At 43.6% G+C, this 72,089-nt stretch overlaps 1 long non-coding RNA gene across 2 annotated transcripts; it reads right to left on the bottom strand.

Moving 5' to 3' along the window:
* Positions 1-20,346: 20,346 nt before the first annotated feature.
* On the bottom strand, positions 20,347-58,482 carry LOC132209296 (uncharacterized). 2 transcript variants are annotated; one of them, XR_009445397.1, is made up of 5 exons: positions 58,397-58,482; positions 34,681-34,787; positions 34,089-34,258; positions 23,275-23,543; positions 20,347-21,456 (listed from the first exon to the last, which is right to left on the bottom strand). It is a non-coding gene; the product is annotated as an uncharacterized LOC132209296 (long non-coding RNA). The 2 variants fall into 2 exon arrangements; XR_009445396.1 differs by lacking the exons at positions 20,347-21,456; positions 23,275-23,543 and having other exon boundaries at positions 33,874-34,258.
* Between the last annotated feature and the right edge of the window lie 13,607 nt (positions 58,483-72,089).

Raw genomic sequence — 72,089 nt, 5'->3', positions numbered from 1 at the left:
GGTCCAACTCATCTACGTGAACAGAATATCCTTATTTTTCTAATCCCATTTACCAGTATTTGGCCCATATCCTCTAAACCCTTCCTATTCATGTACCCATCCAAGTGCTTTTTAAATATTCTCATTGTACCTGCTTCCGCCAGTTCCTCCGGCAGCTCATTCCTTACACACACCATCCTCGGCTTGGAAAACGTTGACCCTTACGTTCATTTTAAATCTTTCCCCCTCACCTTAAAGCTATGCCCTCTAGTTTTTGACTCCCCTACTCGAAGGAAAAGACCTTGGCTATTCATCCTATCCATGCCCCTCATGATTTCATAAACCTCCAAGTTCACCCCTCAGCCTCCAAAACTGCAGGGAAAGTAGTCTATTCAGCCTCCCCATAGCTCAAATCCTCCACCCTGGCAACATCATTGGAAATCCTTTCTGAGCCCTGTCAAGTAGCTTTAATTCTGCCTCAAGCTTTAGTCTGATTGCACGAGGCACTGATCCTGCCTTGCAACATTTTGCTGGACTCTCACACTTGATTTTCAATTCGACAGATGTCTTCTCCATGTCTCCCAGATCCCAATGAAAATAATTGCACGCTTCTTTAGAATTTTCCAATGAATCAGTTTCAGAATCTGACAAGCAACTTAGTTCAACCCAAATGAGTTTGATTTTTTTTCCAGCCATGGTCCTCCCAGTGAAACTAGCAGATTATCCATGCTGTCATTGTTACATGTAGATTTTTTTCCTACTCTTCACTTTCAGTACTTTTGCTGTACACTGTTCATATTTCTTTCTCAAACACACCCATTCAATGGGCCCTTTATTGCCGCAGTTTCTGCATACGACTAATTTATACCAGCAATTTGCTGTTGAGTGAAGTGCTCTTTCACACCAATGGCAGTTGTGAGTCTGTGTTGGTGCTCATCTCTCAGCTGCCACTATTCCTACTATTTCTTCATAAGTTTTGAAACCCGGTTTCTCTAGCGGTACCAGGCTCCTCAGGCGACGAAGGACATTCCCACACCCTGCCATAATACCAGGAACAATGGATTCTCTGGGTGGAAGAATTTCAGGTCTCTTTACTATAAAGTATTTAACAGCTGAACTGTGGCAAGATCAAACAGGGACAGCATGGATTTATGAAAGGGATAGAGGGAAATCATACTTGACAATCTTTTGGGATTCTTTGTGGATGTAACTCATTCAGTTGATGAGGGGGGAACCACTAGATGTGGCTTCTTTGGGCTTTCAGAAGGCTTTTAACAAAATCCCACATAAGAGATTAGTGCTTTAAATTAAAGCCCGTGGGATTGTCGTAATATACTGAGATGGAAATAAAACTGGTCAGCAAGTATCAAAGGATAGGAATAAATGGTATTTTTCCAAAGGCAGAGACAGGTGGTGTGTCGCAAGGATCTGTGCTCAGACTCCGGCTACCCACCTATTCAAACGAAGGAATCAAATGCACTATCTCCACATCTGCAGATGACACAAAGCTGGATGAGAGGGTGAGCTGCAAGGAGGATGCAGAGATGCTTCAGTGTCATTGGGACAAGCTGAATGACTGGGCAAATGTGAGACAGATACAGTATTACACGGATATATGTGAGATTATTCACTTTGGGAGCAAAAACGGAAAGGCAGATCATTACCTGAATGGATATAAATTAAGACATGGGAATGTAGAATAAGATCTGGGCAAACCTGTACTTCAGTCATTGAAGGTAAGCATGCAGGTGCAGCAAGCAGTAAAGATGGCAAATAGCAGAAGGGCCTTCATAGTGAGAGAATTTTCATTCAGGAGTGGGGATGTCTCGCTACCATTACATACCAAGAATATTACGTGCAGTTTCGGCCTCTTTATCTGAGGAAGCACACTCTTGTTCTAGGGACAGTGCAGCAAAGGTTTAGCAGACTGATTCCTGGAAGGCAGACTGGCATATTAGGAGAGGTTGCGTCAGATAAGATTATACCACTGGCATTCAGAAGAATGAAGGGGCTTCTCATCGAAGCTTAAAATTCTTACAGGACTAGACAAGTCAAATGGAGGGCAGATGTTCTTGATGGCAGGGATGTACAGAACAAAGGAGTCACAGTCATTCTTCATACCCTTAAACTAAGACGAGGAGATATTTCTTCACCCAGAGACTGATGAGCCCACAGAATTCACTACCACAGAAATCAATCAATGCTAAAACATTGCACAGTTTCAAAAAGGAGTTTGGGTTTAGCACTTGGAACTAAGTGGATCACAGGATATAAGGTTAAAGGAGGAACAGGCTACTGTGTTGGATGATTGGATATATTCATAATGAATGATAAAGCAAGCCTGAAGGGCCAAATGGCCCATTTCTCATTCTACTTCTTATGTTTCCGTGGAAAGTGAATGGCCACAAACTTGGCAGATAGAATATAATGTGGAAAATGTCAGGTTGTGCACTTTGGCAAGAAGAATAAAAGAGCTATATGTTATTAAAATGGAAAAAAGATTGCAGAAAGCTGGAGTGCAGGAGGAATTTGAAGCTCCTCGTGCATGAATCATAAGAAGTTAGCAACCATGCTCAGCAACTAAGAAGGAGGTGTCCTGTTGGCCTTTAAAAGGAATGGAATAAAAGAAGAGGGAAGTATTGCTAAAACAATACAAAGTACGAGACAGACCACATCTCAAACACAGCAAATAGTTTTGGCCCTTCATCAAAGGAAAGAAATCTCAACATTGGAGGCAGTCCAGAGAAGGTTAACTAAGTTGATTCTAGGTACAGAAGGATCTTCTTTCTAAGGAGGTCAAATAGGTTGGACTTGTACTCTTTAGAATTTAGAAGAGTAAAAGGTTACCTTATTAAAACATACAGGATTCTTAGGGGACCTGTTAGTGTCGATGCAGAAAGTTTGGTTCCTCTTGGAGGAGAATCTACGACCAAAGGGCATCATCTCAGAATAAGGTGTGACATATTTAAGACAGGGATGAAGATGAATTTATTTCCTCTGAGGGCTTGATTTTGTGGAATTGTCTACTCCAGAGGCCTGTTGAAGCTGGGTTACTAAGAATATTCAAAACAGAGATAGCCATGATCTGATCGAATGGTGAAGCAAATTCAATGGGCTAAAAAGCCTACTTCCATTCCTTCATTTTATGGCTTTATGACCCCTACATTCCTGGGTTTTTCAGTCCTCACACACTCTTTGGAACAATATCTTTCGAGTATTTATTGTTTGCCACTATCCCTTTAGTTAAACTGCTTCACCTCATGCATCGTTTTGTTTTGCTTTTGACATTTCACATTTTATATGGGGTAACACAATGCAAGTTGATCAACAACAACAAGAACAAGAGCAAAGTTGCTGGAAAAATCCCAGTAGGTCTGGCAGCATCCGTGAAGGGAAAAATAGAGTTAACGTTTCGGGTCTAGTGACACGAACTCAGAACAGTGAGCAAAGATCACCACTCTTTGCAATTATCATCTTTTGATTTCGTAGATATATCTGCCACTAACCTAACCCGTCGATCCAGGCTGAGGATTCATTACCACACAAGTTTGCTTTCCTGCACTGAATACTGGGTCCTTCTGTCTTGGAGTGAGAATCACACCAACATTTCTGACTCAGGAGGAGGGCCACTGCTGACTAAACCACACTGTATCCCAGATCCCCTCACGTTTTGCTGTATTGAACTCTATCTGCCATGTCATTTCCCATTCTGTTGGCCTATTGCAGCTGATCAGAATCATCCTCATTGTTTGAGCTCCTGCAAGCTTGGCAATCGTGGTAAATTTTGGAACTTCACGCTCTATTACTCATGTTGAGGTGTGCAATAATAAGATGGTAACTATACCAGGGGATTTCAACTTCCTCAACATTGCTTGAGATAGTCATAATCAGTGAATCATACAATATATGAGGCCCTTCAACCCACTGAGTCTGCACTATCAAGGACATACTACTATATACACTAGACCCACTGTCAACACACTAGGTCATAGCCTTGAACGTAATGACACGTCAAGTGCTTTTTAAAGATTCTGAGATTTCCCGTCTCAACTATAATCCCAGAGAGTGCATTTTAGACCCCTCTGGGTGAAAAAGGTTTTCCCCTAATCCCCTTTAAACCTACTGCCTTTCATTTTAAAATAATGTCCACCTTGTTATCGAGTGTAAAGTGCACAGTGTAAAGAGGAGTTGGATTTCTAAATACGCGTTCAGCAGAGTTTATTGTGTCAACATATAGAAGGTCCATCAAGGGACAGTCCAGTCCCAGATCTAATTCTTGGGAACAAAGTTGCCAAGTTGTTTAAGGTGGTAGTGGGCAGAATTTATTGATAACAACCACTGTTATGAAAAAGAAAATGGTAGTTTGCAAAAAAAATAATTTTGGATTGGAGGAAGGCAGATGCTATTAAAATAAAGCAGGATCTGACCAAAGTAGAACAGGTTCAGCTACGTCTGGCAAATTCTACAGTAGAAAGTGAAGGTGTGATTGAGAAGAAAATGGGGAAAGCACAGGCCCAACATGTTTTCTTTGGGATGAAATTTGGACATAACAAGACAAAGAACCCTGGATGTGTAGGAATATTCAGAATTGGTTAAGAACAAAAAAAAGGCTTTCAGTAGGTGCAAAGGGAGCAAATGATGGAGGCCCCAGTGGAGTATAGAAAGCTCAGAGGGAACTTAAAGCAGTTAGGAGGAAACAGGCGCATGAAAAAACATGAAGATAAAATTTGACAGATCCCAAGATATTTCACAAGTACATTTAGGGGAAGAAGATAACCAGAGAAAGAATGGGGCCCATTAGGGTCCAGGGGCAAACTTTATACCGTACAGAAGGACACTGGTAGAGTGTTTCACTTTAGTCTACATTCAAGAGGAGGAAGATGGACGTAGAGAACTCGGGGACAGGGACTGAGGTACTTGAGCAGACTGACGTAGGGAGTGAGGCTTTGCCAGGCCTAAAAGTAAATAATTCTCTAGGTCTGAAGGGGTTGTATCGTATGCTGCAATGAGAGATGAGAGGAAATTACAGGGGCTCTGACCCAAACTTTCAATTCTTCTCTGGCTACAGGGGAATTGGTAGAGAACAACTAATGTGGTACCATTTTTCAAGGAGCGAGAGAGAGATATATCAGGAATTACAGACCAATGAATCTCACATCAGTGGGAGGGAAACAACTGGGGAAATTCTGGAGGAGAGAATTCATCTCCACTTGGAAATGCAAGGTCTGATCAGCATGGCTTCATCAAAGTGAGGTCACACTTCACAATTTTGATACAATTTTGCAAGGTATGTAGGTGCCCAGATTTTCACAAGGGTTTTGATAAGCTATAACACATTAGGCTACTTAATAAGATAATAGTCCATGATGTTGCTGTCGTATATTATCATGAACAGAGGACTGGCTCACTCATAGAAGACAGAATTGGGACAGGGAGGCATTTGCAGACTGGCAACCTGCAGCTAGCGGAGCGCCGCACAGATTAGTGCTGGGGACACAATTATTTATGAAATACATTAATGCCTTGAATGAGGAAAGAGAATATACTGTAGCTGATGACACAAAACCATGTGGGAAGGCAATTAGTAAGGAATAATCAAAAAGTCTGCAGAGAGATATTGACAGGCTAAGCAAATGGGCAAAAACTTAGCAGATGGAATATAATGTAGGGAAATCTGAGCGAATGTATTTTGGCAGGAAGAATAGAAAAGCTGGCTATTATTTAATGGAGAATGACTGCAGAAAGCTACAGAACAGAGGGATTTAAATATTCTCGTCTACAAATCACAAAAAGCAAGTATCCAAGTTCATTGGGTAATGAGGAAGGCAAATGGAATGGAATATAAAAGTATAGCGGTTTTGTTAAAATTGTGCGAGGCAATTGTCAGATCTCAGCTGTAACACCGAGAACAGTTTTGGGACACATATCTAAGGATGTGGAGGAAGTTCAAATAAGTTCCAGGAGGTTAAGAAGATTGAGTCTGTTCTCGTTGTAATACAGAAGAATGAGATGCCACCTTGTTGAAACTTAGAAGATTCTTGACAAGTTAGATGCGGAGAGTTTGTTTTCCCTTGTGGGAGAATCTAGGACCAGACGGAATAAGGAGTCACACATTTAAGACAGAGATTGGGAGGAATTTCTTCCCTCTGAGGGTTGAAAATCTGTGGAATTCTTTGCCACAAAAGACTATTGAGGCTGGTCATTAAGTAAATTTAAGGTTGAGATAGACAGCGGATATTGGGAAAAGGCAGGAAAGTAGACTTGAGAATTAACTGTTCTGCCATGGTCTCTTTGAATTGCAGGGCAGATTCAAAGGGCTGAATGGCCTATTTCTGCTTCTGTGCTCTATGCTTATATTGCAGCTGATGTCGTTTGTATGGATTTCAAAAACGCCTTTGACAAGGTCCCATATGTGAGACTGATAATAAGGGTAAACACATCTGGCACCACTGGCTGTTGCGACAAGGTAGTTCTAAAATGGCACAGTGGTAAGAGACAGAGCACAGAGGTAGAAGGCTGTTTGTGCGACTGGAAGCTTGTGTCAAATGGCGTACTGCAATGTTCCATATTGGGTCCCTCACTGTTCGTGATATATATAGCATAATGAGATATAGATGGGTTGGTCAGATGAGCAGATCAGTGGCAGACAGAATTTAATCCTGAAACATATCAGGTGATGCACATCGGAAGAAGTCACAAGACAAGGAGGTACTCAATGAATGGCAAGACACTAGGATGCTTAGGGGACACAGACGGATCATGGGGTGCTTGTCCACAGAACCTTGAAGGTGGCAGGACACGTTAACACGATGATTAAGAATGCAGACTCAGAACTTGCCTTTATCAGTCATGGCACAGATGGTTTCAGCTGGAAGGTTACGTTGGAATTGTATAGAACTTTGGTTTCGCCAAAGTTGGAATACTGTATGCAGTTCTCATCACCATGCTGTTGGAAGGATGTGATTGAATTGGAGGGGGTGCAGAGATTATTCACTAGGATATTGCCTGGGGCGGAGCACTTCAGCTATGAAGACTGGCTGGATAAGCTCCGGTTGTCGTCTTTAGAGCAGAGAAGGCTGAGGAGGGACGTGACTGAGGTGCAGAAGATTAGGAGGGGCAAGGTTAGCAAGCAGCTGTATCCTTAGTTGAAGGGTCAATAACAAGGAGACACAATTATGAGGTGAAGGGCAGGAGATGTAGAGGGGATTTGAGGAAAATATTTTTACCCAGAGGGTGGTGGTAATCTGGAATGCACTACCCAGAAGGGTCATTGAGACAAGAGAGCTCACAACTTTTAACAAAGTGCTGGGATGAGCACATGAAATTAAAGGTTATTCTCCAAGTGCTGCAAAGTGGGATTAGTGCAGTTAGGTTTGCATAGACTTGATTGGCTGAAGGGCCTTTTGTATGCCATATTCCCAAATTCAAATCATGTATCTATCTCCAAAAATCAGTGTCCTAATACTTGGGAAACTGCTAATAGCGATCTTCTAATCTATTTATCATAACTTGCTGCTTCTGTCCTTCAGCCATCTTTTTTAACCAAATTTGATAGTGACCTATATATTCCATGAATCTCAATTTTATAAATCAGTCTTTTATGTGCACCTTCCCCTCATCCTTATCTAGGAAAGATTGCACTGCTTCATGAAGGCAGGCTAAAGTAATTCAGCATTACAGCCATACTCTGGTAGTACAATGACAGCATCAGTGACAGTACAATAAGTGCCTTATATCAATTGTTTCCAAACTGGGTTCTACAGTAGAGAGGTAATTGGAGAGCTACAAACCAAATCATCTGTCATAACTTGAGATTAAATATATTGGAAAAAAGCATACTAACTGACGCGAGCTTCAATGGTGATAAATTAAATGTAACTAATTGGAACAGTAATATTCCTCTTCCAACCTTGCTAAGCAATGCCTCTCTGCACTGATAGGCGGGAAAGCTGCAGTCAAGAACAGATATTCACTATTTATCATCAAGTCGAAACAATTCTGGAATGCTTTTATTTGTCATGAATTTTTACTGATTGCAATTTGAAACTCGCAACTATATAATGATGTGAAAAATATACAAAAGGATCCAGACCTTTTCTTGATTTATCAGGCTAACAATAGAAGAGCAATTGGATCAAGTGGATATACATTATGAGTGCCCATATCAAACACCAGTCCAGGGACTGACAGATATCACAGTTAGAAGCAAATACACACATCGGGGCAGCACAGTGGCTCAGCGGGTTAGCACTGCAGCCTCACAGCACCAAGTACCCGGGTTCGATTCCAGCCTCAGGTAACTGTCTGTGTGGAGTTTGCACATTCTCCCCGTGTCTGCGTGGGTTTCCTCCGGGTGCTCCGGTTTCCTCCCACAGTCCAAAGATGTGCTGACTCAGTGGATTGGCCATGCTAAATTGCCCATAGTGTTCAGGGGTGTGTGTCGGTGATAGGGGGATGGGCTGAAGTGCCTGTTTCCACACTGTAGGGAATCTAATCTAATCTCCATGATAACCGTCAGGAAGTAGCTTTTTAAAAAGATGATTAGAACACTTCTTTACATGTAGCCCTTTGTATTATGAATATGCAATTAATAATAGATAGGTTAGTGATTGCTATTAATATGTAGGCATTCAATCAAAAAGGTTCGAGAACGATTGCCGACCTTAAAGGTTAAACACTGGAAGGAGCTCACATTTAGAAGGTAGAAGGAACTATGCAAAATCCATCAGATACTTGGAGAATCACCAAGCGATACAAAATATACACTGCTCCTCAAATGGATTCAAAGAGGAAATTGGTTAATATGTTAGAGCATATAGGGTCATAGCAACAAGGAGCAGGAATAGCAAGGACAGTATTTGCTGCCCATCCATAGTTCCTCCAAATTGTTTGATATTTCAGAGTGCAGTTAAGTGTCAACCACATTATTGTGGATCTGGAGTCATATGGAGGTGAGATCAAATAAGAATGGCAGAGCTCCTTTCTTAAAGAACATCAGTGAATGAGTCAAGTTTTTATAACGGTGAATAGTGTAACCATCTGGAAGAGCATGGCTTGATCAAATACAGTCAACACGGCTTTGTGAGGGGTAGGTCATGCCTTACAAACCTTATCGAGTTTTTTGAGGATGTGACTAGTAAGGTTGATGAGGGTCAAGCTGTGGATGTGGTGTATATGGACTTCAGTAAGGCATTTGATAAGGTTCCCCATGGAAGGCTCATTCAGAAGGTCAGGAGGAATGGGATACAGGGGAACTTAGCTGCTTGGATACAGAATTGGCTGGCCAACAGAAGACAGCGAGTGGTAGTAGAAGGAAAATATTCTGCCTGGAAGTCAGTGGTGAGTGGGGTTCCACAGGGCTCTGTCCTTGGGCCTCTACTGTTTGTAATTTTTATTAATGACTTGGATGAGGGAATTGAAGGATGGGTCAGCAAGTTTGCAGACGACACAAAGGTCGGAGGTGTCGTTGACAGTGTAGAGGGCTGTTGTAGGCTGCAGCGGGACATTGACAGGATGCAGAGATGGGCTGAGAGGTGGCAGATGGAGTTCAACCTGGATAAATGCGAGGTGATGCATTTTGGAAGGTCGAATTTGAAAGCTGAGTACAGGATTAAGGATAGGATTCTTGGCAGCGTGGAGGAACAGAGGGATCTTGGTGTGCAGATACATAGATCCCTTAAAATGGCCACCCAAGTGGACAGGGTTGTTAAGAAAGCATATGGTGTTTTGGCTTTCATTAACAGGGGGATTGAGTTTAAGAGTCGTGACATCTTGTTGCAGCTCTATAAAACTTTGGTTAGACCGCACTTGGAATACTGCGTCCAGTTCTGGGCGCCCTATTATAGGAAAGATGTGGATGCTTTGGAGAGGGTTCAGAGGAGGTTTACCAGGATGCTGCCTGGACTGGAGGGCTTATCTTATGAAGAGAGGTTGACTGAGCTCGGTCTCTTTTCATTGGAGAAAAGGAGGAGGAGAGGGGACCTAATTGAGGTATACAAGATAATGAGAGGCATAGATAGAGTCGATAGCCAGAGACTATTTCCCAGGGCAGAAATGGCTAGCACGAGGGGTCATAGTTTTAAGCTGGTTGGTGGAAAGTATAGAGGGGATGTCAGAGGCAGGTTCTTTACGCAGAGAGTTGTGAGAGCATGGAATGCGTTGCCAGCAGCAGTTGTGGAAGCAAGGTCATTGGGGTCATTTAAGAGACTGCTGGACATGCATATGGTCACAGAAATTTGAGGGTGCATCCATGAGGATCAATGGTCGGCACAACATTGTGGGCTGAAGGGCCTGTTCTGTGCTGTACTGTTCTATGTTCTATGTTCTATGTTAACAGTGACGGTGTAACCATCACTGAGACCAGCTTTGTTTATGATTATATCAATTTGAGCATGTGTTGGATAACTGGCCCCCTCAAGCCTGCTTCACCATTCAATAAGGTCGTGGCTGACTTGACTGCAATGTCGGCTCCACATTCCTACCTACCCCCAAAATTATATTGAACTGAATTCAAATTCCATCAGCTGTTACAGTGGAATTTACGCCTATACTCTACAGCATTGTCCCAGGCCTCCAGATTACTAATCCTGTTACATTAATAGTGCTTCACTGACTACCCCAGCATGTCAATCCCTGTTCTGAGCATACTTCTTGGCTGAGGCGCCACATTTTCTGGAGTACAGAATTACAAAGTTCACCTCTCTGTGAGTGAAGAGGTTCCTCATCTATCGCTGTTGTTACATTTTATTCTGAGATTGATCTCAGGTTCTACAGCCTGATCTCTTAATTCAAATTACAATAACTTGGATTTTCAAATGCCCTGTCACATTCTCCTTGCCAAGAGATTCAATGTTCATGGTTTATGTACAGCAGAAGAAATGTCCATGTTGATTTTTCTTCATTTAAGTGCCGTCACCAATCTTATAGACACTACAAGTGCATTTTGTCATTGAATGAGCAAAATCGGACCTCCATTTCTTCCCCACCCCAGCCTCAAAAAGTTTTGTCTTCATTTCAAATTTTTCACATCGAATGGATAATTCTGTACCTTTCTGGTCCCTTCAAGAAGTGCATCCTATCCAAATTATCCCGCGTGTCTCATCTTAAAAATGAGAATATCTTCTGATATCCTCACTGTCGAACAAATCCATTATGTACTTAACATAGGATTCAGGTCAAGTTTGTTTTTTTCCCCCACTGTTTGTTTAACTTCCTGGCCAATGCCCCGCGATTTCTCAGGAAACTATTAGTCTCTCTCTGTATCAGAACATTCTTCAAAAAACTAATACTTTCTCCAAATCTTGATATAACAACTGGCCAGTTTTGGTGCGAGATGAGTTCCACAGCGCAAACTCATACTTGAACCTTTTAGCCATATAAATCATTTGACAAGCAGATTCTAGGGAGTCAATCTGCAGGATCAAGTGACATCTGAAATGCTGTACATTTACTGCAAACAGTCAAGTTCAGTTTTTCTGGCTTCCACAAATCTTTGACAGCATGGCCGTGGGTGTGAATCACCGAGGTCTGGCCAAAATCAGTAAAATCCCTCTCCTTTTCTCATCTGAACACTGCCCCAGAGCAATATCATGTGAATGCACTGCACTTTCCACAGACATGGTGGCAATGCCCAGGTCTATCTCACCACCCCCTCATTCATTTCTTCCACTGTCTCTACAGAACCGGACAGTTTCCATCTATTAAATCTGGTACAGAACAAAGCCATTATCTTTGGTCCTTGAAAGGACGTCTGCTTGCTAGCTACTGGTTTTCGTTGTACCCTTTGTTATTTTGACCCAGAGTTTAAATTCCGACCACATAGGCCTGATGTCACAAAGTCTACTTATTTTCACATCCACAACATTTGGCCCCAGGTAAGTCCGTTAGTTTTGAAACCCGACCGCATTGATTAACTCTGAACATGACCATTCTGATGAATATCAAGTTGGCCTCCCAAGTTCTCCTTTTCTTTAACATGGCATCATTTAAAAGTCCATTGACTCTGTCTTAACACGCACCAAGTTCCATTCACCCATCTTTCTCTGCGCACTCTGATCTACAATGGCTCACAGTTAAGCAGTGCCTTGGTTTTCACATTGCTGTCCTGGCTTTCAAATCCCTCCCTGACCTGGCAACACCCATGCACATCCCCTGACAATGTCCAACTCATAGCCCCTCTAGGAACATGAGCTCCTTTAATTCCAGCCTTTCAACACAATTTGTGCTGTTCCATCATCGACAGCCTGACATTCAACTTCCTCGGGCCTAAACTTTAGAATTACCTTGCTGAACTTCTGTATCATTGTTTCCTCCTTCAAAACAGTCCTTAAAATCTACCTCTTTGGTGAGGTTTCAATCATCTACCTTCGGATCTCTTTCAGTACTCAGTGTCAATTTTTACTCCATAAAGCTCCTATGACATGCTTTGGGATGTTTTATAAAGTCATGTCATAGAAGCTGTTGTGGCAATTGCTCAGAATATGGTTATATTCTGGGCTGAAATTCTCCATGACACTCATCATTAAAGTATTTTTCTGTTATAAAATGGGTAAATAGTACAGTGACTTCAGGCCAAGGGATGATGTGGTTAAACGCCAAAGTTGCACTCCGTGCTATTGGCATCATGAAGACAGTGTCTCCCTTTCATTTGAAGAAATCTTCTGTATTTTCTCAAATACTTTCTTCATTGTACTTTTGTTGTTGATGGTTTCCAATGAACATAAACCATTACTTGCCTTTTCAATTTCAACCTTCCTTACGTTCTCTTAATTTCTTTTGCTGTACCTGATTTGAAACAAACCATTCCTCTTTTAATTCACTGTCCTCCTCAGTCCTTCATGTAGTTATTTCCCAATCATTAAGAAGACATCCTGTTGCTTTCCTCACTCACTCTAGTCTAAGATGCCTGTCTGCCCTTATCAGATTGCATTTTCAGCAACTTTATAGACAAACGTCCTTTGAGTGGAAGGTTGTAAGGTCATGCCGAACTGATGTCTCAACAACTGCAAAACCAAGCTAATTGTAATCAATGACATCTGACAACAGACAAGCAAGGAAGCTCACAACAAAACACAGCACGAGATTACAAATTCTGGAATGTGTGGATGTACTTACAACAGAGCGCTTTCTGGAGTCGGCGGATCTTCATTGCTGGCCGATATGCAGAAAAACGCACGGTGTTTAAATCACCTGCATTCAAAAAAATCTTTAGATACATTTTTCCTAACTGTTAGTACAAACCATTTCAATTGGAACACGTGCTCAACTACTCTGCAATGAATACAGGGGGATAAATATCTGCCAAAGAATACAAGGCGCAGTAAAAGGAAATGATAACTACTAGGTTCAATTTATTTCCACATATTTTCAGGGATGGGAACATCACTGACAGGACCAGCATTTGTTACCCATTCCTCATGTAGGTGGTCAAAAGCTACATGAAATTCTTGTCATAACTGGCAAACAGCATCTGGTGGAACTCACGGAAGTCTCACTGTCAGCTTTATAGTAGGAGGGAAACGATTCAGATAATCACGCTTGGTGTAAAGCCTGCATTCTTGCCGCCTGGTTTTTCAGGGCCACAAAGGGTTTTGAGATCTGAAATTGTATATTTGACTCATGAGCACACATCAAATGCAAGTTGCCATGGATGCTATTCTGACAATTCTACGTTGCATGCAGCAAATACCTGATGAAATGATGTAGAGGAGGCCAGATATTGCCAATACTGGGATATCAGAGCTCAACGCTTAAAGTCCTTCAATGACACATTGCTGAAAGTATGATCACCAGGAACATGAATAACCCCTCTGCCAGAGTTATTTAAAGACACTGTCAGCTACTTGCAGATTAATTACTTACGGATTCATAGAGCATACAAACATACAACAGTACAGCACAGGACAGGCCCTTCAGCACACAGTGTTGTGCTGAGCTTTTACCCTCAACCTAACGTCGAGCTAACCTCCACCCTTACCTTATACTATCATCCATATGCCTGTCTAATAGCTGCTTAAATGCTCCTAATGAAGCTGACTCCACTCCCCTCCTTGGCAATGCATTCCACGCTCCTGCCACTCTCTGAGTAAAGAACTTACTTCTCACATCTTCCCTATATCTACCTCCACTTACTTTTAAACTCTGCCTCCTCATAAGAGCTACCTTCACCCTCGGAAAAAGTCTCTGGCTATCCACTCTCTATCAATATTCATACCAGTCATTGCCAAAATGTATGTGTGTTGATATTTTTTAGACTTCTTTAAAGTTGCCAAGGTCCACATCTAAGTTCTGAAGGACTCTGTGAAAACTTCAAGGCTGCTACACAAATCATTCACAGACATGGATGCAGTAATAGACATCTGCAAAAAACCATGTAGGTCAATGCTTCATATCCTGGCAAATGTCATCATGCTTTCAAGTTGCAAGTCTGCTTTGCCAGCCACTTTTGGCCATCAAAAAATTAAGGGGTAGCTACTGAGCTAAAGAGCCAAGCAACTAACAACTGGGCTTCTGACTCTTACACACAACATAGAACATAGAAAAGTATAGCACAGTGCAGGCCCTTCGGCCTACGATGTTGTGCCGTGGAATAATCCCAATCCAAAAATAACCGAACCTAACTTACATTCCCCTCAATTCACTGCTGTCCATGTGCATGTCCAGCAGTTGCTTAAATGTCACTAATGGCTCTGCTTCCACCACTACCACTGGCAAAGTATTCCATGCACTCACAACTCTCTGGGTGAAGAACCTCCCTCTGACATCTCCTCTATACCTTCCTCCTAACACCTTAAAACTATGCCTCGTGGCAGTCAATCCTGCCCTGGGGAAAGGTCTCTGCCTATCGACTCTATCCATTCCTCTCATTACCTTGTACACCTCGATCAGGTCACCTCTCTTCCTCCTTCTCTCCAGAGAGAAAAGTCCGAGCTCAGTCAACCTCCTCAACCTGGTAAACCTCCTTTGCACCCTCTCCAAAGCCTCCACATCTTTCCTATAATAGGGCAACCGGAACTGGAGACAATATTCCAGTGTGGTCTCACCAGGGTTTTGTAGAGCTGCAGCATAACCTCGCGGCTCTTAAACTCGATCCCCCTGTTAATGAAAGCCAAAACACCATCTGATTTCTTAACACCCTTATCCACTTGTGTGGCCACTTTGAGGGAGCTTTGCACTTGAACACCAAGATCCTGCTATTCCTATACACTGCAAAGAATCTGCCTTTAATCTTATATTCAGCATTTAAGTTCGACCTTCCAAAATGCATCACCTCGCATTTATCCAGGTTGAACTCCATCTGCCATTTCTCAGCCCACCTCTGCATACTGTCAATGTCTCGCTGAAGCCTGCAATAACCCGATACTATCAATGGCACCTCCAACCTTTGTGTCAGCAGCAAACATACTAACCCACCCCTCAACCTCCACATCCAAGTCATTTCTAAAAACTACAAACAGCAGAGGCCCAAGAACAGAGCCCTGCGGGTCACCACTCAGCACTGACCTCCAGGCAGAATATTTACCATCTACAACCACTCTCTACATCCTGTCAGCCAACCAATTCTGAATCCACACAGCCAAGTCACCCTGATTTCCATACCTCCTGACTTTATGAAAGTGCCTGCCGTGGGGAACCTTATCAAATGCTTTGCTGATGTCCATGTACACCAAATCCACTGATATAGATCTCGAGTTAAAAGTAACAGTGATGATGAAACTATCATAAATTGTTGTAACAGAAAACTGAATTCACTAAACTATTCTTCAGGGAAGGGAATCTGCTTTCCTAAGCAATTCTGGTATATGGCTTCAAATTCACTGGAATATGGCTGACTCTCTACTGACTTCCAAAATGGCCCACCAAGCCATTCCTGGATGGGAAATGAATGTTAGCCTTGCCAGCAGTGCTCTCATCCTGTGAAAGAATGCTTTAAAAAAAAGTGGATTTAATAAATGTAGAAGTAAGTAACAAAACAGGACAAAACAACTCAAAAAGGCTTTGAAGGATAACACTACTAAGTCCTGTTCTTCTTCCTTACTTTATGCTATCTGTACGCAGAACTGTATTTGAAATTACAATTTGACACCTGCCTGATGCACATCACACATAAAGACATCCTGAGGCATCCCAAAACTCAATCTGTTAACCAGTTCCAATTCAAGCCATTAGGAAATCAACCTCTGGATGTCGGGTATGGGTTGCCTGAACAAGCATAAACTCTTCCCTTTTTATATATACCACCAAGCAAATAGCAGACAATTAGGTTTAATGCAGAAACGGTTTTAGGTTTTGGTTGGCAAAATCAGGGCAGAACTTATACACTTAATGGTGAGGTCCTCAGCAGTGTCGCCAAACAAACTTGGGGAGCAGGTTCAGAGTTCCTTCAAAGTGGAGTTGCAGGTAGAGAATAAGGCGTTTAATATGCTTGCTTTTGTTGGTCACAGCACTAAATATAGAAGTTGGGAAGTCATGTTGCAGCTACAAAGGACATTGGTTCGGCCATTTTTGGAATACTGCATTCAATTCAGGTTTCCTTGCTATAGGAAAGTTGTCGTGAAATTTGAAAGGGTTCAGAAAAGATTTACAAGAACATTGCCAGGGTTGAAGGGTTCGACTGTAGGGAGAGGCTGCTTTCTCTCAAGTACCTGCTTCAAAATCTTCCCACCCCCCAGCCTCATCTCATATCCAGCCCGACTGATCCAGACTGATCACAAGGTAACAATGTGACCACCTCTGAATGGCACTTCTCACAAGACATTCGAAAAAAGTCGCTCAGCCACATCATTTCTTTTTCTGGCAACAGAAGTTTTAATTGCAATAAATTACAAAGAATTAACGAAAAGAAAAGCATGCTGCTGTTCGACTCTTCAGAAATATGACAAATCCCAAATTTCCAGTTAAATCTTGGTAAAAATGGAGTGACGAAAATCATCTGCACACAACGGGGTGGCCTGTTCTTGAATCCATAGTATTTATGTAGCCGATCTTGTTCAGTTTCTGGTTAATAGTAACACCTCTGATGTTGACAGTGGGGGATGCAGCGATGGTAACAGCAATAAATATCAAGAGATGATGGCTGAATTCTCCCTTGTTGGAGATGGCCATTGCTTGGCACTTGTGTGGTGCAAATATTACCGAGCACTTATCAGCCTAAGCCTGGATAATATACTGGTCTTGCTGCATTTAAACATGGACTGCTTTATTATCTAAGGAGTTGGAAATGGTACTGAACATTGTGGAGTCATCAGTGAACATCCCCACTTCTGACTTTATAGAGAGAAGCCGAAGCAGCACAGATGTTTGGGCCTTGGATGCTGCCCTGACGAACGCTGAAAGAGATGTTCTGGAGGTGAAATGACTATGTCTAACAATCACAAACGTTTTCCTTTGTGCTTGGTATGACTCCAATTAACAAAGACCTTTTCCCTGCCTTACAAGAATCTAAGTCCACCTTAAAATATTCAATGACCCCAACTCTGTCATCTTATGAGGCAGCTAGTTCCAGTGTCATACAACTATCAGAGAAAAAATGCTGTGCTCATCTGTCCTGAAGTGGCAAGTCCAAATTTTGCATAAGTGTCCCGAGTTCAGCGCTCGCCAAAGGAGAGGAAAAATCTTTCTACATATTCCTCATGAAGACCATTCGGAATCATATATACTTCAAGGAAATCACCTCCTTACTCTTCTCAACCTCAGCAAAAACAAGCCCAGTCCTTCTAAGACAACAAAGTGTGGAGCTGGATGAACACAGCAGTCCAAGCAGCATCCCTGGAGCACAAAAGCTGATGTTTCGGGTCTAGACCCTTCAGCCTCTCTGATGAAGGGTCGAGGCCCGAAACGTCAGATTTTGTGCTCCTAAGATGCTGCTTGGCCTGCTGTGTTCATCCAGCTCGACATATTGTTATCTCGCATTCTCCAGCATCTGCAGTTACCATTATCTCTCCAAAATAAAGGCTGATGTCTTTCAAAACCCAATGTCAGATTTTGCAGACAGTCCTTACCATGGAAAAATACTAAATATGTATAAAGAAGAAAACTGGAGGTGAAACCATTCAAACAATTTTCATTGGCACAACAAATGTTCAAACTGTAAAAGCAGGTTAAGCACCTGTATATGAGGAAACTGTACTCAAACTTTGACCAGACACTTAGAGCTAACAAATGCGAGAAATATCCATTTCTTTCTGGATTACCAATTTTGCTGTTGGGAAAATAGGCCTAGACTTAGCAATGTAAATTCAAACAAGATAGCAACCTCTCAGATCTCAACACTCACAGTCGTAGAGTTCTGTTTTCACAGGTTGGAGTATAATCACATCAAGTACAATAAACTAAATCTTCTTTGGTACCTTTTCCTTCCATAAAACTGTTTTTAGTAGATGCGCACAGAATTCATTTTATACACGTTGAAAAGTTCAAGAGGCCAGTTCCAGCACTTTGACTTGCATCTTCTTCATCATCACAACAGAACAAAATAAAGACTCACTCTTTGTAAGTCACGTGTTCAATTTTTAGTGACAAGGTGAAGTGCGAGAACTGCTCACTTGATGTTAAAATCTCTTAACTATGTACCTATATATTTCAATTCTGTGAAATAGGTGGAATGAGTTCGAGAAAAGGATTAATTTTGTTGCTCTGGGAGAGAGCTGGTACAGATAAAATAGGTTGAATGGCCTCCTCCCATGCTAAAAATATCCGTAACTATTCTTGGCGCTGCTAAAGTAAAGTGGGCATCCTTTCATTATGACTGTGAGGCGCAGCATGTTACGATAGATGGCATAATGGAGAAATCCTTTGTTATTAATGAATTTGTCGGCACGAGGCATCCTTCCGAAGTCAAATGTTTGACATGTACCTGTTGCACTGACTTGGTTCCAAACACTTATAATGTGGAGGTGCTGGTGTTGGACTAGGATGGACAAAGTCAGAAGCCACATGGCATCAGGTTATAATCTGACAGGCTTATTTGCAATCACACAAGATTTGAAGTGCAGTCCCTTCATCACGTGCGGGATATATTGACAAGCTAACTTCTGCGTTCTTGTCAGTAATGCCCTTTGAACAGAACATGAAGTTGCGGAACTATGTGGAGACAACAATTTAAAACTGGGAAGACCACTGTTTGTGGTCCGACCACACATTCATGCAATCCCTAAAGCTGTCTCTTTACATCTTTTTAATACTGCCTACCTGTCTCTTGTCTTGGCTCATTAGCAGTGAAACCTTCATCTGGAACTACTTCACTTCTGGACCTGACAATTCCAATGCATTCCCTGCTGGAGTCCCACATTTGCCCATGGCATCTAAAACACTCTAAGGCTCAGGGTTAGACATACTTCTCATTTTATAAATTTTAGGAAGATGTCTTATTATCAAGTCAAGGTAGGATTGAAAACATATTCTATAACTGTTTGAAGTCAGAAGTCACATGACACCAGCTTGTAGTCCAACTGGTTCATTTGAAATCACACAAGCTTTTGGAGTGCAGCCACCTTCACCAGGTGCAGTTAGTGAGGTGACCACACAGACACACAATTTATAAGCAGAAAGATCAAAAGATCATAGAATTGGCCTGAGTGGAGTGTCAGATAATAACTCTCTACAGGTGACCAAGAGTGTTATGAGGCCATCTAAAACTCCACTGCCTGAGTCTCATCTTGAAACAAATCCTATTCTCTGTACTTTCTAACTCACTGATACTATTAACAGTAATTTTATTAAATTCTCATTTTTGTTTACACATCGTTCCTTGGCTACGCCTATCGCTATTTTGGTAATCTCCACCAGTCCAACCATACTTCAGGATATCTGCACTCGTCTAATTATGTCCTCTTGCCCACTCTTGATTTTAAATGGCCCACGACTGGTTGTCAAACATTTAATTGTGTAGGCGTCAAACCCAACAAGAGACTTCCTCCACCTCTTAGCCGCTGTACCTTTCCTCTTTTAAGGCACTTTTTAAAACAATCCTCTTTGATCAAGCTCTTGATCATCAGAACTAAGAACTTAATAAGGCTCAGTTGTATTCTGGGATCGTTAATACTCCTTTCAGATGCCTTCAAAACTTTGCCTCCATTAAAGAGATATAAAGTGGTTGAAGACATTGCACAGCAGACGGGGATGAATTGGGGAGTTATTTCAAAGAGCTGTGATATGCCAGAAGACCTCCTTCCACACGCCAACTCTGATTCTACGTAACAAAAATGATTTTCAGACTTGGGAAGAGCCTTCAAAAATGTCACTGGTAACCAGCTTTTGGGCAGAGTAGAGCTGCTGAGATGATAGACCAGGAAAGAGGGGTACCAGTACTGATAATATGCTGAACACAATCAAATTTTGAGGTTGTAGAATGATGTGGTCTTAAGCATTTTTGAAACTTTGACCCTTTTCCTTCCTCTTCACGGAGCAAGTCAAATAGCGGCAGCACAATGTTGCATGGCTGCTCAAGCCTGCTCCACCGTTGATGATGATTGTGGCTGGTCTTCTCCATCAATTAAACTTTTGCTCGTATCTCATCCTCTTTTCAAAACATCGGTCTATTCACGTGTAGTATCCCTCTCGCTAATTTAATGAGAATTCATTCCAATCACTGAACTCCTAACGCTGACCCACCCCAGATCAAAAAATTCAGCTGAGATCAGGAACTTATCTAACCTGTATGGCTGAGCTGGCTTTTAAAAAGTTTGCCAGTGAGAGAGTCCCAGTTAGAAACATTCATTCAAAAAAATACAATTGCATGGATTACTCTACAATCCTAAACTCCATTCAAATTCAGTTGGCTGAACGGTTGGTTTGTGATGCAAAGTGATGCCCTGCAGAGAGGGCTCAATTGCCACACCAGTGAGCTTACCACAAAGGATCTTTGCCTCAACCCCTCTACTTGCCCGAGGCATGGTGATCTTCAGGTTAAATCATAACCAGTTGTCTCTCTCTAAGGAGTGGCCAAATGGCGTGCTAAGACTTTACCTTTAATCCTGATAACATAGCAACAAGCAGATAACTCAGCTGATGTCACTGACTAATAGAATCCTCAATTATACTAATATTACCGATGTGATATCATCAGAAGGCATGCTCAACTAAGTTTTAATTTTCAAATTAAGTTAACAACCATTCAATCAATATTACTAAAGTACTCATATTACTGATCGTCTCGATACAACATTGCGGTTACATCTGTTCATAAGTGAAGTGTAATGTAATTGCACTTAGTCTGGTTTTATCAATGTGATCCTGCAATGAGTCAATAAGCAGGTCATCCACAGGTTGCCAATCAGTGTGGACCCCCTCAGCTGTTATCACGAGCCTCAAGATCATCCAGAGCTTTCTGCAGTTCTTGAAGTTTCTCCAATGCCTTTTCCACCTGTTTCTGCCAGTTGCTTGCATGGGTTTTCAATTGCTCCCAATTTTCCTTCACTTCTATTGACTGTTTGAGGACAGCTTTGGCAATTCTCTGGGCTCTCTCTTCCGGGTTAGGTTCTGGAAATATGAAATGCAAATAATTTATCAACTATTCATGACTTTGATCGATGGAACTGAAGTTTTCTTTCGAAACCCCTTTCCTTTGAAAGGTCTCTCTGGACTTTATCCTGAAATTGGGAATATATAGTACAAGACTAAAGATTTTGTTACAGGCACATCAATGATAAATTCTGTAATGAGCTAGCAGGTCACGGAGCCATTAACAGAGAATCTCAGAGAACCAATACAAAGCCAAATAAAATTGTGCAGATATTTGAAATTTATGACTACCAAGGAAACTTTAAAAAAGGAAAAAGATTAGAGTGACTAAATGGGTAAAATTCTCAACAAAAGATTTGACATATCCTTTCAGGATATCTTTCATAGCTATTAAAACAAACATCCAACACAAACCAAGTTTCATCTTTCAGGACTGGCAAGTTAGAATGATAAACCCGAAGTCTACCCTGCACAATTCGCTCTAGAACTCACTCAATGAGGTTGTTACGTGATATAGAGATAACAAAGTGTGCAACTGGATGAACGCAGCAGGCCAAGCAGCATCTTAGGAGCACAAAAGCTTACATGTTGGGCCGAGACCCCTCATCAGAAAAGGGGGAGGGGGAGAGGATTCTGAAATAAATAGGGAGAGTGGGGGAGGTGGATCGAAGATGGATAGAGGGGAAGATAGTTGGAGAGGAGACAGACAAGTTGAAGAGGTGGAGCTAGTAGAGGTGAGTGTGGGTGGGGTGGTAGGGAGGGGATAGGACAGTTCAGGGAGGACGGACAGGTCAAGGGGCGAGGTTAGTAGGAAGGAAATGGGGGTGTGGTTTGAGGTGGGAGGAGGGGATAGGTGAGAGAAAGAACAGGTGAGGGAGGCGGGGACGAGCTGGGCTTGTTTTGGGATGCAGTAGGGGGAGGGGAGATTTTGAAGCTTGTGAAATCCACATTGATATTATTGGGCTGCAGGGTTCCCAAGCAGAATATGAGTTGCTGTTGCTGCAACCTTCGGGTGGCATTGTTGTGGCACTGCAGGAGGCCCAGGATGGACATGTCGTCGAAGGAATAGGAGGGGAAGTTGAAATTGTTCGCGACTGGGAGGTGCAGTTGTTTGTTGTGAACCGAGCATAGGGACTGCTTTGCAGAACACTTAAGTCTCTCCTTGGTTTCCCCGATGTTGAGGAGTCCACAACGGGTACAGCGGATGCAGTATACCACATTGGTAGATGTGCAGTTGAACATCTGCTTGATGTGGAAAGTCTTCTTGGGGCCTGGGATGGGGGTGAGGGAGGAGGTATGGGGGCACGTGTAGCACTTCCTGCAGTTGCAGGGAAAATGTCGGGTGTGGTGGGGTTGGAGGGAAGCGTGGAGCCGACAAGGGAGTCATGGAGAGAGTGGTCTCTCCAGAAAGTAGACAAGGGTGGGGATGGAAAAATGTCTTTGGTGGTGAGGTCAGATTGCAGATGGTGGAAGTGTTGGAGGATGATGCGTTGTATCCAGGGGTTGGTAGGGTGGTATGAGAGGATGAGGGGGTTCTCTTTTGGTGCTTATTGCGGGGATGGGGTGTGAGGGATGAGTTGCAGGAAATGTGGGAGACATGGTTCTTGACCACTGTGTGTGGTTGGGTGGGGGGTGGGGGGTTGCGGTCGTTGAAAAACGAGGACATCTGACGTGTACGGGAATGGAATGCCTCATCCTGGGAGCAGATGAGGTGGAGGTGAAGGAATTGGGAATAGGGGATGGAATTTTTGCAGGAAGGTGGGTGGGAGGTGGTGTATTCTAGGTAGCTGTGGGAGTCGGTGGGCTTGAAATGGATATCGGTTTCTGGGTGGTTACCTGAGATGGAGACAGAGAGGTCCAGGAAGGTGACAGAGGTGTTGTAGATAGTCCAGGTGAACTTGAGGTGGGTGCCTGAGATGGGGACATATATAGCTCCATTCATATTCACAAATCTCTGTTTCAAATCTAATCTTCTTAAGCACGTACGTAATTTTTCATTGTCAATGAATGTTGTTATGTTGATTGCATAGAGAAAGTGTTTCAAGAGACTGATTGGCCTCATACTTTTCATTCAATTGTATTTGGCAAGTTGACGTTCAGCACTTCTGTAACAAGTCCAATTCCAGTAAGTGGAGCAAATGGCATGGTCAACATTTCAATATAAATACAAGAGAGAAAAATTAAGACAATGGCCTGAGTGTTTCGCCCAATTACAGCAGAGGCATTAACACATACTAGTTTACATTAATTTATCTCTGAATCTACCAAGAAATGAATTCTTTGACAATGTCACGACAACATTGAGACATTTGGCAAGCTCAGGGGCAAGGGGACTGGTTCAGAACTGTACACAGAAACGTAATGAACAGAAACACTGTATGGTGAGAATGGTACTAAAAAGGAAATGGTACAATTTCATCTGTATCAATCTGTAGTTGGAATACACATGGTTTGAACCGGCACCAATGCAAAAGTGAATTGCCATTGCGTGACATACCATGTGTTCAGAATGAGGAAGAGATGAAGCTTAGTTATGATTCATTTCATTAACATGAATCTTAACTAACTAATCTAATTAAACGAAGCAGTTTTACATACAGAACGCTGGTTTACAAACAAAATCTGCACTGATTGACTTCCAGATAGTAAAATGAAAGCTGTTGATCTCAGACTTTGATTATACACAGAATTGAAAGATGAAGTGACAATCTTGGATTCAGGATTGCAATCTGACATCGGGGATTAAGCAACTGATAGAGACCATCCATGTAGTTAATCTTGAATTGGCAGCATTACAAGTGACCAGGACAATACCTGCTCTATAAAAATAAGAAAAAGTAGAAACAGAAGACAACAAAGATACAAAAATGCGACATTCAATTTGAATTACAAAATACTTGAAGCAAACAATTTTATTTAATTCACATATATTATCTGCAATAATATCCATTTAATATTGGTTCTTCCAAACTGTTGCAGCATTTTGACATTAAAAGAATATTCCATCACAAGTATTGCTTGCTATAAAAATCCCAGCATGTTCTGAAATTCTTAGAATAAAAGTATTTCAATCCGATGGTGCTCCTGCATTATTCATCAGTTCCCCACTCAATGGGTATGTTCTGATATGCAGGAAACTTCTATTGTTCGATATGGGGACGGGTATTTACTTGGCATTGTTCTAATGGAGGCAGCACTGACAGATTATAATTTTCTTCCTGTGGGCTCTGTAGTCCAGATTTTTCTCTCCTCCATTATATTGCATTAAAGATCAACAACATTCACCATTTCCTCAGTCTGAGAACCTACCATGTTAAAAAGTGACCAATTAAAGTGTTGCATTGCCTTCAATTTCACAAGGACTGAACTAATCTGCTGCTTACGACACTGATTGCAAAATTAAAAACCATGAATTGATAACAAAAACAGCGGGATTTTGTACTTTCCCTTGTGGCAAGTTTGAAAATAGAGGACATTTAATCAGGTGGAAGGATGGCACCACCTACAATTCTGCTTAGAGCCAGATTAAATCCATGGTGAGAAGACTTGTGCATAACTTCCCAACTTCATTGCGAGTTAAAGTCCCCAATTGAGCAACTGACGTACACATACATCATCCCACAACAACTGGTATTGACTCAACAGTGGGCAGGGGTGTCACCATTAAGAAATGTAACAGGCTTTCAAAGGCATTCAATGTGCAACATCAAGAAGGGGAAGTGGCGTGCTAATGGTGTTTCACTCAATCCTGGCCTGAGATCGAGCAATAATCGTAGGTTGGTTGCCAATGGTAACAGAGATCATCACCTCCCAAGTGACACTGCTGCTGACTACACCTGCTGGGTTCTGGTTAGCCAACTGCTCATGGAAAGTGGCATCCCACCAGGTTTGCCGCCGGTCTATTATGTGCCAGAGGGGAGAAAGATGTAGCTGCCTACGCATGAGAGGAGCAAGGTCAGGATGACGTACCCCTTGAGGGGAGCGACCTGAGGCTGGCGCTCCCCTGAAGGGAAGTTGGTTGGGGCAAGCCGTTCCCTCATCAGTTCTCGAGTCAATGACCTAGACCCTCGTCGCTTCCACAGGATTCCATCCAGAGGCTAAATAGCTGCCTATTCATCAGTGCTTGCAACTACTTCAACTCCGATTCACAGCTGGACCTGCAGGTAAATCTGCAAAACCACTGTCCCAGAGTACAGTTTCTTTGCATAAAAGGCACATTTTCAAGCTAGGAAGTCAAGGTAAACCAATCTCTTCCAACCTTTAGAACTTTTGATGTTGGAAATCAGTCAAGTACAAAGTCGCAGCTCATCAGGAACGAAAACAAAGTTGCTGGAATAGCTCACCGGGTCTGGCAACATCTGTGACGGAAAACAAAAACAGCGTTAACGTTTCGGGTGCGGTGACCGTTCCGCAGATCATCAGGGATGTTTATTACTGGAATATTAATTAAGTAGAAACTAAACAAAATTGGATAAAAGGCAGGAGATGGAGAGTGGTGATGCAAGGAAGTTTTCCATACTGGAGGCCTGTTGCCAGCGGTGTTCCACAGGGATCATTGCTGGGTCTGCTTTTGGTTGTCGTTTATACAAATGATTTAGATGAGAATATAGAAGGCCTGGTTATTAAGTTTGCAGATGATACCAAAATCGGTGGTACAGTGCACAGCAAAGAGGGGAAATGCCAGTTTTGAGGAAAGGTCACCGGACCTGAAACGTTAACTTTGTTTTTTCCTTCAAAGAAGCTGCCAGACTTCCTGAGATTTGACAGCAACTTTGTTTTTGTTCGTGATTTACAGCATCTGTAGTTCTTTCGGTAGTTAAGAAGGTGTTTCATGACTCAGACCTTTGAGGAGAAGAGTTGGAATGCCATGTTGAAGTTGTACAGGATATTGGTGAGGCCTCTTCTACACTGTTGTGTCCAATTCTGGTCGGTGTTCAAGGAAGGATATTATTAAGCTGGAGAGGGTTCAGAAAAGAATTACCAGGATGTTGCCAGAAATGGAGGTTTTGAGATTTAAGGTGAGAATAGACTGGGGCTTTTTTCACTGGATCTTAGGAGGTTTCGGGGTCACCCGATGAATGTTTATAAAATAATGAGGGATCTAGATAAGGTGAACGCCAAATGTCTTTTCCCTACTGTGGAGGATTTCAAAATTATGGGGCATTGTTTTAAGATGAGAGGAAAAAGATTTAAAAAGGAAATGAGGGGCAATATTTTTATACAGAGGATTGTTCATATGTGGAATGAGCTTCCAGTAGAATTGGTGGATGCGGGTACAGTTTCACTTTTTAAAAGACATCCAGGTAAGTACATGAATGGAGGGATATGGCTGAGTGCAGGAGGCAGGCAGGACTACTTTAGTTTGGGATTATGGTCAGCATGGACTAATTGGACTGAAAGGTCTGTTTCGTGTTGTATCACTCTATGACTCTATAAATACAATTTTATTTAAATGCTAGTCTATCTTCTTTAGCATTGATCAAGGGTAGGTTATGGACAAAATAGAGCTTTGTAATTAGTCTGATCTCAGTTGTTTAAGGAGACTGGTGAAGTCTTTGTTGTCAGAAAAGTGGCCTAAAAAGGAAACAAATACAAGATTGGGTTGCCTCTTGAGGTTAACCACAGATCTATGTAAATGTCTGGCTCACATTCAGGAGGACTTTGCAATGTGTGACTTACTAGTGTTTTATACCACTACAACAATCGAATATGATGGATTTGCTTTACAAGAAAAATGGTGAAGGGCTATTTTGTTTCACTTTATAATTTACAACACTCTATCAAGGTCATTCATGTATGACAATTGAATGAATCAAATTCCATTTTAGTTGAGGAATCGAGTGGTAATATCAGGTTTGGCCTTTGAAATGACAAGTGTTATGATCCCAGTTGATGGTGATACTGGACAATTCAGATTCCAGGGTGAGATAAATTTTCATTCTCTTTACTGTGGTATTCAATTACTGAAAATGCTCACAAGCGGATGCCTATGTATATTTATAACAGAAGAACACAGAAAATTATTAGATTAAAACCCACGTCTTGTCCTTCTCACTACACACGGTATAGGTGTACAATTCAAACTTAAAACTTGCGCAGCATTCCTCCAGTATAGAATCCAAGCTCACAAATAACATTGTTATGGGAAGCCTGTTCAATATTGCTCTCCAGAGAGAGAAAAATGTTTTCATTTTCTATTAATGTCCTCTTATCATTATTTTAATTTTACTTGGATGGATTTCATTTTAACAGCATTGAAACCTTCATTTTTTTTAGTTTTATGAATCACAGAAACTCAGTAAGCGGGTACAGCAGGTATTAAGGCAGGGAAATGGAATTTTGGCATTTATTGCTCAAGAAAGAGAGTATACAAATACAAAAGAAGATTGCTGCAACTATGCAAGGCATTAGTGAGTCCACACCTGGAGCCCTGTGTACAGTTCTGGTCTCCTTACTTAAGGAGAGGTGTCATTGTATTGGAGGCAGTCCAGTGGAGGTTCACCAGGATGATTCCAGAGACGAGAATGCGTCTTAAGACAGACAGAGTAGTTTCGGCCTACATTCTCAGGTGTTCAGAACAATGAGAAGGGATCTAATTGAGGGATATAATATGTTCAAGCAGATTGATAAAGTTGACGTGGAAAGGATGGTTCCTCATGTGGGCAATAGAGCAAGAGGTCATAGATTTAGCATAGGGAGAGAAGGTTTAAAGGGATGATGAAAAATTTCTACACCGGAAGGGTCATGAATCTCTGGAATTCACTCCCTAAGAAGGCATTGGAGGGCTGTGACATTGAGCAAATTTGAAGAGGAGATAGAACGATTTTTGAGTTCATAATGGGTTCAAGAATTATGGAGAGCAGGTAGGAAACTAAAGTTGCAGCAGAGATAAGATCAACCACAATCATATCAAACAGCGGGGCTCGAGGAGCTGAATTGTCTTACTCCTCCTAGTACTTAAGTTCATTATCATTTTTGGTTTGGAGCTGTGAACTGTGAGCTGAGAGTGACCTTTGGACTGTGAGCAGCAGCTTATGTGAAAAAAGAAGAAACAATTTGATATTTGTTTATGAGGCTAGGTCTGGAGGTTAATTGCAGGTCAATTCTTCTTCCAAGAAAACTCTGTTGATGAGTCACTAGCAAAGAGAAACCAATATTGAACTGTCTTTAAATCAGAAGGATTGTCCCTGCAAAAGCTACAGGACAGACGTTTGATTGCCAACTGGTTGTCCTCCCATTATCAACTTATTCTAAGTTAAGAGGTCCTCTGTTACAAGTAATAATTAAATATCCCCCAAAGCCTACTGAAAGGTATTTGCACAGCTCAATGTTTTCAGAAACCAAGACAGAAGCTCAGAAATTACTGGAAATGCTCAGCGAGTCTGGCAGCATCTATGGACAGAAGTTAGAATTAACATTTCAGATCCTGTGACACTTAGAAATAAGGAATTCTGAGGAAGGGTAATACGACCCAAAATGTTAACTCTGTTTTCTCTCCATAGATGCTGCCAGATCTGCTGGTTTTTTACAGCAACTTCTGTTTTTGTTTCTGATTTACAGCATCTGTAGATTGTTCAGATTTTAACTTAACATACAATCTCATCTGACTGTGAGATTTTAGATGATGGACAAAAACAAAATTTCTGGAAAAGCTCAGCAGGTCTGAAAACATCTGTGAAGGCCAAAAAGAGGTACGATGTCAGATCTGGTGGCCCTTCCTCAGAGCTGATCAGAAGAAGGGTTGACAGATCTGAAATCTTACTTCTTTTTTTCCTTCACAGATGCTGCTGGACCTGCTGAGCTTTTCCAGCAGCTTTGTTTTTGTTCCTGATTTACAGCATCCACAGTTCTTTCCATTTTAAAGATCATGCAGTCTGGTTAAGTAAACTGGCCAGTTACACTTGATTTAGTTTTTTCCCTTTGATACATTCCTTAATTATATCTGTTTGTGTGTCTTTCTGTCTTTGCTAGAATTGGGGCTAGAATCAAAGAAGATGATGTTTAAGTCATAGGCGTTCGTCAGAATACCTTTTTGCTTAACTTTTTTAAAAAAAGATACTATATTGTTCATAAACTGTAAAATCTTTTGTTTTAGCTATAAACCTGGTGTCAGGTATTGTTATTCACAAAGTCTGGCACTGGCTTTTCAAAAAATCTGATTAGGAAACATTGGGATCAATTTTGAACGTCACTAAATACTTTATATCAATGAGTTGCAAATATAGACAGGGAAGCTGATTGAATACGGCTGTGACTTCAGGTCATAAAATCAGTCATAACATACTTATATTAAATAAATAGACATTCCATCACATTCTCTTACTAATCAAGTTCACTTTGATTGTGACATTAATTTCTCTCCGTATTTGTTCTTGATAAAGCAACCACATTGATATTGTCTCTAATTCAGATAAGTGGGCAAGGTAAGGGCACTGTGACAGTCAGCCAGTGTCACTCAGAACAGCGGATGAGGGCTCTGTGACAGGCAGTGTTACTGAGAGGAGGCAGTGAGAGGCCTGTGACAGTCAGTCAGTGATTCTGAGAGGAGGGGTTTAGGGCCGGGAGATAGTCAGAGTTACCAAGAGGAGCAGTTGAGGGCCCTGTGACGGGCCGTGTTACTGAGAGGAGTGGGTGAGGGCCCTGCGACAGGCAGTCTTACTCAGAGGAACGGCTAAGGTCCCTGTGACGGGCAGTGTTACTGAGAGGAGCGGGTGACGGCCCTGTGATGGGCAGTGTTACTGAGAGGAGCGGCTGAGGGCCCTGTGACAGTCTGTCAGTGTTACTGAGGGCAACGGGTGAGCACCCTGTGACAGGCAGTCAGTGTTACTGAGAGGAGGGGGTGAGGGCCCTGTGCAGTCAGTCAATGTTACTGAGAGGAGCGGGTGAGGATCCTGTGACTGGCAGTGTTACTGAAAGGAGGGGGTGAGGGCACGGTGGCGGACTGTGTTAAAGAGAGGAGGGGGTGAGGGCCCTGTGACAGTCAGTCAGTGTAACGGAGAGGAGCAGGTGAGGGCCCTGTGGCAGACAGTATTACTGAGAGGAGTGGGTGAGGGCCCTGTGACGGACAGTGTTACTGAGGAAGGGGGTGAGCGCCCTGTGACAGTCAGTCAGTGTTACTGCGAGCAGCGGGTGAGGGGTCTGTGACAGGTAGTGTTAATGAGAGGAGGGGGGGGTGAGGGCCCTGTACTGTCAGTCAATGTTACTGAGAGGAGAGGGTGAGGGCCCTGTGACAGGCAGTCAATGTTACGGAGAGGAGTGGGTGAGGGCCCTGTGACAGGCAGTGTTACTGAGAGGAGTGGGTGAGGGCTCTGTGACAGTTGTGTTACTTAGAGGAGTGGGTGAGGGCGCTGTGACGGGCAGTGTTACTGAGAGGAGCGGGTGAGGGCCCAGTGACAGTCAGGGGATGTTACTGAGAGGAGTGGGTGAGCGCCCTTTCCAATCAGTCAGTGTTACTGAGACGAGCGGGTGAGGGCCCTGTGACAGTCAGTCAGTGTAACAGAGGAGCGGGTGAGGGTCCTGTGACAGTCAGTGTTACTGAGAGGAGCGGGTAGGGGCATTGTAACAGGTAGTGCGACTGAGTGGAGCGGGTGAGAGCCCTGTGACAGTCAGTGTTACTGAGAGGAGCAGGTAAGGTCCCTGTGACGGGCAGTGTTACTGAGAGGAGCAGGTAAGGTCCCTGTGACGGGCAGTGTTACTGAAAGGAGCGGGTGAGGGCCCTGTGACAGGCAGTGTTACTGAGAGGAGCGGTAAGGTCCCTGTGATGGGCAGTGTTACTGAGAGGAGCAGGTAAGGTCTCTGTGACGGGCAGTGTTATTGAAAGGAGCGGGTGAGGGCCCTGTGACAGGCAGTGTTACTGAGAGGAGTGGGTGAGGGCCCTGTGACAGGCAGTGTTACTGAGAGGAGCGGGTAAGGTCCCTGTGACGGGCAGTGTTACTGAAAGGAGCGGGTGAGGGCCCTGTGACAGGCAGTGTTACTGAGAGGAGCGGGTAAGGTCCCTGTGACGGGCAGTGTTACTGAGAGGAGCGGGTAAGGTCCCTGTCACGGGCAGTGTTACTGAGAGGAGAGGTAAGGTCCCTGTGATGGGCAGTGTTACTGAGAGGAGCAGGTAAGGTCCCTGTGACGGGCAGTGTTATTGAAAGGAGCGGGTGAGGGCCCTGTGACAGGCAGTGTTACTGAGAGGAGCGGGTAAGGTCCCTGTGACGGGCAGTGTTACTGAAAGGAGCGGGTGAGGGCCCTGTGACAGGCAGTGTTACTGAGAGGAGCGGGTAAGGTCCCTGTGACGGGCAGTGTTACTGAGAGGAGCGGGTAAGGTCCCTGTGACGGGCAGTGTTACTGAGAGGATCGCGTGAGGGTTCTGTGACAGGCAGTGTTACTGAGAGGAGCGCGTGAGGGCCCTGTAACTGGCAGTGTGACTGAGCGGAGCGGTGAGCGCTCTGTGACAGTCTGAGGGCACTGTGACGGAGTGTGTTACTGAGGGGAGGGGGTGAGGGCCCTGTGACAGTCAGTCAGTGCATAACTGAGAGGAGCAGGTGAGGGCCCTGTGGCAAGCAGTATTACTGAGAGGAGTGGGTGATGTCCCTGTGACGGGCAGTGTTACTGAGAGGAGGGGGGCGAGGGCCCTGTGACGGGCAGTATTACTGAGAGGAGGGGGCGAGGGCCCTGTGACGGGCAGTATTACTGAGAGGAGGGGGTGAGGGCCCTGTGACGGGCAGACAGTGTTACTGAGAGCGGAGGGTTGGCCCAGTGACAGTCAGAGAATGTTATTGAGAGGAGTGGGTGAGATAAGGCTCTCCCTGAAAAGCAGGCATACCAGCAGAGACCTGAGAGTGAACACCGGTTTTTGTCCCCTACAATTAAGTAGGAGAATGAGTAAATTAAAAGCAAAGATCCGTGTTCTGTTGAGTTAAGGTATGCCTGGAATTAAGATCTGACCCATGATTGGTGCATCCTACGCTACATGTCAAATGCTGAGTGCTCCTGCTGGTCTGCATGACCATGTGTACAGCAGGTGCCTCTTATTGGAGCAATTTGAGCAACAAGTTGGAGCATTAGAGAGCATTGATGAGTCTGACAGGTTTAGTGATAAAAACCACAAGAACTGCGGATGCTGTAAACAACGAACAAAAACAAAGTTGCTGGAAAAGCTCAGCAGGTGTGGCAACATATGTTGGAGGTAAAAACAGAGTTTACATTTCCAGTCCGGTGACCCTTCCTCAGAACTGATGGTGGCTGGGAAAACATCAGTTTCTATGCCGAAAATAGGGAGGAGGGTGGGGAGGGAGTAAACAATAGGATAGAGCCCAAAGAGAGAGAAAGACAGGTGGACAGATAAAGGAGTTGCTAACGATCAGGCTGGGAAGTTGTCAATGGGGACTGTTAGTCACTAACAACAGGGAGTGTGTAGTGGCAGGCTGCGTGGTAACAAAGCCTGGTGTGTGGGGTGGGGGCGCTGCGATATGGGAGAGTTTAGGCCCTAAAATTGCAGAACTCAATATTAAGTCTGGAGGGCTGTCAGGTCCCCAAGTAGAAAATGAGGTGTTGTTCTGTCTGCTTGTGCTGGGCTTCACTGGAACACTGTAGCAAGCCGGAGACAGAGATGTTGGCCAGGTTGGTTGATAGTATATGTTTCAGGGTGTTGTTTTGTGATTGAATGCAAGTTTTATGAGGAGAAACTGGTAGGCTAAGTGCGTTTTCCATGCAGCAGAGGAGGCTGAGGGGAAATCTGATCGACGTATACAAAATTATGAGGAGGCATAGATTGATTGTGAGAACCAGTAGACGAGTTTAAGTCGGGGGCATAGATTTCAGGTGAACTGTCAGCTATTTAGAGGGGATCTGAGGCAAGTGTTTTCACCATAAGTGATACAAACATGTAATATGCTGCCTGACAAGGTGGAGAAGGCAGATACGCTTGCAATATTAAAGAAGCAACAGATGAGCATTTAAAGGGCCAGGGTATGGTAGGTAATGACTCAGTGCAGGTAAATGGGATCAGTAGTTTGATGTTTGTTAGTTGGCATTGATGTTGATCAAGTGAGCCTGTTTCTATACTGCATGACTTTATGAAGCAGGGGAGGAGATATCAAAGGTCCTGGCAAAGATTTTTCAAGTCATTTCTGGCCACAGCTAAGGTGCCAGAGGACTGCTCATACTTTTATATAAAAGAAGAAAGGACAGATCCAGAAGTTACAAGCCAGTCTAACCTTGGTGGTAGGGAAGTTATCAGAAAGAATTTTAAGGGACAAAATGTCGCTGCACTTGGAGAAACATGGAATGTTCGGGGATAGTCAGCATGGCTTTGTTGAGGTAATGCCATGGTTTGCAAATTTTATCTAATTTTTATTGAGGAGATATCAGAAGTGTTGAAGAGGGAAATTCATCTGATGTGGTCTATATGTTTTTGATAAGGTCAGTGATAGCAGGCTGGTCAACAAAACAAGAGCTCATGGGATCTAAGGCTCAGTGGAGTGTTGGATCCAACATTGCCTGAAAGGCCAGAAGCAGAGGGCATGAACTCTTGCTTTTGGACATCAAGGTCCCTTTGTTTCTCAGTGCTCTCTAGGGATCTACTAGTCATTGTGAACATCTTTCACTTACCAGAGCTCCCAAAATGCATCACTACACATTTGCACTCTATCAATTGAGATTACCAGATCAAATTGTTATCCATTCAGATGCCACAAAGCTGTCAGATCAGAAAGTAACTGGATTCATGAATGATTCTCCATTTCCCCAAAGTCATTTCATCTTCCCTGTCTCAGGCAAAGGCAGCATTTTGGTATGGCTGATATACATCTAGTGGCACGCAGAAAAGTGTCCTCTGAAAATGAGACACATCAATACATCACCAAAATATGGTAGGACAGTAAACACATGCTTTTTGCTTTTGAATATGGTAATTAAGAACACATTGCAGAACGTAAAGTCATGTAACGTTTTGTGAAAATGAAAAAAAAACATATTTCAAGATGCTGATCTATAAATTTTCTAATAATTTGAAGTTACCACAATCACTAGGTGAGTGGAAACATTTTCAATTGTTCCCACAACATACAATTCTAAATAACTGTCACAGAATCTTCTGTCATGCGCTGTAACATGTTTCTTTAAATAACATACGAGTCCCTGCATTATTTCTCACTCTCCAGTTTAGCATTACTTTATTTCTAATCTCTTACTGCTCTATAAAGCCAAGTGTTCTGCAGAAAAGTGGTTGTTCCTGCAATAGATTAAGTGGCTGACCTGTTTAAACATGAAGGTGTCAGCGCGACTCCTCTGGCCCTTCTATGGGCTGAATCCAAAGCAGTTCTGATTGTCTCCTCCTTATCCATTAGTTCATGTCTGAGTGCCTGCACGTGAAATTCCATTAAGAAATTATCACCATTTGAAAGCAACACTGTACATTTCCATTTAATAAATCCAATCAATCAGCACTGTCAAAAAAAAGAACACTGATAATTGTATTAGGTTCCAATGAAGTAGTCAATCACTTAAGTTTCTAATATTGAAAGTATATTTAATGCAGAAAGACTAATTACCACCGCAACCTTAAGCATCAGTCAAGCAATGCTGACACAACATGTTAATGCCCATTAGAAGGCCTCTATTTATCAGATATCAGAAGTGTTGAAGAGGGAAATTCATCTGATGTGGTCTATATGTTTTTCATATTATGTTCTTCATATTAAATGTGCTAATCTGTGGATGGGGACAAAGGATGAAGATGGGCATATTTACAGAAAAACACCGTGACTGACAAATCACATCACTGGTTGGAAATGAGAATTGAGAGGAAGATACAAAGATGCTTCAAGAGGATTTGGAGTGACTAAGAGAGAGGGCAAAAAAAATTGTTTGATTCACTTTTTTTTTGAGCAGCTCATGCTGGGTTCATCCTCACCTTCACCAGCTCTCACCTGTGGCTCCAAATAGTTACTAGCATCTGACAGAAGCCACATAATTGTAAAAAAAATTTCAATAGTAAGGTCAAATGCAGGGAAGGTAAACACTGCATCTCTTACAATTGGTGACTTTATGATTGGTCTATTCTAGCAGGCAAAGGCTGATTCTCCAATACTGGACAGATGAGACCAATCTCAAGGCCAATGGTCACTAGTACAGAACCATGTTGTGGAACATCTGGTTACCGGGACAATTCACTCTAGATCTCCCAAACATACTGAAGAACTTGCAGCTTCTAATGTTGCTGTTCCAGTTTCAGAAAAACAGAGCTTGATTTTTGTTTTTTCATGAGGTAAGACCCCTAACAAACAAAAAAAAATTCTGAAGAGACACAGTTTGTTTCTTGTGATTCAGGCCAGGATTTGTTCACACAACAATGATGGGAAAGTTAGAGGAAAAGTTTCCATATAATGGAATAGGGAATGCTTTTACTGCAAGTGACTATTCAAGCAAAATCTAGTGCTTCACTTAAAAGGGAACTGGGTGAAATATTTACAAGAAAAGAAAATTAAAACAAAGGAAACAAGTAGGGAATTTGGATGAAAAGTCCCCCTTCCTCCATTAGGAGGGTAGCACCAGCACATGCAAGACTAAACTAATCATCCTCAGGGCAAATTTTGTTTTAAATCAATTAGAGAAGGAATATAAATGTGGTTCCATTGTTTATAAAGGGTACGAAGGAAATGCCAAACAATTAAAAGCCTGCTTGTCTTATGTTAGTGGTGGGAAAATTTTAAAATCGATCTGAGAGATCAAATAAACTAACTGAGAAAGGCATGGACTAGTCATGGATAGTCAGCACGGCTTTGTCAAGGTAAGGTCATTACTTACAAATTTAGTTGAATTCTTTAAGAAAGTGGCAAGGAGGATCGATGAGGGTTGCGCAATGAATTTGTCGACATGGATTTTAGCAAAGCAAATGATAACGTCCCACCTGAGAAGTGCAAAAAAGTGAAAGCTCATGGGTCATGGGATACGGAGTAATGTGTTGACTAATCGGCTTAGTGGCAGGAAACAAGGGTAATTGTTCATGGCTGTGCTTCTGAACGGAAAGCAATTTCCATTGGTGTTTCACAGGGCTTGATTTTGGGGCCCCTTTAATTTATTTTATAGATGAACGATTCAGACTTGAACATGGGGGGCACAATTGGTAAATTGGCAGACAACTGAAAAATTGGATGTAAGGTGGATAGGACAGAGGATAGCTCCAAGTTCCAAAATGATATTAGATGGGTTGGCGGAGAAGGCAGGAAAGCGACAGATGGAGCACAACTCTGACAAGTGTGATGCATTGCTTTTCATGAGGACATAAAGGGAATACACAATAAATAGGAACATACTGAGAGGGGTAGATGAAGTGGGGGATCTAAGCATGGAAGTGAACAGGTTCCTAAAGGTAGCACTACAGGTCAGTAATGTTCTGACGAAGGCACAGGGAATGCTTTGCCTCATTGGGAAAAGTGTAGATTACCAAAGTAAGGACATCATGATAAAACTGTACAGGATACTGATGATGCCACAACTGGAGTAGTGTGTGCAGTTGTGTTCATCACAATCCAGGAAGTATATAATAACTCTGGAGACAGTGCAGAAAAGATTTACTCAAATATTGCCAAAGCTGGAGAATTGTAAATATGAGGCTGTTTTCCTTGGAACCAAAAAGTCTGAGGGATGACATGATTGAGGTATACAAAACAGTGAAGGGCAGCGATAGGGTAGAGTTAGTGTAGACAGGAGGAAGCTGCTTCCCTTGGCAGAGAATTCAAAAATCAGCAGTTACAGAGTCAAGCTAAGTGGCAGAAGGGTTAGAGGGGATGTGGGAAAATCCGTTTTATGCAGAGGGTGATGGGTGTCAGGAATTTGCTGCCTGAATTGGTGGTGGACTAAGAGATTCTAAACTCTTTTAAGAAGTACCTGGATCTGCACTTTAAGTGCTGCAGGTCCATGTACGTTTGTAACAATTTGGGATTAAAAAAGGCATCAGATGTCTATGGGTCAGCATGGACAAAGATGGCTGAATGGCTCCCTTCTGGTTTATATCATTTGTATGGCTCTATGTTGGTCCTGCGCAAGGCCAGTATACATTGGTCACACATTATCACTGTTGCAAAGGCACTGAACTAACTTCATGGACCGCAAGTGTTCATCTGGGATAGATACCCTGCACAAGGCTGATAGATAGGGATGGCCAGGATTCTGGCCCAGCATTTGATCTGATTTATTTGATTTATTGTAGTCACACGTACCCAATACAGGTGAACTACCCTTGTTTTTCTAGTGGGAACTGCTGTCAGATGAGTTATTGCAGTGCATTTTGTAGATGGTACACAATGCCCCCATTGTCTATCAGCAGTAGACAAACATCAATGTTGAGGTGATGGAAATGGTGCCAATCAAGCATGGATGGCATCAAGCTTCTTGAGTGTTACTGGAGCTGCGGCATCCAGGCAATCATATTCCATCACACTCCCAACTTTGCCTTGTCAGAGATGGACAAGCTTTGGGGAGAAAGGAGAGGAGATACTAACCACATGATTCCCAGACGTGCTCTTGTAGCCACAGTATTTATATGGCTTATCTCATGCAGGTTCAAGTCAGTAGTAACACCCATGAAGTTGATAACAGAATTTCAGTGTTGAAACTCAACAAAGGAAGATGGTGAGATTCTCTCTTGTTAGAGATGATCATTGCCTGGCACCTCTGTGGCGCAAACATTATTTGGCACTCATCAGTCCAAGCCCGAGTATTATCGACATCTTCCTGTTGATGCTAAACACTGTGCAATTATTAGTAAACATCCCCAAGATTCATCCTTGAGTTGACCATTTTGCCATCCTTCCACTGTGTCCTTCCACTGTGAAACAGTGAATAAATATAACTTAGATACATAAATGGAACTGTCCTGTTCAAAGGTCAAATCCAAAACTTCCAAAATATACAGCTTCTGTCTCACTGAGCTGAACCAGACACTTCATTCTTCCTCCTTGTAACCATGCAGCCAATGCACAGGAAGGGTCATGTGCTGGCTGATTGGTGACCTCAGTACAATTGTTTCACTTATTTAATTTTGATCAGCAAACAAGCAAGCATACAAGCATCCAAAGTTGGTGTATCATGTGATTTTATGAAGGGAAGGTTGTGCCTCAGAAACCTTATTGAGTTCTTTGAGAAGGTGACCAAACAGGTAGATGAGAGTAAACCGTTTGATGTGGTGTATATGGATTTCGGCAAGGTTCGATAAGGTTCCCCACGATAGGCTATTGTACAAAATGTGGAGGAAGGGAATTGTGGGAGATATAGCAGTTTGGATTGGAAATTGGCTTGCTGAAAGAAGACAGAAGGTGGTAGTTGATGGGAAATGTTCATCCTGGAGACCAGTTACTAGTGGTGTACCGCAAGGGTCGGTGTTGGGTCCACTGCTGTTTGTCATTTTTAGAAATGACCTGGATGAGGGCGTAGAAGGATGGGTTAGTAAATTTGCAGATGACACTAAGGTCGGTGGAGTTGTGGATAGTGATGAAGGATGCTGTAGGTTGCAGAGAGACATAGATAAGCTGCAGAGCTGGGCTGAGAGGTGGCAAATGGAGTTTAATGCAGACAAGTGTGAGGTGATGCACTTTGGTAGGAGTAACCGGAAGGCAAAGTACAGGGCTAATGCTAAGATTCTTAGCAGTGTAGATGGGCAGAGAGATCTCGGTGTCCATATACACAGATCCTTGAAAGTTGCCACCCAGGTTGACAGGGCTGTTAAGAAGGCGTACAGTGTTTTAGCTTTTATTAATAGAGGGATCGAGTTCCGGAACCAAGAGGTTATGGTGAAGCTGTACAAAACTCTGGTGTGGCCGCACTTGGAGTATTGTGTACATTTCTGGTCACCGCATTATAAGAAGGATGTGGAAGCTTTGGAAAGGGTGCAGAGGAGATTTACGAGGAGGTTGCGTGGTATGGAGGGAAGGTCTTACGAGGAAAGGCTGAGGGACTTGAGGCTGTTTTCATTAGAGAGAAGAAGGTTGAGAGGTGACTTAATTGAAACATATCAAATAATCAGAGGGTTAGATAGGGTGGATAGGGAGAGCCTTTTTCCTAGGATGGTGACAGCGAGCACGAGGGGGCACAGCTTTAAATTGAGGGGTGAAAGATATAGGACAGATGTCAGAGGTAGTTTCTTTACTCAGAGAGTAGTAAGGGAATGGAACGCTTTGCCTGCAACGGTGGTAGATTCGCCAACTTTAGGCGCATTTAAGTCGTCATTGGACAAGCATATGGACGCACATGGAATAGTGTAGGTTAGATGGGCTTAAGATCGGTATGACAGGTCGGCACAACATCAAGGTCCGAAGGGCCTGTACTATGCTGTAATGTTCTATAAAAACTCTGTATTGCAAGAAAAGACAAATAAAACATTGTATCGTATTATCCTACATGACAAGGCAAAGGGATCCTTTTATCAAATGGAAAGAAAGAATAGATATAATGTTGCAAAGATTAATCACAAGCCAGAGGATCGAGAAATTCTTAAAAGGCAGAAAACAACCAAAAAAAGAAGGGGATTAGGTAAACTTTGAGGATGGACTTGCAAATAATATCAGGACAGGCAACTGGAACTTTGTTAAATATATAGAAAGGAGGACAGACCAAAGTTAATACAAGCCCCTAAGAGAATGAGGTTGGAGAAATAATATTGGGGAACCAGGAAATGGCTGAAGAGTTAAATAAATTCTTTGCATGAGTCCTCAAGGCCTACTGGTATTATCATTAACCTATTAATCCAGAAACCCAGAAAATGTTCTGGGGACCTGGGTTCGATGGTGGAAGTTTAATTTTAAAAAGAAGTCTGGACTTAAGAATCTACCGATCACCATGAATCCATTGTCACTAATGTCCTTCAAGGGAGGAAATCTGCCAACCTCACCTGGTCTGGCCCACATATGGCTCCAGACCACAGCAATGAGCTTGACTCTCAACTGACTCAAAGAAATAAAACTGGATAAATCACACAGCATTGACCTAGGCACCAGAAAAGACAATGGCAGAAACTGCCCTGTCGACCATGCAAAGTCCTCCTCACTAACATCTGGGGGTTAGTGCCAAAATTGGGAGAACTGTCTCACAGATTAGTTAATCAACAGTCTGACACAGTCATAATATCTTTCACACAATGTCCCAGACTCCACCATCACCATCCCTGGATATGTCCTCTCTCACCGGCAGGACAGACCCAGCAGAGGTGGTGGCACAGTGGTGTGCAGTCAGGACAGTGTTGCTCTAGGATGCCTCAGCATTGACTCTGGACCCCATGAAGCCTCATGGCTTCAAGTTAAACATGGCCAAGGAAAGCTCTTGCCGATTACCACGTACCGTCCTCCCTCAGCTGCTGAATCAGTACTCTGCAATGTTGAACAACACTTAGAGGAAGCACTGAGGATGGCAAGGGCACAAAATGTATTCTGGGTTGGGGATTTCAATATCCACTGCTAAGAGTAGCTCAGCACCAGTGCTACTGATCGAGCTGGTCAGATCCTAAAGGACACAGCTGCCAGACTGGGTTTGCGGCACGTGGTGAGGGAGCCAACAAGAGGGAAAAACATACTTGACCTCATCCTTACTAATCTGCCAGCTGCAGTTGCATCTGTCCATGTCAGTATCAGTAAGAGTGACCATCGCACAGTCCTTGTGGAACAACGTCCCGCCGTCACATTGAGAACAACCTCCATCATGTGTGTGGCACTATCACTGCAGTAAATGGGACAGACTTCACATAGATCTAGCAACACAAGGCTGGGCATCCATGAGGTGCTGTGGGCCATCAACAGCAGCAGAATTGAACTCTAGCACAATCTACAACCTTCGTGGCTCAGTATGTCCCTCACTCAACCGTTACCATCAATCCTGGTTTAATGGAGAGTGCAGGAGGGCATGCCAGGAGCAGCACCAGGCTTACCTGAAGATGAGGAATCAACTTGGTGAAGCCACCAAACAGGACTACTTGCATGCCAAATAGCGAAAGCAGCAAGTGATAGGCAGAGCTAATCAATCTCACCATGGATCTGATCTAAGTTCTGCAGCCCTGCCACATCCAGTCATGAATGGCAATGGACAATTAAACAACTCACTGGAGGAGGAGGAGGAGGCACCACAAATGTCCCCATCCTCAACGATGGAAGAACCAAGCACATCAGTGCAAAACATAAGGCTGAAGCATTTGCAGAAATCTTTAGCCACAAGCGCTGAATGGGTGATCAAACTCGGCCTCCTCCAGTGATCCCCACTATTGCAGATACCAGTCTTCTGTCAATTCAATTCACTCCATGTGATATCAAGAAACGGTTAGCGACACTGGATACCGCAAAGGCTATGGGCCCTGGCAACATTCCAGCAACAGTACTGAAGATTTGTGCTCCAGAACTTGCTGCTGCCCGAGCCAAGCTGTTCTAGTTTGTTTCAACACTGGTATCTACCCGACAATGTAGAAAATTGCCCAAGTATGTCCTGTACAGAAAAAGCAGGACAAAACCAGGCCAGCCAATTACTGCTCCATTAGTCGACTCTCAATCATCAGTAAAGTGATGGAAGGTGTCATCAACAGTGCTATCAGGCAGCACCTGCTCAGAAATAACCTCCTCAGTTACGCCCAGTTTGGGTTCTGCCGTGGCCACTCAGCTCCTGACCCCATCACAGCCTTGGTTCAAACGTGGACAAAAGAGCTGAATTCCAGAGCTGAAGTGAGAGCGACAACCCTTCACATCAAGGCTGCATCTGACCGAGTGTGGCATCAAGGTGCCCTAGCAAAATGGGAATCAATGGGTTTCACAGGCAAACTCACCGGTGGTTGGAGTTATACCTGACACATGGGAAGGTGGTTGTGGTTGCTGGCAGTCAATCATTTCAGCTCCAGAAGATCTCTGCAGGAGTTCCTCAGGGTAGTGTCCTCGGCCCAACCATCTTCGGCTACTTCATCAATGACCTTCCCGCCATCATAAGGTCAGAAGTGGGGATGTTCGCTGATGTTTGCACAATGTTCAGCACCATTTGACTTCTCAGACACTGAAGCAGTCCAAGTTCACGTGCAACAAGATCCGGACAATATCCAGGCTTGGGTTGACAAGTACCAAGTGACATTTGCGCCACACAAATGCCAGGCTCTGACCATCTCTTGACATTCAATAGTGTTACCATCAATGAATCCCTCACTCTCAGCTGGGCGTTACCATTGACCAGAAACTCAACTGGTCATCACATTAAGATAGTGGCCACATGAGGAGGCCAGATGCTGGGAATATCACATCAAATAACTCACCCCCTGACTCCTCAAAGCCTGTCCGCCATCTAAAAGGCACAAGTCAGGAGTGCGATGGAACACTCCCCCACTTGCCTGGATGAGTGCAGCTCCAACAACACTCAAGAAGCTTGACACCATCCAGGACAAAGCAGCCAGTACAACATCTACAAGTATCCACTCCCTCCATCTGCAATGCTCAGTAGCAGCGGTGGGTACTAACTACAAGATGCACTGCAGAAATTCACCAACGCTCCTCAGACAGCACCTTCTAAACCCAAGACCACTTCCATCCAGAAGGACAAGGGCAGCAGACAAGTCCCTCACCATCTTGACTTGGAAATACATTGCCATTCCTTCCCCTCAAAATCCCGGAATTCCCTCCCTAATAGCGCTGTGGGTCAACCCACAGCAGGAAGAATGCAGTGGTTCAAGAAGGCAGCTCACCATCACCTTCTCAAGAGGCAACTCAGGATGGGCAAGAAATACTGGCCAGGCAGTGACACACATGTCCCACAAATGAATACAGTCACAGTAAAAGACACTGACAGTGTTCCAAAATTCCTGCATAATCAAAGGGCAAATGATAGGACAGGATATAAAACAACAACTATCCCTAAAGAAAAGATATGAGGGAAACTAACTGGGTTAAAGACCATTAGGTCCCCTGGGCCCGAAGTGCTGCATCCTAGGATATTAAAAGTAATAGCTATAGTGATAGTTGATGCACTGATCACAATCTCTCCAGTATCCTTGGCTTTTCAAAAAGTCCCAGTGCCCCACAGGGCAGTATGGTGGCTCAGTGGGTAGCATGCTGTTTCACAGTGGCAGGGACCTGGATTCAATCCCATCCACAGGTGACTTTCTGTGAGGAATCTGCACCTTATCCCCGTGTCTGTGTGGGTTTCTTCCAGCTGCTCTGGTCTCTTCCCACAATCCAAACATGCACAGATTAGGTGGGTTAGCCATGGGAAATGCAAGGTTGCAGGGGCTGGGCAGCTGGTTGAATCTGGGTGCCATGCTCTTCCGAGAGTCAGTTTGGACACAATGGGCCAAGTGGCCTGCTCTCATGCTGCAGGGATTCTATGACTAGTACCTTTATTTTAGAAAGGAAAGGAGACAAAAAAGATAACTACTGGCCAGTTAGCTTAATGTCTGTTATTGGAAAATGCAACAGCCTATCAGAAAAGATGTAATTGCAGAGCACTTAAAATACATAATACAATCACAGTCACTACGGCTTGATAAACAGGAAATTGTGCATGACAGATTTATAAGAATTCCATGAGGAGATTACAAGTAGTACAAATAAAAGGGTGTAACATTCAAAAAGGTATTTGTAAAAATAATCACACTTCAAGCAGATAAGACTTTTAATAAGACCACATAGTTTTGGGGAAATATATTAGCATGGATAGGGGATTGACCAAATAATAGAGAACAGACATTTGGTACAGGGGGAGTCATTTCCAGGTCGGCAAGCTGTAAACAGTGAACTGCCATACGGATCAATGCCACGGCCATTCTTGTTGCGAATAAATATTAATGACATAGTGATGAAAGTGAATGTACTATTACCGAGCTTACAGAAAACACAAAAATAGGTATGGAAGACAAGTGATGAGACTGCCAGACTGCCTGCAGAGGGATGTACAAAAGTTAAGACGCTCAGACTGGAGTATTTTTAACAGTATGAGAATCAAACGCTATAGGGAAACGGCAGGAAAGTGGTATCGATGAATATCAGTATTTTATGATCTCATTGAGTGGCAGACTCAATGGACTGAATAGCCTTCTGCTCATTGATCATATTTCAAGAGTAAAACCTAGAGTCAATGAAATTCTAATTGAATTAAATATGGAAAATCAGCAAGGACATGTTACATTGCTTAACCCAAAGTCAAAGCACAAAAGCAGATTCCACAAAAGCACAGATAGCACATTCTTTGAGATGCCTCTTACTTCCAGACCAAAACATTGCAACAAAAACTCACTAATGTAGAACCAAGAATACAAATATTCATGCAGCTACTTTCATGATGTGAAATGTCAATGTGATCTGTCACCCGCCAGTGACACAATAAGCAATGCTGCAGTAAGGTCAAGACAGACAATTAGGATGATTATTATTGATCAGTTTGGGTATTCAGAGACAGTGAGGGGGTTCTCAGACAATGTTGAAGCTCAAAGCACTTACAATCTGGGATTATGGTTTCCCTCCAGCACTACATTCCAAAAGAAGAAGAAATGCTGAGAAATCAAAGGTTGAAAAACATGGCATACGTTTTAGCTAACACAGGATGAAACCAGAGTGTGTCCAAATTCTGTGACAGAATATAATTTTCATACAACGCTTTCCTTAACATTTGGAAATGAGAAAGTATCTTTCATCAATGTTGTGTATATGGCTGCATTATTTTCTCTCAAACTGTGTTCTGTCACTACTGTGAACAAAACAAAAACAGTGTTCTGGAGAGATAGCAGGAACTGCACATGCTGGAGAATCGGAGTTAACGAGGTGTACAACTGGATGAACACAGCAGGCCAAGCAGCATCAGAGGAGTAGGAAAGCTGACGTTTCGGGCCTAGACCCTTCTTCAGAAACATCAGCTTTCCTACTCCTCTGATGCTGCTTGTCCTGCTGTGTCCATCCAGCTCTCCACCTTGTTGTCTCAGAAACAGTGTTACAGTGATTAGTATGGGTCCTAGCTCTGACCAACTTTTTGTGCGAAAGGTTGAATATTCATCATTCTAGTTCTTGTACTCATTTTGCAGGACCTAAATGCCACAGCACAGTGGCTGAGTGGTTAGCACCACTGCCTTACAGTGACAGGGCCCCAGGATCGATTCCAGTTGTGGACAACTGTCTGTGTGGAGTTTGCACATTCTCCCCATGACTGTTTGAGTTTCCTCCAGTTACTCCCATTTCTTCCCACACTCTAAAAGATATTGCTGCTACGGGATTGTACGACATAATAAATGTGTTAGTGAGAATGGGGGGAAAAGAGTCCCTTAAGACACAAGGGTAGCCTTGGAGAAAGTCTCAAGGGCAACAAGGTGGTGCAGTGGTTGGCACTACTGCCTCACAGTACCAGGGACCTGGGCTCAATTCCACCCTTGGGTGACTCTTCGTTTACACATTCTCCCCATGTCTGTGAGGGTTTTCGCTCGGTGCTCCAGTTTCCTACCACAGTCCAAAGATGTGCAAATTAGGTGGATTGACCACACTAAATTGTCCATAGCTACCAGGTTTGTTAGCCTTGCAGGGGTAGGTGTGGACCTGTTGGGCTGAATGTTTCTACACTGTAGGGATTCAGTGAACCCTCTTTCTACCGATGTTGTTGGCAGCAATGTGCACAATGAGCTATGTAGGAATTCTGCTCATTGACTGCAGCTCCACCTTCAACACTATTATCCCCTCTAGACTGATCTCAAAACTCTATGACCGAGGTCTCTGCTCTGCCCTCTGCTACTGGATCCTCAACTTTCTGACCCAAAACCACAGTGAAGATAGGTAACTGCCCCTCCTCCACAATAACACTAGTGCCCTCGAAGAATGTTTTCTCAGCCCCCGACTGCACTCCTTGTGCACCCATGACTGTGTTGCCAAATTCCAAATTAACGCCACCTGCAAGTTAACTGACGACACCACTGCAGTGGGATGGATATCTAACAATGAATAAAATACAGAAGGGAGGCAAAGGGTTTGGTGACGTGGTGCAGAGAACAACCTCTCTCTCGATGTCGGCAAAACTAAAGAACTGATCACTGATTTCAAAAGACAGGAGGAGAACACGCCCTGATGTATATCAATGGAACTGAGGTTGAGAGGGTGGAGCGTGTCATTTTCCCCGGTATGACGATAATCAACAACGCGTCCTGGACTTTCCACGAAAATACGTTGGTCAAGGCGGCACAACAATGCCTCTCCTTCCTCAGGCGGCTCAGGAAATTTGGCCTGGCCAATTTCTACAGATGCACCATTAAAAGCACATTGTCCAAGTGTATAATGGCCTGGTATGGCAACTATTCTGCCCAGGACTGTTAGAAACTACAGAAGCGGGTGTGCACAGCCCAGATCATCACGGAAGCCAACCTCTCATCCAAGGACTCCATTTACATGGCTCACTGCTGCGGAAAGGTAGCCAGCATCACCAAAGACCCATCGCACCTACGTAATGATCTCCTACATCCTCTTCCATCAGGCACCAGGTACAGAAGCCTGAACACACACACACCAACAGTTTTAGGAACAGCTTCTTCCCAGTTGTTATCAGACTGATAAATAGACTCTCTAGCCTGAAATAACGCTGATCTTGCTAACATTGATCTCACTGAGCGCATGCTCTGTTCAATGTAACCTGCATGCCTCTGTCATTTTCATCTGCATATCCTTCGCTTACTATGATCTGCCTGTACCACTCATAAATAAAGATTTTCACTCTACTTTGGTACACGTGACAATAAATCAATCAATTAGTCAACAACCTTAATACAAGTTTGAGGAACAAGACTTCATCATCTGTCTTGTCACTTTCTAGCCTTCTGGTCCAATATTAAGTTCAACCAATTTAGATCAGAATCTACGCTTCGATCTTGCTCCTGTATCCCTTTTTGCATTCAGATGCCTATGTAGCTATTCACACCTCTTCTGGACACAACCTTTGATTTTTTTTAAAAAAATTACCATTGTGTTACCAAGCTTTTGCAGAAAATAATGTTTCATAACATAATTTCTTCTACCCTCCACCTCATCACAAGCATTCCCTTGAGAATTTTTGGGAGTTTTCCGACCTCCTGTCTACCAGCCGGAAATACCTTACATTTGTGTCTTTCATTTCAGAGAGACTTTTATTACCAAAGCATTTTTGTCTTACACCCAATGGAACAAACGCAAGAACATGATATTTCAAACAATTGGAATAATTTATACGAGAAGAAAAACATGTCGTGTGGTTGACAAGTCCACTCTGAATGGTCGAGCTGTCAATAGAATCCCTGACGGTGTGGAAACAGGCCATTTGGCCCAAGACGTCCACACCGACCCTCCAAAGAGCACGTCACCCAGACTCACCCCCTTGCTTTAGCCCTGTAACCCTACATTTCTCATGGCTAATCCACCGAATACACACATCTTTAGGCTGTGGGACGGAATCAGAGACCTGTTGTAAACTCACGCAGAACCTCGTGGAAACCCACACAGGCACAGAGAGAATGTGCAACCTCCAGACAGACAGTTCCCCGAGAATGGAATTGAACCTGGGTCCCTGACAGGCAGCAGTGCTAACCATTGAGCCTCTGTGCCAATAAGGAGAAAGGAACAGGGAATACAGGCTGTACAATCTTCTGGCTAATTCAAAGAAGGTGGAAGTTTTAAAACATTTCTGTTTACAGAGAACAGGTCATTGAGTGTCAATGTATGTCACTTCTAGCAGGTGCAAATGAGCCCCGTTAAAAGTTCAACTGTTTATCTTAAACTGGTCATGACTGAACAGCCCCTGCTAACAGCAGGTGTTTCACTTTGGACTTCTGCAAGTGAAGGCTTGTTTGTTTGTCAGGACAGATGTGATAGAGGCCAAGAATCAGGGAAGATGGAAGGGAGACCTTACAAGAAACAATATGTGTGGAAGTGTGGTTGAGGTAGCTTTGGGAATTTGGAGAATGTAGTGAATATTCATGAAATTGCATGAAATTCTTCAGGGGAAGGATGAACAGCCAAGGTCCAAGTGGGAGCAAAATAGAAAATGAAAACAGCAAGGAACAGGAACTCAGGTCATGCTTGTGGGCTGAATGAGGGTGTACCGCAGGATAATCACCTAATCAATGTATCATTTCCCCTTTGCAGAGAAAACACTGGAAAAATTGAATATACCTGTATGTTTGAACAGATGAAGTACGGGTAAATCGCTGTTTCACTTTACAAGTGTATTTGGGACCTTGCTTGGTGACTGAGGAGTGGACTACAGAGGGAATGGTCACTTTGGAATGCTGAAAGGGGATACTGGTGAAGATGCTGGAAGATAATCTGCTGAACGCAGAGGTTGATGGAGGGATAAGCTGAGAATAAGGAGAATTTATGATTCTGGGATAGGTGGAATGGATGAGGGCCGAATTTTGTGAAATGGATCAAAGTGAAAGTTCTGCGAACCATGTTGGGGTCCTTGGTTGTGGAAAAGAGAAAGTATCTCACACGTGCCGGTGCGGTGTGCTCTGCTCATTACAAACAAGCAGTTTTCAGTCGGCCAATCATGATCACATATGACCTATATGTCTGGCATAATACTGGCTGCAAATTTCATAGACAATGTTGGTCAATGCAATGAGAATTATTTTTGGACTGACAACAGCATCCTGCTAGGGGAAAATACCATTCACATAACCACTATACAGCAGGAGCATGAATTACTTGCTTAAGCTCAAACTTTTGAGAAGCTTTGGTTTTCCATGGCAATTTGAGGTAGACCAGGCACTTTTCAGTTCTAAAATTTGAACCATTTGACAATGCACACTATACACATCAGTCATCTACTTGTGATATCCATTATAGAACATAGAACATAGAACAATACAGCACAGAACAGGCCCTTCGGCCCTCGACGCTGCGCCGACCTGTGAACTAATCTAAGCCCCTCCCCTGACACGATCCCATCATTATCCATATGCTTATCCAAGGACTGTTGAAATGCCCCTAATGTGGCTGAGTTAACTACTTTGGCATGCGGGGCATTCCACGCCCATAGCACTCTCTGAGTAAAGAACCTGCCTCTGGCATCTGTCTTAAATCTATCACCCCTCAATTTGTAGCTATGCCCCCTTGTACAAGCTGAAATCATCATCCTCTGAAAAAGACTCTCACTGTCCACAATATCTAATTTTCTGATCATCTTATATGTCTCTATTAAATCCCCCCTTTTCTCTAATGAGAACAAACCCAAGTCTCTCAGCCTTTCTTCATAGGGCCTGTGCTCCAGACCAGGCGGCATCCTGGTAAATCTCCTCTGCACCTTTTCCAATGCTTCAACATCTTTCCTGTCATGGGGCGACCAGAACTGCACGCAATATTCCAAATGAGGCCGCACTAGCATTTTGTACAGTTGGAGCATGACATCATGGCTCCGGAAGTCAATCCCTATAAATCCCGTGACTGTACAAAACGCTAGTCGAGTAGCCTGTATCTCAGTATTCTCCTCGACAACATTGTCGTTTTCCAGAGTGAATACTGTCAAAAAATATTCAATTAGTGCTTCCCCTATCTCCTCTGACTCCACACACAACTTCCCACTACTGTCCTTGATTGGCCCTCATCTTACTCTCGTCATTCTTTTATCTTTTATCTTATTTATCTTCATGATGTACTTTATGAACAATACCACACATCCCCACATCACTTTAAACCTTTGGAACCTTAACAAGTTGTAGATATCTCCAATTAGCTCACTTCTTCGCTTGAAGCAGAGCAAGGACTAAGTCCTACACGGTGAAAATGTTAGAAACAACAATGAGCACTGTCCTGCTGAGCCTTACCTAACTTCGTTACTGACCAAACTACCAGCACCCAGTTCAAAGTTGCACAATTGCTCAAGATTTGCATTTCAGAGAGTGACTATTGTAAACATGGAAGCTAGGAGCAGGGAGGAGGCCAAATGGCTCTTTCAGCCTGCTCCACCATTCTTCATGATCATGACTGATCATCCAACTCAACAGCCTAATCCTGCTTTCTCTCCATAACTCTTGATCCCATTCACCCCAAGTGTTATATCTAGCCATATCTTGAATACGTTCAATGTTTTGACATGAACTGCTTGCTTTGGTAATGATTTCCACGGACTCACCATTCTTTGGGTGAAGAAATACCTCCGAAATCGTCTATCCTGAATCCTCATACTGTGACCCCTGGTTCTGGACACACCCACCACTGGATTAAAGGGATGACAGTGGATAGGCAATGGCAAACATTTAAGGAGCACGTGGGCAGACTGCAACAACTGTTTATTCCTGTCTGGCATGAAAGCAAAATGGGTAAGAGGACCAATCCATGACTTAACAAAGGCCTGTCATGGGGCGACCAGAACTGCACGCAGGATAGATGCACCTATCCTGTCCAGTCCTGTTCGAATTTTATAAGTCACCTCATTCATTTGAATTCCAGCGAAAACAATCTTAACCGAGTCAATCTCTGATCATACATCAGACCTGCCATTCCCGGAAACAGGCTGATAAACATGCGCTGCACTGATAAACTATGACAGCAACAGCATCCTTCCGCAGAAAAGAAGCACAAAACTGCACACACTATTTTAGGTGCGGCTTCACCAAGGTGCTGCGTAACTGCAACACCACATTCCGGCTTCTGTACTCGAAACCTCTCGGAACGAAGGCCAACAGACCATTTCAGAGATGGGAGGAACTGCCAATGCTCGAGAATCTGAGATAACAAGGTGTGAAGCCAGATGAACACAGCTGGCCGAGCGGTATCAGAGGAGCAGGAAAGATGACGTTTCGGGTTTGGGCCCTTTTTCAGAAATGGGGGAGGGGAAGGGGATTCTGAAATAAATAAAGAGAGAAGGGGAGGTGGATAGAAGATGGATAGAGGAGAAGATAGGTGGAGACAGATCAAAGAGGCAGCGCTGGAGCCAGTAAAGGTGAGTGTTGTTGGGGAGTTATGATGGAGGTTCGTCAGTCAAGGGAAGACAGACAGGTCAAGGAGGAGGGGATGATGCTGGTAGGTAGGAGGTGGGGTGGAGATTAGGGTGAGAGTTCGGGTTAGGGTTACACCCTAACCCCACCCCACCTCCTACCTACCAGCGTCAGCCCTGCCTCCTTGACCTGTCTGTCTTCCCTTGACTGGTCAACCCCCTTCCTAACATTTGTCTTTACCAGTCTCTTTCTCTTCACGTATCTATAGAAACGCTGTGTCAGTCTTTATGTTCCCTGTATGCTTACTTTACTGCATTTATCCCTTCTTAATCAATCCCTTGGTCCTTCTTTGCTAAATTCTACTATGCTGCCAATCCTCAAATGTTGTTTCCATGGATCAGATACTATCGCTAATTGCCTTTGTTAAGTCATGGATTGGTCCTCTTACCCATTTTGCTTTCATGCCAGACAGGAATAAACAGTTGTTGCAGTCTGCCCACGTGCTCCTTAAATGTTTGCCATTGCCTATCCACTGTCATCCCTTTAAGCAACTCTTTGTGATCTATCAAGGCTAATTTCATGCCTCATATCTTCAGCTTTCATTATTAAGATGCAGCACCCTGGTCTCCAAATCAACTCTCACACTCTCCATCTTGATTGAAAAAATTCTATCATGTTGCGGCCACTCATCTCGAAGAAATCTTGCACAGCTAGATTGGCAATGATTCCCTTCTCATTACACAGCACCCAGTCTTAGATGCACTGCTTTCCAGTTGGTTCCTCAACATATTGCTCAAGAAAACCATCCCGTATCCATTCCAGGTCTGTTCTAGTTCTGTCATAAACTAGTAGAGCTCTCAACAATAAATTAGAAGGCTATGGCTTCAAGCTGTAATTTATATTTAAGCATAATTTTTAGGGTAATACTTCAATGAAGTACTGAGGAATTTGGATTGTCGGAGATGCCAGCATTCAGAAGAGGCATTAACTAGAGGCTCCATCTGCTGATAAGAGCTCAGATCAACTGAAGTCGTGACACACTTTGCCTGGGTCATAAATTCTAGTGACAAACCAGTCCATATCAATAGTGCAAGATAACAAAGTGTGGAGCTGGATGAACACAGCAGGCCAAGCAGCATCTCAGGAGCACAAAAGCTGACATTTCGGGCCTAGACCCTTCATCAGAGAGGGGCATGGGGAGAGGGAACTGGAATAAATAAGGAGAGAGGGGGAGGCGGACCGAAGATGGATAAAAAAGAAGATAGGTAGACAGGAGTGTACAGGTGGGGAGGTAGGGAGGGGATAGGTCAGTCCAGGGAAGACAGACTGGTCAAGGAGGTGGGATGAGGTTAGTAGGTAGGAAAAGGAGGTGCAGCTTGAGATGGGAGGACGGGAAGGGTGGGAGGAAGAACAAGTTAGGGAAGCAGAAACAGGCTGGGCTGGTTTTGAGATGCAGTTGGGGGAGGGGAAGAACTGGGCTGGTTTTGGGATGCAGTGGGGGAAGGGGAGATTTTGAAGCTTGTGAAGTCCACATTGATACCATTGGGCTGCAGGGTTTCCAAGCGGAATATGAGTTGCTGTTCCAGCAACCTTCGGGTGGCATCATTGTGGCACTGCAGGAGGCCCATGATGGACATGTCGTCTGAGGAATGAGAGGGGGAGTTGAAATGGTTCGCGACTGGGAGGTGCAGTTGTTTGTTGCGAACCAAGCGGAGGTGTTCTGCAAAGTGGTTCCCAAGCCTCTGCTTGGTTTCCCCAATGTAGCGGAGGCCACACCGGGTGCAATGGATACGATATACCACACTGGCAGATGTGCAGGTGAACAAAACGAAAATGAGCTCAAAATTCATACTGGCAAGTAGACCCGCTTGACATTATGAATTGGTGCAGAGCACACTTAGATGTTGGAAGCAACTGCGGACACTTGGTTCAATGGTGCTGCCTCCAAATGAAGCTACCTCACCCAGCTGCCGAGGGATCTGGACTGCATCGTGAAGCAAAAGGCTCAGGCTTCGTTGGTCACATAAATCTGTGGGTTCAGCTACTTGTTTGAAGATATCTGCAAAAGTTATCCAGAAGAAAAATACTGACATTCCCAAACTTAAGGGAGGTAGTTGAGAGTTCAATACATCCAATACATCTTCCTCAATTGCCTTGCTTTGTAAATTATCTTAAAACATTATTTTATGATCTTGATTGGCTATTTGCAAACAACTGTGGAAACAAAAACTTCTGTTTGTTTACAACAATGGACAATGGATGTTGTATGATTCTCCAAGGAGGTCATTTTGTCAATTTCTTTCTTGATTGTAAATCTCAAACCTCTCTAATATCTCCTCGTTCATTTCACAGAGGTAATCTTTGTGTGGACCTGGAAAACATCGGCACCGTCCTCAATGAATATTTTGTGTCAATCTTTACAATGGAAAAGGACACTGCAAGTAAGATATCAGGGCAAAGGACCTCGGAGCATCAGAGGTTAAGAGACAGGGAGATGCAGCTGGTTGAGCAACTTTAAAAGTGGATACATCTACAGGGCGAACTGAAATGTATACCAGCTAGCGGGGGAAGTGAGGGAGGAGATATCTGGGCCCCTGGCAGCAATTTTCAAAGCCTTGTCAATCACACGTGAAGTAATGAAACACTATTAACATTGTCCCACTATTAACAAACGGAGAGAGGAACAGACCAGGAAATTAAAGGCCAGTCAGAATAATCTCAGCACTGGTGAAGCTATAAAGAGGCATTCTTAGGGGTAGAATGTACTTGCAAGAAATAATCAGGGATAAACACTATGGATTTGTTAAGATGAGGTCACATTATGCATTTGATGTGGGCTTAGTAAAGTCCCCCTTGGCAGATTGAGCAAGAAAACAACAGCCATGGGATCAAAGGCAAAGAGGCACACTGGAGCCAAAACTGGCTGAGGCAGAGAGCACAGGGTGATTGATGGTAGAGGGATATCTATTTGGCAGGATGTTTGCTTTGAGTCGGGTTGTGCAGGGCTTTCCACAAGGACCCTTGAAATTTGTCAAGTTAATTCATCATTTGGGCTTAAACACAGGATGTATGACTGTATCGCTAGCGAATGGCTAATTTAGTGAGGAGGATATCGATGGAATGGCCATGTAAATAACAGCCATGGGATCAAAGGCAAAGTGGCACACTGAATCCAAAATTGGTTGACAGACAGGAAGAATAAACTTCAGGAGGAGATCAACAGACTGGTCAGCTGAGCACAGCAATTGAACTCAACCAGGAAAAGTGTGAGCTAATGAACTTGGGAGGGCGAACAACGCAAGGGATCACACTACGAAGGGTGTAATCCTGGAGATGACTGAAAAAAACAGCTGCCTGGGCTGGGGGTTGTCATGGAATCATATCGTACAGAAGAGCTCCTATGGCCCACTAAGGCTGTACCTCTAAAAATACACTGCAACATATACTAGTCCCATTTTTACACACTAGACCATTCTCTTAAATATTACGACATGTCAACTGCTCATCCAAGTACTTTTCAAAGGTTGTGAGGTTTCCTGTTTCAACTTCCCGCCCAGGCAATGCGCTCCAGACCTTCACCACACTCTGGATGAAAACGATTTTCCTCAAACCTCTAAAATATTCCCGTCTTTCTCTTGAAAATTATGCCCTATTGTTATTGATGCTTTAACTAAGGGGAACAATGCTTTCTATTCAACCCATCTTTACCTCTCATAATCTTATATGCCTCTGTCAGGACCTCCATTCACCCACCAAACCTTCTCTGCTTCACAGAAAATAATGTGATTTTTTCCAGTCTTTCTTCACAGCTAAAATGCTCCAACACATGCAACATCCTTTTCATTCCCTCCAGTGCAATTACATCCTTCCTAATGGGTGGTGACCAAAATGCCACACACGACTCCAGCTGTGGCCTAACCAAACTTTTAAACAACTCCAAAGTGACCTTCCCACTCTTACAATTTATGCCACAACTGATAAAGGGAGGTGTCCCATATGTCTTTGTAACAACCCTTACTAGCCTGACCTGACCCCTTCAGGAATTCATGAACAAGCACTCCAGGATCCCTTTTCTCCTCTAAGCTTCCCAGTGTCCTGCTATGCATTAGATTGAGATTTTATTATCACATGCATTCAATACAGGGTACAAGAGTACAAAGAAAAGAGTACAAAGTTGCCTTAGACGGTGCCATCTCAGGTACAAAGTACTTTGGTACGCAATTTTAGTTGCAGAAGTACAAAATTTATCCATCCTTCTTTACTCAGAGTCGTAGGGGAGTGGAATGCAATGCCGGAGAGGGTAGTGGAGTCAGCCTCAATAGGGGCATTTCATCGGCTATTAGACAAGCACATGGATGATAGTATAAGGTAGGGGCGGAGGTTAGATTGACCACAGGATTAGGGTAAAAGTTCGGCACAACATCGTGGGCTGAAGGGCCTGTACTGTGCTGTACCGTTCCATGCTCCATGTGATAAAAATAAATGAATAAGTTAAAATGTTCAGCACTACAGTCTTCTTAGTATAACAGTAGAAGAATAAAAACAAAAATTTAAAAAGTCAAACATTACTCTCCACTGGAGTCGTACCTGAGGACTGGAGAGAGGCAAATGTAATTCCTCTCTTCAAGAAAGGAAATAGGGAAATCCCCGGCAATTACAGACCAGTAAGTCTCACGTCTGTCGTCTGCAAGGTGTTAGAAAGGATTCTGAAGGATAGGATTTAAGACCATCTGGAAGAGCATGGCTTGATCAAATACAGTCAACACGGCTTTGTGAGGGGTAGGTCATGCCTCACAAACCTTATCAAGTTTTTTGAGGATGTGACTAGAAAAGTTGATGAGGGTCGAGCTGTCGATGTGATGTGTATGGACTTCAGCAAGGCATTTGATAAGGTTCCCCATGGTAGGCTCATTCAGAAGGTCAGGAGGAATGGGATACAGGGGAACTTAGCTGCTTGGATACAGAATTGGCTGGCCAACAGAAGACAGCGAGTGGTAGTAGAAGGAAAATATTCTGCCTGGAAGTCAGTGGTGAGTGGGGTTCCACAGGGCTCTGTCCTTGGGCCTCTACTGTTTGTAATTTTTATTAATGACTTGGATGAGGGGATTGAAGGATGGGTCAGCAAGTTTGCAGACGACACAAAGGTCGGAGGTGTCGTTGACAGTGTAGAGGGCTGTTGTAGGCTGCAGCGGGACATTGACAGGATGCAGAGATGGGCTGAGAGGTGGCAGATGGAGTTCAACCTGGATAAATGCGAGGTGATGCATTTTGGAAGATCGAATTTGAAAGATGAGTAGAGGATTAAGGATAGGATTCTTGGCAGTGTGGAGGAACAGAGGGATCTTGATGTGCAGATACAGAGATCCCTGAAAATGGCCACCCAAGTGGACAGGGTTGTTAAGAAAGCATATGGTGTTTTGGCTTTCATTAACAGGGGGATTGAGTTTAAGAGTCATGAGATCTTGTTGCAGCTCTATAAAACTTTGGTTAGACCGCACTTGGAATACTGCGTCCAGTTATGGTCACCCTATTATAGGAAAGATGTGGATGCTTTGGAGAGGGTTCAGAAGAGATTTACCAGGATGCTGCCTGGACTGGAGGGCTTATCTTATGAAGAGAGGTTGACTGAGCTCGGTCTCTTTTCATTGGAGAAAAGGAGGAGGAGAGGGGACCTAATTGAGGTATACAAGATAATGAGAGGCATAGATAGAGTTGATAGCCAGAGACTATTTCCCAGGGCAGAAATGGCTAGCATGAGGGGTCAGAGTTTTAAGCTGGTTGGTGGAAAGTATAGAGGGGATGTCAGAGGCGGGTTCTTTACACAGAGAGTTGTGAGAGCATGGAATGCGTTGCCAGCAGCAGTTGTGGAAGCAAGGTCATTGGGGTCATTTAAGAGACTGCTGGACATGCATATGGTCACAGAAATTTGAGGGTGCATACATGAGGATCAATGGTCGGCACAACATTGTGGGCTGAAGGGCCTGTTCTGTGCTGTACTGTTCTGTTCTATGTTCTATTACAGTCCTTTCCTAAGCCACGAGTTTGCAGACACTCTGAACGAGGCTTCCCCCGTGATGGTTTGTATTCCCTGCGCAGGGCTAAAACCCGCCCATCCTTGCCAGTGGACTTCACTGCTGACTGCCGTTGCTGACCTCCATCGGGCACGACAGGCTTTGCCACATTAAGTACTCTCTTATCTTATTCCTTCTTCAGGCTATATCAATCTGCCACTGACCTGCCCATCTGACCGATGACAAGATTGGAGCAGACAAGGGGACCTGGTAAAAGGTGTTTAAGATTTTGAAGGGCACAGAAAGGATAACTGGAAGCTGCTTTTTCCATTAGTTGACATGAACTCACTGACGGAAAGTGTGGCTGATTCAGAAAGTGTCCGAATATTTAAGCAGTATTTAGATATTCACTTCTGTTGCCGTAGGCTCCAGGGCTATGGGTCAAACAATCAAAAAGGAAATCAATGTACTGTGAGTTCAACGTAGACAGATCTTTGTTGAGTAGTGCAGTAACGACAGACCACACGGCCTCCTCCTGTGCAACAAACATCCATGACTCAATAATTACACAGCTTTTCTTTGAGGCATTTCTCCACTTGACTGATTCTTTGTGCAGATTCTGCAAAGACCACGCTATAACTTAACATTAATAGTGGCAGTGACTAAATAGAGAAATATACTAAGACAGCAAACCTTTTGTTAAACAGTACCCGTGGTACCAGGAATGGGCTGAATAATCAAAAATTCCAGTTGATCAATATTTCCACACACACAAAAAACACACACTCAATAACAGGAACATAATGCATGGGATATACGCATCACTGTTCTCCTTCATTTACAGCATAAATAACTTCAGTAATGATGCAACTTCGCCTTAACTCAAACTTATTGGCAGGGAGCCTTCTCACTTGCACCCTCACCAGACATCACAGAGATGATGAGAATACAGTAAACATCTGGTGTGTAATTTTTGTCAGTTTATTGAGTGGGCTAGTTTGTTAAACAAAGTTTACGTACAGTTAAATCTACAGTTTACATGTGTATCAGCAATGATAGATTTAGTACTTACACTTGTATTTTTTCCTCCAGATGACCCTTGGACAGACACATCAAGCCAATTTTCAAAGAAACACTCTGATTCTTCCACTCCTACCCCTGGAAAAGGAAGTTACAGAATGTCACTGACTGACTTTACTTATTTGAATACAGCATAAGATACATAGAACATCGAACAGTACAGGCCCTTCAGCCCATGATGTTGTGCTGAACTTTTACCCTAAACCTCAGGTCTATCTAACCTCCACCCCTATCTTGTATTAACACCCATATGCCTGTCAAATAGTCACTTAAATGCCCCTAATGAGGTCGACTCCACAACCCACTCCAGCTGAAACAAAGATCTCTTTGAATTGTCATTTGTCAGACATGTATTGAATCAAAAAACAAATTTCTCACTTCCACAGATTTCTACAGCATGTTAATATGATTTGTGAAAGTTAATACTTCACCCTTTTATTTTACAAATACAACTTTAAACAAAATGCTACTGCATAGAACTTCTATGCTGGCATTTGTGCATATGCCATTTCAGTTTTGTGATCTGTTTCTATGCAACGAGTGATAAATACTTTGATTAAAACGGTTGAGAGCAGTATATGTGAGATTTAATACCATGCTTTATCTGCAGATAGTCCATCTGCAGGTAGTTATTCATGAGACTCAACTAACATCATGTCTCAGAGGAGCTTGTGTCCTCTGGGTTAGGTACTGTTTGACCGTTGCCTACTGGTCACTAGTTGAGACGAAAGAGAACTACTGGCTGCTATCCATTTTCAACAAGTGATCACCATAATCTACCTGCATTTCAACGTCCCATCAACATTCAAGAATAATAAAATGTGAGGCTGGATGAACACAGCAGGCCCAGCAGCATCTCAGGAGCACAAAAGCTGACGTTTCGGGCCTCGACCCTTCATCAGAGAGGGGGATGGGGTGAGGGTTCTGGAATAAATAGGGAGGGGGGGGAGGCGGACCGAAGATGGAGAGTAAAGAAGATAGTTTGTGGAGAGGAGAGTATAGGTGGGGAGGTAGGGAGGGGATAGGTCAGTCTAGGGAAGACGGACAGGTCAAGGAGGTGGCATGAGGTTAGTAGGTAGGAGATGGAGGTGCGGCTTGGGGTGGGAGGAAGTGATGGGTGAGAGGAAGAACAGGTTAGGGAGGCAGAGACAGGCTGGACTAGTTTTGGGATGCAGTGGGTGGAGGGGGAGATCTGGGCTGGTTGTGTGGTGCAGTGGGGGGAGGGGACGAACTGGGCTGGTTTTAGGATGCGGTGGGGGAAGGGGAGATTTTGAAGCTGGTGAAGTCCACATTGATACCATTGGGCTGCAGGGTTCCCAAGCTGAATATGAGTTGCTGTTCCTGCAACCTTCGGGTGGCATCATTGTGGCATTCAAGAATTGTTGCTCGAAGAGGCTTCTGTGTAACAAGTAGGAGTAGAATCAAGATCAACCATGTTGTTTTCCCAATGTGAACCAGCTGCCAACACCATATATGGGACCATCTTAATCATTCTTCTACAATTAACTTTTACAACAGACAACAGGTGCAGGAGTAGGCCATTCGGCCCTTCAAGCCAGCACCACCATTCATTATAATCATGACTGATCATCCACAATCCGTATCCTGTCCCTGCCTTATCCCCATAACCCTTGATTCCACTATCTTGAAGAGATCGATCCATCTCTTTCTCGAAACTATCCAGGGACTTGGCCTCCACAGCCTTCTGGGGCAGAGCATTCCATATATCCACCACTCTCTGAGTGAAGAAGGTTTTCCTCAACTCTGTTCTAAATGGCCTACCCCTTATTTTTGAACAGAACCTCTGGTTCTGGACTCACCCATCAGCAGAAACATGCTTCCTGCCTCCAGAGTGTCCAATCCTTTAATAATCTTCTGCATCTCAATAAGACCCCCTCTCATCCTTCTAAGCTAGGTCCCTGTACAGCTGCAGAAGGACGTCTTTGCTCCTATACTCAATTCCTCTTGTTATGAAGGCCAGCATGCCAATGGCTTTCTTCACTGTCTGCTGTACCTGCATGCTTGCTTTCATTGACAAATGTACAAGAACACCAAGATCACATTGTACTTCCCCTTTACCAACTTGACTCCATTGAGATCGTAATCTGCCTTCCTGTTCTTGCTACCAAAAAAGTGGATAACCACACATTTATTAACATTAAACTGCATCTGTCAGCCATCCGTCCACTCACCGAGCCATTCCAAGTCATCCTGTATTCTCATAACATCCTCCTCACATTTCACACTGCCACCCAGCTTTGTGTCATTGGAAAATTTGCTAAGATTACTTTTAATGCCTTCATCTCTATCATTAATGGATATTGTAAACAGCTGTGGTCCCAGCACCGAACCTTGTGGTACCCCACTGGCCACTGCCTTCCATTCCGAAAGGGACCCGTTCATCACGACTCTTTGTTTCCTGTCAGCCAGCCAATTTCTAATCCAAGTCAGTATTTTGCCCCCAATAACATGTGCCCTGACTTTGCTCACTAGTCTCCTATGTGGGACTTTATCAAAGGCTTTCTTAAAGTCCAGGTTCACTACATCCACTGGTTCTCCCTTGTCTATCTTCATAGTTACATACTCAAAAAATTCCAGAAGATTCGTCAAGCACAATTTCCCCTTTGTAAATCCATGCTGACTCTGACCTATCCTGTTACGGCTATCCAAATGAGTTGTAATTTCATCTTTTATAATTCACTCCAGCATCTTTCCCACCACTGACATCAGGCTAACCGGTCTACAATTTCCTGTTTTCTCTCTCCCTCTTGGACTCACCCATCAGCAGAAAAATGCTTCCTGCCTCCACAGTGTCCAATCCATTAATAATCCTATCCGTCTAAATCAGATCCCCTCTCATCCTTCTAAACTCGAGAGGACACAAGCCCAGTCGCTCCAATCTTTCAACATATGATAGTCCCGCCATTCCGGGAATTGACCTTGTGAACCTACGCTGCACTCCCTCAATAGCAAGAATGTCATTCCTCAAATTGGGAGACCAAAACTGCACACAGTATTCCAGGTGTGGTCTCACCAGGGCCCTGTACAGCTGCAGAAGGACCACTTTGCTCTTATACTCAATTCCTCTGATCTGATTGAGGCATAGAAAATTATGACAGGCACAGGCAGAATACATTGTGAGAATTCTTTCCCCACGGCACATGTGTCTAAGACCAGATGGCACAAGTTTAAGGTGAGGATGAAACCAGATGGCACAAGTTTAAGGTGAGGAAGTCTGAGGAAAAGCTTTTTCATGTCAAAACTGGTAGACGTATGGAGCACGCTGCCTGAGAGGGCAAGTAGAGGCAGGTATTCTCAACATTTAAAAAGCATCTGGGATGAGCATTTAAAATGCTAGGTCAAAGTAGGCTCTGGACCAAGTGTAGATAAATGAGATTAGTGCAGTTTGGTGTTTGTTGGTAGGCATAGATATGGTGTTTCTATGCTGTATGACTCTACGAGATTGACGGTCACAAAATTTTATTCAACATCTGGCCGTTTATTCCTTGACATTAACTGGATGATGTTCATATTGTGCGCATTATACACGTCATTCTCCAGCACTAACATTTGTAACCGTGAAGAGCATTGCAATCAGAGTGTCGAGATGTCTACATGATCCTGTACAGATCTGACCAAAAGGAATCAAAAGTATATCAGTTTCAATTTTATGATTTAAAACAAAAGTCGCTAAAACTTTTAACTACATTATTTCTTTCACTGAAATGAAATTAGAACACACTGAAACTTTCTGTCAACAATGCCAGGGTTGATTTTAATCAGTCGACAATCTTCACATTTACTTAACTGATCATGCATATATCAAAATCCAATATGCAGGAAGCAGTTTAATGCACCTTAGGACAATCTAAACATACTACATTCAAGTGTAAATCATACATACGTATCAAAGACGTTCAGCAGCCAGTTCAGATACATGTCGACACAGAGTGGCACATTGACCTAGTTTTTGTGATTTTGTTCCAAACCATCATAAATGGTCGTTGAACAGTTGATTACTTCAGTCACATTTAGAAGTTGCTCGTTTTGTGTCAATTTGTGTTGATCGAAGACACATTGTGCTGTGTGCAACTCCAACAGATCCACTACAAAGGAGGAAGAAAACTAACTTCGATTACAGTTTTAACTTATTGGATCTATTAAATAAAATTAATTCCTTTATTTGGCCTAGAAATAAATACAATGATTCACAAAAATACTCTTGAATGATGGAAACAGGCCATTTCCTTCTCAAATGTAAAATGTCAAATCTAACTAGGGAACCGTCAGTGATGCTGGTCATATTCTGTTGTTTGCTTCAGTAATTTCTGTGGAACAATGGTGGAGGAACAGTAGCTTTATATGTTATGAAGCCCTCCTTGATATTTATGAAGCAGCACTCACAACAATTTAACCTAAAACATCCATCTCTTTCAACCGGCGTGCATTCTCATTACATCCAAATCCAAAGTACAATCTAATTGGCTCTTCACTCGTTTCAAACAGTGGATCTTACAACCCCTACTTCACTTCGGGTTATCAGCATTCTTTTAAATCACACTGTCGCAGCTATTAAGTGTGTTAATGACACGTTCTTGTTAATTTTAAAAAGGTGCTCTGTTACCTCGGTTTTGAACTAGATTTCTCTTGTAATTTTGCTATTTTGCCATACATATGGTATGTTCTACAGTGTCTACCAAAAACAATTAGTAGTTCAGCAAGTATCAATTCAATGTTAGTTCACAAGATGCCAACAAAATCTGGCAAACATTGTCAAAACATCGAATGCCAGGCAGAAACAATCACTGCTTTAAAAAAAAATTCCTCTTTACATCCCCCGACATCTTTTCCCCAAAACATGAATGCATTCCCTTCTCCTTGTAACATCATCCATTAGCCATGGGAACACCGCTTTTCCACGTTTATCTTATCCCAACCTATCGTAATCCCTCATGTCTCGATTCACTACTTATTAATCCCCTGTACTCCAATGAAAACAGCATTAGCTAAATTTGATGATAAAATGTCACATTCTTAAAACAAGTTGGGTAAATTTCATGATTATTATTCAAGACTACCAAAATTATTAGTCTTGAAGTTTAGTCACCAGATTTGGCTGCATCATTCCAGTCCTATTTCAAGGCTCAGGATAACTTCTTATGAGCTCGATTATACAGCCCCATCCCACAGATACGAAGGTGGGAAGAACACACAAAATCTGGAGGGCACTGTGCGTACATGTGTGAAAGTTCTGGGGAACTGTCAAGCAGCCTGCCTATCCTTTGACCTCCTGAGACTAATTGATGGCAATTTAAGGGATCCCCTCTATTGTGTCAGGAGATAGATGTCAATCAGAAAGACAGTCAGCTTTACATGCACAATCCAGTCTAGAAAAAGTGAGTTGGTAGGGGAACATCGTTCACAGGCCCCTTGGCCTGATCCTAGGCACTTCATGCCCTTAAACTCTCATCCAACCTTTTAAAAACCCCTAACAACCCTCGACCACTCCGCACCTCTAGTCGGGGACCCGCCATCCAGCCATCAGCAACTTCAGACTCTTCTGGGCTCTAAGTGGCCAGGAGTTCTACAAGATAGAACTTCCATCCAAGAGGGTGCCCGCTGTCCTGCCTCCAGCCATTTAATGCTGCAGGGCAGCTGTGAAGAGCATGGGCAGGCTCACATTTGGCATTTCAACTGGGAGAGACCTGAGCAGGAGCGGAGGCAACAGCACCATGTCGAATACTATTTATCAGACCAAAAATTTCATATCCTAAGCATTCTCTCCAATGTTCTGCCAATTCAGCAGTCAGTGCCCAAGGTTAGTAGAAAACCAGAAATAAGGAAAGATTTCAAAGCCGAGAAATAGAAAAGAAACAGACAATAAGAGCTTATTTAAACAAATGAAGGAAGAGGTCAAAGTGAAAGCAGATCCCTTAAAGAATGGAGGCGGCAAAAATAATAATGGGGAATCAGGAAATAGCAAATGAGACAAATAAATACTTTATACCAGTCTGCACAGCAAAAGACACAAATAGCATCTCAAAATTACTTAATTAACAAGGGGCAAAAAGAAGACAGGAAATATCACCAGAGAAGAGGTGCTAGGGAAACTAATGGGGCTAAAGGTCAATAGGTATCCTGCACGCGATGTACTCTGTGCTAGTAAATTAAAAGATGTAGCTAGTGCAGCCTTACTTGGAATACTGCGTGCATTTCTGGTCACCCCATTACAGGAAGGATGTAGAAGCATTGGAAAAGGTTCAGAGGAGATTTACCAGGATGTTGCCTGCTCTGCAGCGAAGGTCTGAGGAAGAAAGGCTGAGGGTCTTGGGTCTGTTCTCATTGGAGAGAAGAAGGTTCAGAGGGGATTTAATAGAGACATACAAGATGATCAGTGGACCAGATAGTGTGGACAGTGAGAGTCTTTTTCTGAGGATGGTGGCATCAGCTTGTCTGAGGGGGCAGAGCTACGCATTGAGCGATAATAGATTTGAGATAGATGTCAAAGGCAGGTTCTTTAGTCGGAGAGCGGTAAGGATCGCCCTGCCTGCTGATGTAGTTCACTCAGCCACATTGGGGGCATTTAAACAGTCCTTGGATAAGCATATGGATGATAATGGGATAGTGTTGGGGGATGGGTTAAGATTAGTTCACAGGTCGGCGCAACATCGAGGGCCAAAGGAACACTGGCTTTGTGTCCCAGAAATAGGTCCAGCATTGCACTGTGCCTTACAAGCTCATCTCCATGTTCATGTAAAATAATCTATCAAATGTATTTAAAGAATTATTTCCCAAGTCAAACTTTTGTCTAATCTCAATGAATGTTGTGCAGTTGAAATCCCAGAATATAATTATTATTTTATTAGCTTCTCACCCCTCAGTGAATTCCCTGCTCTTCAACTGCCCACTGCTTGCAAGGCCGATAGCTTAAATTCCTCACAACATTAGCAAACCCTTGTGCAAGGATTTTGGTTCCTTTCTGCTTCAGCTGCAGACCAGCCCACTTGTAGAGGACATACCATCCTCACAAATTCTCCTTCAGATCCAGGAGTCTAAATCCCTCCCCAAACACAAACACTTGAGCCAAGCATTCATCTGTTTTCTTCCCCTTTTTCTTGCCTTCTCAGCATGTGGCACCAGGAATAATCCAGAGATTACAACTTTACAGGTCCTGCTATTTAATCCACTGCCTAGCTCTCGGAACGCCTGGTGCAAGCGTTACCCCAAACCAAATCACTCATCTTACCAATGTGTACATCGAGCTGTGTCTTAGGGTCCTCCTCCTTCAGGATCCCCTTAATGACATTGTTGACCTGGTTAATATGTCACAATGGAGTCACAGGTACGACTGTGCAAAATCTGGTCCACCCAGATCGTCGCAATGGGCAAAAAAGCACACCATTTGTCTCTACTTGCCAGGGGGCTAAGGCAGTTTGGTGTGTCCACAAAGACAACTTTCATTGATGTACCAGAGAAAGCATCCTGTCTGGATGCATATCACAGCATGGTTCCTCTAGCTGAACAATCCCTATTTATTATGGCTCTTGCCTTTCTTCTTCCAGGCAGAATTGGAGAGAGCGAGCGCGCGACAGACAGAGCGAGAGAGATGGGCGATGAGGGAGAGAGAGACAGACAGACAGACAGAATGGGCGACAGAATGTGAGTGTGAGCGCGCCAGCATCAGACAGTGAGAGAGATGTTGCTGAGGTGGAGATAGTTGAGAGTGTTGATCACCAACGATCTCTCCTGGTCCACCCAGATCGTCACAATGGGCAAAAAAGCACACCAATGTCTCTATTTCCCCAAGAGGCTAAGGCAATTCAGTGTGTCCACAAGGACAACAATTATTGATGTACCATAGAAAGCAACCTATCACAGCATGGTTTGGCAACAGCTCTTCCTCAGGTCATAAGAAACTACAGAGTCGTGAACACAGCATAGTCCATTATGCAAACCAGCCTTCCATTCATTGATTCCACCTGTACTTCCCACTGCCTCGGGAAACCCACTGACAAAATCAAAGGCCCTTCTCACCCAACAATTACACTCTCTTCTACCTTTGACTGAAGGGAAGATGTAAAAAAGTTTGTATACATGTGTGAAAAGATTCAAGAACTGCATCTTCACCGCTGTTATTGGGGATCTGAATAGAACACTTAAAATTTTAAATCTAGAACATAGAACATAGAACAGTACAGCACAGAACAGGCCCTTTGGATCTCGCTGTCAGTGACAGCTACAGAGAAGATGTACAATGTTCCATTTCACGAATGCACTTTGTATGGTATGATCTGTCTGTACTGCATGCATAAGAAAACTTCTCAGTGTACCAAGGCACAAGTGACAATGATGACTCAAATCAAATTGACTGTGTGCGAGAGAGAGGTGAGCACATGATTGTGTTCAAGAGTGCAAAGATGGTGCATGAAAGTGTGAGTGTGCGCACGACAGAATATGTGCGCCAGTGTCTGTGCTTGAGAGTGTGTGAAAAGAATTAGCACAAGGAGGGAGTGTTACAAGCATGCATGAGGCTGTGAGAGTGTCTGTGAGAGCGAGTGACTTTGAGAGCAAGCAAATTTGCAAGCATAAGTGTGTGAGGGAGAGATTTGTCGGGGGGTGGAGGGGGAAGGTGTGTGTCTGTGTGTACTTGAGAGTATGAGCAGTGGCAAAAGATCCTGCGACAGTGCATGCAAGTATGCCACAGCATGTGTGCAAGACCGTGCTTGACTGTGTGACAGTACAGAGTATGAATGAGTGAGAATGTGACAGAATGTGTGAGTGAGAGACTGTGTTCCTGGTTCTGTGTGTGTATGGATAGTATGTTTGAGCATGAGGGATAGGATATGCATGTGCAACACAGTGTGACTGTGAACTTCTGTTTGTGCCTGTGAGTCAAGTGATGGGGGATAACAGGGAGAGGAGAGATAATGACAGAGAGAGCGAGAGAGCGAGAGAGAGAGAGAGAGAGAGAGAGAGAGAGAGAGAGAGAGAGAGAGAGAGAGAGAGAGAGAGAGTGCATGAGAGAGAGATGAGATGAGGAATAAGAAATGATGAGTGGTCAATACCTGGAGGAAAAAAAGAACCGTGTGTGAGCATTAAGAGAAGCTGTAATATGGAGGCTATTGTTTTACTGATTGTACGAAACGAAAAGCAAGTGTCACCTCTTGGTGTTAGGGGACAGGAGATGCCCATTAGAGAAGGAGATATAGTCAGCCTTGTAAGAGACAGCAGACACGTTGCAAATGCATAGAAACTAAAATTAAAGCTTTCTTGTCAATGTGTAAAGAGGTGAGACAAATATGACCGGCTAATATTGTACCTTTGCGCTCAGTAAAATGATAGAATCATGATTCAGGGAATCCTTACAATGTGGAAACAGGTCCGTCAGCCCAACACGTCCACACTGCCCCTCAAAGCATCCCACCCAGACCCATCCACCTATAACTCACCTAACCTATACATCACTGAACACCTTGGGAAATTTAGCATGGCCAATCCACCTAACTTGCACATCTTTTCACCGTGGGAGGAAACTCGAGCACCCGGAGAAAACCCATGCAGACACATGGACAATGTGCAAACTCCACACAGACAGTGACCTAAGGGCGGAATTAAACCCAAGTTGTTAGTGCCATGAGACAGCAGTGTTAACCAGAGCCCCTGTGCTCTTTATTATGCTCATTAAGCTGCAAGCATTTTTTTTTAAGAAAGTAAACTTACCATCGTCACAGGATGCGAGTGCTTTCAATTTCTGTCAGCTTGGAGAACTTTATCCGCATCTGCAAGGGCAAGGTGATGGCAATGGTGTGAGACTGGTTAATATTCTGCAGCTCGCCGTGCAAAAAATTAACAGCATTTCCAATGCTTTTTACCTCGGGGCATAACAGAAAGACAAGAACATGAAAAAATCCTGAAATCTTCCTCCAATTTCAATCTCAGATGGACCATCCCTTCATCAAAAGCCACAACCAAACTGAACAGTTTCTTGGTTCACTCCAAATCAACTATAACGCTAATTTCCAAAACTCAATGTCCTGTTTTTCGAAGATATCTGCATGTTCCATGTAAAATCATGTATTTTCCACTGCCTACCAGGCCAATCATTTGTTCACTATGATCTCTGTCTCTCTCTCTGTCTCTCTCTCTCTCTCTCTGTATCTTGCCCTCTTTGATTTCTGTAATTCACGCCCTCCCTACCCTCAGCTACCTGTGCTCATATGCTCGAGGCTTCTCCAATTTTCTGATGTTCGTGCTAATGCTTTAAGATCCCCGCACTGAATGTCAGCAATTTTTTTCAAAAGCCTCAATGACTACTGCCCAGTGGCTCTGACATCCATATTTATCACTACGAAGTGCTTTGAGAGGTTGATCATGGGTCACATCAACTCCAGCCTCCCACATTACCTTGATCCACTGCAATTCACCTACTGATGCAGCAGATCCATGGCAGATGCCCTCTCCTTGGCTTTACACACATCTCTGGAACATCCAGATAACAAGGGCATCTACGTCAAGCTCCTACTTATTGACCACATCTCCACCTTCAACACCATAATTCCATCTGCCCATCCTGGGCCTCCTGCAGTGCCACAACAATGCCACTCAAAGGTTGCAGGAACAGTACCACTTATTTTGCTTGGGAACCCTGCAGCCTAATTGTACCAGTGTGGACTTCACAAGCTTCAAAATTTCCCCTCCCCACCTACATCCCAAAACCAGCGCAGCTCATCCCCACCTCCCTAACCTGTCATTCCTCCCACCTATCCACTCTCCCACCTCAAGCCCTACCCCCATCTCCTACCTACCAGCCTCAGCTCCACCCCCTTGGCCTGGTCGTCCTCCCTGGACTGACCGATCCCCTCCCTAACTGCCCACATACACTCATCTTTACTGGCTCTATCCGCCGCCTCTTTAACCTGTCTGTCTCCTCTTCACCTACCTTCTCCTTTATTCAGAGACAAAGGGAACTGCAGATGCTGGAGAATCCAAGATAACAAAGTGTGAAGCTGGATGAACACAGCAGGCCAAGCAGCATCCCAGGAGCACAAAAGCTGACGTTTCGGGCCGAGACCCTTCATCAGAGAGGGAGATGGGGACAGGGTTCCGAAATAAATAGGGAGAGAGAGGGGGAGGCGGACCGAAGATGGAGAGAAAAGAAGATAGGTGGAGAGGAGAGTATAGGTGGGAAGGTCGGGAGAGGATAGGTCAGTCCAGGGAGGACAGACGGGTCAAGGAGATGGGATGAGGTCAGTTGGTACGAAATGGAGGTGCAGCGTGAGGTGGGAGGAGAGGATAGGTGAGAGGAAGAACAGGTTAGGGAGGCGGGACAAGCTGGGCTTGTTTTGGGATGCAGTGGCGGGAGGGGAGATTTTGAAGCTTGTGAAGTTCACATCGATACCATTGGGCTGCAGCGTTCCCAAGTGGAATATGAGTTGCTGTTCCTCTGCACCCTTCGGGTGGCATCATTGTGGCACTGCAGGAGGCCCATGATGGGCATGTCGTCTAAGGAATGGGAGGGGGAGCTAAAACCGTTCGCGACTGTGAGGTGCTGCTGTTTACTGCGAACCGAGCGGAGGTGTTCTGCAAAGCACACATGAGGCTTTTTTCTTCTAGCTTGCACTCACTGGAGCACTGCAGCAAGCCTGAGACAGAGATTTTGGACAGGGATCATGATGGGGCGCTCAAGTGACAGGCAATTGGAAACCTGGGGCCATTCTTACGGCCAGAATATAGGTGTTCTGCCAAGCGGTTGGTCAGTCTGTGTTTCGTCTCCCCGCTGCAGAAGGAGACCATATTGTGAGCAGTGAATACAGTAGACTAGATTGAGTGAAGTGTAGGTAAATCGCTGCTTCCCCTGGAAGCCTTGGATAGTGAAGCCGGAGGAAGTAAATGGGCAGATGTTATGCCTTCTGTGGTGGCATGGAAAGTGCTGTTGGGTTATGGGGAGCTGTTGAGAATGGATAAGGAGTGGATCGAGGTGTCCCGACGGAATGGACCCTGCGGAAGGCTGACAAGAGAGGGGAGGGGAATATATGCCTGGTGGTGGGATCTTGTTAGAAATCGTGGCTGATGTTCTTCTCGATGTGGATATTGATGGGTTGGTCATTGAGGACCAGGGTACCTCATCAGGGGTGAGGCCAAAGTGTAGGACATGGCTGAGATCTCTGTCAACCACGAACGCAAGGATGCTCAGTTGAGGAAGAATGTAGACATTTCGGAATCCCTCCAGCAAAAGATGATATCATGAGAACAAGTGGATCTGTCTGGACAGTCCTGTCTGAAGATTTTGTGATGTAAGACTCTGTTGTTTGTCATAAAGGATATGGTTGAGTGATCATATTCAAATAGAAGAGACCAAGAATGTGAGGCTGGAGAATGGGTTGAGAACCATGCCTCTAGGATTCCTCTGCATGTCTATGCTTGGCTTGGGCTACTATGGTTACCTTGTCCCAGTTTTGTATGAGAGGCGTGATTCTCCACCCATAATGCAACCAACAAGCAGATACAATTGGGCCCCCACATACAAACCCATACAGATCAAAACCCGAAATGACAGTACTCATGGTAACAGACCGGACAGTATAAATTCCAGACAGAGTAGAGTAACATTGTTTTGTTGGAGGCTCTAGTGATGATGTCATTGATCATGGTGACGAAACGTCTCAATGAAAACAAGCCAACTCGGCGAGCAAGTCAACAACCGCAATTTGAACTACCTTGTTCAAGTGTTTCATTTTTGATCTTGAATGTTAAATCTCGCTCCAACGCAGGGATGGAAGATGACAGTCAACAGCTGCATTCTAACTAATTCATATCGAATCATTGTTTTGACCAGTCCAGAAACATGTATGTTAGGTGGATTGGGAATGCTGAATTACCCACATTGCCCACGGATGTGTAGGTTAGGTATATTCGCCATTGGAAATGCAGGCTGACAGGGATAGAGTAGGGAATGGGGATGGGTCTGGGTGGGATGCTCTTTGTAGGGTTGCTGTGGACTTGTGGAACTGAATGGCCTGTTTCCACACTGGGGATCCTATAAAACTAGGTTTTACTCAATTCAAGAGAGAGTGAGTTTATCAATTGCTAAACGCAAGAAGTCATAAGGCACCACAAATATGCACAAGTTAGACACAAGAAATTAGCTCAAAAAACATAAAAGTTAAGAGGGATACGGATAGTTCAGAATTTGGATTGTTTGTGAAGAATAGAAAGTGGGATGTTGTGGCCACTAAGTTGGGCGATCCCTGTAATGCTGATATGAATTCAGCAGTTAATTTTGAGATTCTTTTTGAAACTCTTTTGACCTTGTTTCTTTTTGACATCGCCCTGGTTTGCAGAGCTCAGAGCAAGAGATTGTCTTTTCTTCTTAGCTGCAGCAGAGGCCTATGAAATGGCTGTCCTAGAACTGCGGCCTCCACAACTCCATAGACCACACGAGCATATTCGCCCAGGAATACACACACACTGACATTAAAGAACTATTGGGATAACAATACTCAGCATGGGACTGGAAAAGACTGCATGTAGAAACAGAAAACAGCTGTAAATAGTGTCAAGAGGTCAAATAAAGTTATAAAGCTAAATTAATGACTCTTTGCTTGCGTGCTCATTGTATTCAGAACAAAATCAACAAATTAAGAGCACACATACAGGTTGACGGGCATGATTTGAGAGCTATTACA

This window comes from Stegostoma tigrinum, unplaced genomic scaffold (genome assembly GCF_030684315.1).
Source record: "Stegostoma tigrinum isolate sSteTig4 unplaced genomic scaffold, sSteTig4.hap1 scaffold_82, whole genome shotgun sequence".
In the NCBI taxonomy this organism is placed as follows: domain Eukaryota; kingdom Metazoa; phylum Chordata; class Chondrichthyes; order Orectolobiformes; family Stegostomatidae; genus Stegostoma; species Stegostoma tigrinum.
The sequence above is the reverse complement of the archived record's forward strand: the minus strand, read 5'-3'. Positions and strand labels throughout refer to the sequence as shown.